We start from the raw sequence: 71,204 nt of genomic DNA, 5'->3' as shown, positions 1-71,204 counted from the left end.
GGCAGAGCGGCCTCCTTAAATGGTGGAAACTGCATGGCACTGTACTAAAAGCAGCACCATTTTTTAAAATGAAGGCAAGGAATTGTGGTGGCTCTGAAATGGCACCTACTTCTCGGATGATATTGCACAGCCTTCAGGCCTGGGAAATAGGTTACCCAAGGGTCCACCATTTTCTATATGTTCCTTCCTGTTTAACCTGGCACAGCAGGATGGGCATCCTCTCAGCTGGCAGGGACCAGGAGGCTTGCCTTTTCTCCCATAGGGCTTGCCTTCTAGAATAACCTCCTTCCTGAGATGAGGATGGAGTTGACTCTGCTGGCCTTCGGGAAGGCCTTGACGTCCTGACTACGTACCTGTGCCTGAGGTCCTCAATCTGTGAAGAGCCGATTTCCTGGTTATGCTGACAATAATGGATTGTAATAAATTTCTGCTGATATTTGTGGTTAATTTCTTTTCTTAAATGGGTCTTAATTGTTCTTATGATTGTTTGCTGTCGAAAGTCACTGGTTTGAGGTGGGCAGTTATACAAAAACAATGAAAAATGAAATGAAATAAGACAGAGAATTGCTGGGATATTGTGATTCTGGATAAAGGAAAGAACAGGAAAAGGTCATTGCAGGTGGTGCTTCTCTTTCCATCACGTTCTCAAAAGCAGAGGAAGACTTGATCCTCCAAAGAATCACTAGAGATGGTAGCTTCTGGCCATAAATATAAATTAAATCTAGTGGCATGTTGCCACTCACCTGAATTAAGAAAGTTGACAAAGCCATTCCTGATACAGGAATTTCTGGTAATGAACTTAAAGTAAGCAGTTTATCTTCTGTACAACAGCATAAATTGACTGAATCCCTCTGCACCTTAAAGTAAATTTCAGAATGAAGAATACTTCAATTCTAACTTGACAATATGTTCCATTTCATGTCTTCTAAGTTTTTTTTTAAGAAAATAAAGCAGATCATGTTTTCTATGTCCTAAATTCAGATCTTGCTTGGTTCTATTTTTTGTTCTTAGAACTTTCAAATATTTCAAGGAATCCAGTCCTGTTTACTTAGCAAAGGCTGTGATTTGAATGAACACTTGGTTTGTCAACAGTATATGTTGTGGTGTAAGGAGAGAACAATTGTGCTATTTTTAAATACACTGCCTCATTCATGCAATATGATTTTTCTTAAACTGTAGCTTTCAAGAGTGTTGTGGACTCACTTTTATCACAAAGTCTACTGAAAGAACACAGTTAAAACTTAACTGTTGAGTCACACAGAGAATGATGAAGCGTGTTTCGAAGCTATGCTCCAGCCATAGAAGGAATGGAGTATGAAGAATAGGCTCTGAGTGTCAGCATCTAGGGTACTGAAGGAGTAAAGCTGAAGAAAGAATCCAGCATAGACCATATTTTAGCATCCTCCCTCATGCCCCCTTATTCTTTAGGGATAGATTGAATGTTTTGTAGAAAACTAAATGTGGCACGTCCACATATCTACAGAAATCTAATTTATTATTTAATTTTAAAACATACTGTCCTTTCTTATGAGCAACTAAGTTCCTATTCTAATTGCTATTTAAAACTCTCTGTCTCTTCATGTGAACATTAAGGCTGAAATTGACATAGTCCACAAATACGATGTGACCTCTAATGACTGGTATGGTAATGGGCAATCAAAGTAATAAGGAGAAACACAGAGATTTCCTTGTACAGAATATAGATGGACAGATGCTGTATAGAGGAGGAACTGGGCTTGTTTTCTATTTCTCTCAGAGGCAGGAGAAGAACCACTGCGTTGAAAATGCAAGGAATCTGATTCAGATGAAATATAAGAAGGAGTTTTCTTTTGGGAAGAGTATGTATCAGTGGAAATAGGGATTACTTCAGGTATGATTTCCTTCACAGGTTTTCCTTAGTCTGGGTAGATGTCTGTCTGACATGCGTCAGCAGTTCCTGCTTTGAGCAAGATCTCAGACTAGGTGACCTCATAGATCCTTTCTAACTCTGATTCTAGATTTAAAAAAAATATTCTCTCCAAGTTTTCTACAGATTGGTGGGGGGGAAGGGGAAGGTAGTTGGATCAACTATGCAGGTTCACGCTAGTCACTATGTACAGAAATTAATTCTGCTGACATTACATGCAATTATTAGAAGAAAATTTTAAACAGTAAGGCTGGAGGGAAATGAAAGATAGTATTGGTTGGTTGGTTGGTTGGTTGACTGACAGATGTATTTAATATGACTCTTTCATCCTGTAATAACATAGGAAAGGAACATCAGTTGATTTAAAGCTGATCAGTGGATGGCACACAAATATATTTGATAATGATAATTCATTCAACTCATAACATGACTCCTCAAAATACTTGCCTATGAATGATGATGATAATGATAACCTTTATTGTCATTTTTTTCCTGTGGGCACAACAGCACACATTAAAAATGAAACTTAGTTGGTTGCTCTCAAGTGTACACATACATAACATACATTTAAAAATATACTATATACAACATATATATAGACCTACACCCTTACATATAAGTAACATATAAATATTAGTCACTGTCCATCTTGAATACATAAAGAAAGGAGGAAGCTTTACAGTTCACAAGATTAATACTGTATGGAACAAAGCTGTGACTGAATCTGGATGTTCTGCATCGGATACCACAGAGCGTCCTCCCAGAAGGTAACAAGGAAAACAGATCATGAAGAGGGTGTATAGTGTCCCAGACAATCTTGTGGACCCTGCTCAAGCAACGCTTATGTGCTATGTCCTGGAGAGAATGAACTTTTCAGCCAATGATATTTTCATGCTTATGGTTTGAATGGGATAATAGAACCTAAGCAAAGGAAAGTACAGAATTCAGTTTTTCGGCTTATAAGAAATAAAGAGTCCAACTTCAACCGAGTTCACCAAAGTTCAATGATGCAATCATGAAACCAGGAAGCTTTCTGCTGCTCATTCTGCTGCTCTTCTTTTTGTACTCCAGTAAGTTCTGTTTACTACTTGAACTTTTCCTTTTCTGAGAGATTTGAGGAGACCTTTATCACCAGGAAAAAAGGATAAAAATGCAAAGATATCCTCAAGGTTGCTAGAATGGGAAATAATTCTTCATTAGGGGAATCCGCATAAGTAGCAAATAAAACTTGGATGCTATTGGTGCAGAACTGACTATTTCACTGGAAGTTCCTTTAACACCATGGATTTTCTGGTTGTGACTCATAGTTTCCAAGCACAACTTTTCATAAAGTAGTTCAGGCATTGTGAAGTTGAAGGAAAAATCTTCATCAGGATCCAGTCCAAGCCCGGAATAAACAAAATGGAGACTGCTTTAGAAAGAAGGTTGCAGTTTATTGGAGAGGAGAGCAAGATAGAAAGATGGCTCTAGGAAAAACTGAGTGGTGGGTTTTTATACCTTCTTGAGCTTTTGTTTGGAGTTGCTCCTGTGGCATGAACTTTGACCTGAGTCTGAGTGTACCTTTCTGGTCTTCTGATGGTGGTGTTGGCATCTGTACTAGTCCCTAGCCTCCTCAGACATGACTGAAGAAAGACAAGGTGACTGGCACACAGGAACGCTTCAACAAATGCTTTAATCCAACGGTTCACAAACAACATCAGTGCTGGGAGTGCTTTGCTCCCAGTGCATTAAATACCTTCCCTCCCTGCAATTCCACCCCCCCCCCACATACAACAGGCCAGCATCTGGTGTTTGTCCTTAAAGGCAGCCGGTTCCCCTGGCCTGGCCTGTCTCTGCCAGTTGGTGTTGCACAACGGAGCGTCAGAGCCGTTCTCTGTCACCCTTGGGCACCCCCATGGTCTTTGCTAGCATTGCCATCACCTCGCAGCCCTCAGCCAATTGGAGGCCTCCCAGCTGTCCAGCAGCATTGCAGTCATGCTGCAGATGGTTGCTGTGGCACAAAGGCCGTACAAGACCACCAGCTGATCGGCAGCACCGGAATCAGGCTGACAGGCCTCCTGGCTGTTCAGCGGTGCTATGTTCGCTGGTGGTGCTGCTTTCGGCGATGTTCCATTCCGCGCATTGCTGCTTTCATTCCCCCCCCCTTGACTGTCGAGCTCACGGGGCTTGACAGGTGGTGGGTTAATCCTATTATGTCCCACAGGTCATATCCTGCTTCCCTGGGGCTGTGGCTGATGACTGTTGGATTTTTGGTGTGAGGGATTGTTGATTCTAGAGATCTTTGTCTTTCTAATCCCAGCTTCCTGACTCCAATCATTCTGACAAGATTATCGCATCTGCATTTCTGCAGACTGGTTTCTGTTTGGGGCAGAGAGATTTGGGGGGGGGGTTGGTTTCTGCCTTAAAAATCCTTTGGAGAAATATATTCTGCCTTTTTAATATTTCTCTGGATTCTTCCCACAGTGAAGAAGAGAGTCCATTATAATGGTCTTATTTTTGTTTTTGATTTAGTTTTAGACAAGTGAGGGATCACACAATCACCTTCCATTTTTGGAGATGATGAAACCATGCTGTATTTAACAGTGCTCAGCATTCCCAACAATTAGAATAAAGTGTTGCTTTCAGGTGTAATATAAGGTGTAATATAAGCAGAATTTTGGCAGAAATCAACAATATTGAACTAATGATTAGTTTTATGAGTAGTGAACTGTCAGTTTTTACTGGATTTTGTGCTAATGTTTTTTTTTTATTTCAGCTGGTAAAGGATTTTAATGGGAAGGTGGGAGCAAGAGACAGTGTAAATAGAAACACACTAGTAAATTATAAAAAATAGGAGATGATAGGGAACTGTCTCAAATGTTCTCATTTGGTATATATATATATTTCAGATATTACTGCCAAAAGTGTTGATTTAAACGTGAGTACCAAATTTTAGTTATTCAATGAAATCACTGTGTAGGACCCAAAAATGTGAATGCATAATAACCTCATGCCTGTCCCTCGCTACTACCACAAACTTTGTTGCCAACATGTTGTATCCTCAGATACAATAAGATTTAGAGCAATTATTCTGGCAGCTTTCTTTCAAACTCCCCCATCAGGCCAGGTTTTCTGCTTTTATCCATTCTTTCTCCCTCAATCATTCCTTTAAGGACACAGCACACAATTCAAATCATATGCACCACAAAATCTAAAATCTAACAAACTAACCAATGTTTTAAGTTACTGTTATGGAGCTGTTTGTTTCGGCATGTCTTACATACATACGTACTCTTACTTTTGGGACAAGTGTTGCAAACAATGCAGATCTAAAGAGCAATATGAAGATTATAAAATATAATTCCTAACAATCCCAAATCCATTTTCCGGCATTGCTGATGTACAATAAGACAAGGAACAGGAAAAGAAAACTTTTTAGAAGAAAGAATTACAAACTAACAGGATAAAAACACAGAATCATTTTGGTCCAAGTTATTCAAATTATCCTCTGGTCTTCTCCCTTAAAAGGATGGGCAGGGTAGTCATATGAAATAAATCATTTGCTTTATCTCGTAGCATTATTGTCAGGGGTATACAACTTCCATCTGCACCCTGGAATTCCAACCCCTCTGTGGCTCTGATGGCGAAATTTATATCAACAGGTGTTTTTTCTGCAATGCTTATATGTAAGTACATGTTCCACTCTCTGCAACTGGAAAAGAAACATTTGGATAGGGAACCCTGGATTTCTAGGCTTCAAAAAAGAAGTGTGCAAACTTATGCTCCTTTCAAGTATTCACCCAGAAAGCATTTTTTGTCACAAATAAGTTGCATGGTGGTTCCAAGGAGAATATTTAGCTAATTTTAGTGGGAGAGGGAACTTGTCACTTTCAGACAATCCTCAGTAAACATGCTGACTATTACAATCTTTTGAGTGGCTGAGTCACTGTAGTAGATGTATCTCTGTGGATTTTTAATTTAATTTTTGGGTCTGTTCTCCCATCAGTCTCAGTGGAAGTAGACATCGGCTGGTACGCATCAGAATATGTTGAAATCTTAAAATGCAGAAGAGTAAGGAAGATTTATTAAGGATATCTCAACATTTTCATGTCTTGCTCATGACCATTCTCACAAAACATAATGTTCTTCATCTGCTTCTGCCATTTTGCTCTGTTAAATGTCTTTGGTGGATTAATCAATAAACAAAGCAAAGCATTATCTCTCCAAGCGTTTCTGCCATACTAGATTTTTTTTAAAATAAGGTTGTTGTTCATACTTGAAGAAAGCCAAGTATTTGGGATAATACATTCAAGAAAATAATCAATCTCCATACAGGCAGAATTAAAAATTAAGAAACAACAAAAAATACATTCATAGAATGGTAACAATTATTTCTTTGCCTCTTATTGCAGATTAGGGTCCACTTGATGTACCATCACTCCCCCCCCCTATTAGAAGGAGTAAACCCTCACCTATGAGGGATGGCTAAATCGGGGAGAGAGGACCACCCAAAAGAGGAGAGGAGGACCACCTGGTCCTGTGCTCTCCTGTCTTACAGAGGAAGGAGTTACCATTTGGCAACTTAATATAATAAAAGCCATGGTGGTGCAGGGGTTAGAATGCAGTACTGCAGGCTATTTCTGCTGACTGCTGGCTGCCAGCAATTTGGCAGTTTGATTCTTACTGCCTCAAGGTTGATTCCTCCTTTCATCCTTCTGAGGTCAGTAAAATGAGGAGTTAGATCAGTGATGGCAAACCTTTTAGAGACCGAGTGCTCAAAAACCGCCCCGGCTCCTGTTCCGCCTCCTGTCCTGCCTGCTCTGCCCCTTCCTGCCCCCTGCCCCGCCTGCCTGCATGACCATGCACTGCCTCCATCGCCCACTGCAGCAGATCGCCCAGGCAGCCCTTCAGCATCATGGTAGCCACGCCCTCCACCCACACCCCGCAACATCATCTGCAAGCTATGAGGCACAAGGATGGAGTCTCGTCCCTGCTGCCTGGCTATGTTCTTGGCTGCGCTGCTCCATGCAGGCCGTGCCTGGGAGCAACTCTTCTCCAGGGGGGCTGCTGGTGAGGAGGGGGCATGGGGGGAGGCAGGGCTGGGGTGATGGCACGCATGCCCACAGAGAGGACTCCAAGTGCCGCCTCTGTCACACGTGCCATTGGTTCACCACCACTGAGCTAGATTGTTGAGGGATAATATGCTGACTCTGTAAACCACGTAGGGAGGTCTGTACACTATTGTGAAGCGGTATATAAATCTAAGTGCTGTTACTATTGCTATTAATAGCAAATAACCATTTTGTGACAGTTTATAGTAATTTTGGAAATAGTTCCTGTTTTCTGTGTCATTAAAAAGACACTTTATAACTTTAGTCCATTTTCCAATGCCCAAACCAAGCATTTGCCCTCTGAAGTTCCCATCTCACTGTGCTTCCAGTGACAAAATTTACATAAATATTCTATAATAATAATAATAACTCCTTATTGTTTAGGCATATATTGAATATTTTGTAGAAAACTAAACTTGGCATGCCCACACATCTACAGAAATCTAATTTACTATTTAATTTTAAAACATACTGTTCTTTCTTATGAGCAACTAGTTCCTATTCTAATTGCTATTTAAAACTCTCTGTCTCTTCATGTGAACATTAAGGCTGAAATTGACGTAATCCACAAATACGATGTGACCTCTAATGACTGGTATGGTAGTGGGCAATCAAAGTAGTTAGGAGAAACACAGAGATTTCCTTGTACAGAATATAGATGGACAGATGCTGTATAGAGGAGGAATTGGGCTTGTTTTCTATTTCTCTCAGAGGCAGGAGAAGAACCACTGGGTTGAAAATGCAAGGAATCTGATTCAGATGAAATATAAGAAGGAGTTTTCTTTTGGGAAGAGCATATATCAGTGGAAATAGGGATTAGTTCAGGTATGATTTCCTTCACAGGTTCTCCTTAGTCTGGGTAGATGTCTGTCTGACATGCGTCAGCAGTTCCTGCTTTGAGCAAGATCTCAGACTAGGTGACCTCATAGATCCTTTCCGACTGTGATTCTACATAAGAAAAAATATTCTCTCCAAGTTTTCTAAAATTATGTGGAGAGAAAGGAAAGGTAGTTGGATCAAATATGCAGATTCATTCTATTCACTATGTACAGAAATTAACTCTGCTGACATTACATGCAATTCTTATGAAGAAAATTATCAACAATAAGGCTGGAGGGAAATGAAAGATAATATTGAGTGATTGATTGACTAGCTGATACATTTTATATGACTCTCTCAACCTGTAATAACATAGGAAGGGAACATCAATTGATTTAGAGCTGATTAGTGATGGCACACAAATATATTTCATAATGATAATTCATTCAACTCATAACATGACTCCTCAAATACTTGCCTATGAATGCTTAGGGTTTGAATGGATAATAGAACCTAAGCAAAAGGAAAGTACATATTTCAGTTTTTGGGTATATAAGATAGCATGCCTAGGAATGACACTCATTGCTGCAGACAGGGCTAGACTAATGAGACATTTAGGGCTGCTGCTTGAAGCTTGTTCTGTTTAACTACCTAGTCCTGGGCCCATTTATTGGGGAGCTATTATTATTACTATAGTTTATCACATAGTCAACCAGATGTTCAAACTGGATTTGGCAGTTTTGTCCACATTTGAAGTCCTTCCCAAGGATCTGGGAAAAGCAGATATTGATGTTTGATGCTGTTAAGGGTATTGTCACAGGATGTAAGCTGTTCCAAGTAAAGTTGCCTTTTGCAATTGACCAATAGTGATTTTGTTTTTTTTAAATAATATTTTATTAATTTTTCAATTTTACATGTAAGTATTTAAAAAGCAACGTGGTGACTAGGTTAATCCATAGTTCAATAACAAAATCTTTAGTACAAATCTCAGGTTACAACATCAGATATTTCTTCTCTTTTTCCCTTAAGATTTACTGTCTCGTATTCAAGCTAGTACAGTTCTTATTATATCAACTTAGTAAAAACATCATTATTACATTTATCAATAAATTTTTAGCTTATACATATCTTAATTACATTCAATCTTCATAAACAATCCATATCCTGTTATTAAGATTTACCTTGTCTCAGTTCATAACAAAATATAATATCTAAAATACTCATTTTATCTTATTCTATTTCCTAAGAGTTATCTATTTCCCACCATATTAAATCATCTACTTAATAATACAATATCCCCTTTAATAAATCAAAATCATTATGTATATTACCTGGGTTAATCAATAAATCAAACATTCATAATAATTAATTTTCTTTTTCCTTTTAGGTCTAATTTTTAAATATTAAACAGGTGAAGTCCTTATTTTCAACTAATTTCCAAATATTTTAAATCTAATGACCAGAATTCCCCTTATCTCAACTTCTCCCTTTAACCCTCTAATTAATAATATGAAATCCCCTCTAATAAGTCAAAACCCCAATTTTCTTCAACCTTATTCTGGCTTTCTTCCTTTGCCAGCTAAACTTCCATATCAGTGCTTTTAAATCATCAAATAGATCTCCCTCTATTATTATATATGTTATTTGAAATAAAGGAGACCATTTAATTGCCATTTTTTTGGAAGGATTAGCCCATTTGTATTCATTAAGTTGTCTTCCTGTTATTCCAATTCCCCATTTTTGCCCTGATATGTTTGTCTTCCATTCAATCTGTTCTTCTTCTTGCTCAAATTTCTTCTGATTTATATAGAAAGTCATTTCCATTTTCAGTACTGTCACTCCCTTTTCTGGATTTTCCATTAACTATATTTGTTGGTCAATTGAGTCCTCTGTCTTAATATTTGATTATTCCACTTCTTCTGTTATCTTCTGCATTGTTGGTTCTTTGGTTGTAGTCAAAGTTTGGGTTTGTGTATTTAAGCTGGCATCTTGATCTTTTATGTTAGGTCTTATTTTATCACAAACTGAAAGAATGACTTCATCTATTGCTTTCAACATAGAAAGGATCGTTTCCTGGTCTTCATCCATCTCTTTCACATGTTTATAAATAGTCTTTCTAGTAGAAGTCATTTGTCAAGCAAGACTTTATAGTCCAAAGTATTTCAACATCTCATATAGTGACCAATATTCCTCAAATAAAGAGTTAAGAAAGCAATTTCCCACAAATAACTCTGAAAGTTAATAAAGATTTACATTCACAGTTCAAGTTATGCTGCCCAGCTGTTTTTTTACAGCTAAATCTCTCACAGGTAGTGCCAAGGTCAGAAAAGTCTTATCTAAGGTCTGTGCTTCAAGCCAAGTCTCTTTGAGGAAATAAGACGTTGTAATACCAAACTTAGTCACAAGATGTCATCGATGCCATTTAAGGTTTTTTAAGTCCAAATTTTTTTATAATCCTTTTTCCAATTTTATTTCTTTTTTGTAGATAAAAACAAGAATCTCCTATAAAAATAGGAAAATTTTTGGTCCCCAGGTTTCAGCTATTAACGTTGTTCTTTTAATGTTTTAATTCCCTTATGTAGTCAGATGCCGCTATTCATAGAGATTGGGATAGAAGTTCTCTTCCCTCTCTCCTCACAGGGGGAAAGATACTTCAGGCAGCTTGTACAGGAAGAGAAAGTACTTAGAGTAAAAAGAAGATCAGATCTCACCCAGTTTCATCTGCGTTGCTTTCAAAGTGCTTGGTGGTAAGTTTGACTTGGGCTGTCTGCAGCCTAGTGCCAGGCCATATTACTATGGCCGGTCTTTCCTCCATCAGTTTGGAGCGCTGCCCTGAATCGAGCGGAAAGGCTGCCGCCCTCCTGTGATCAAGCGGGGATCCCCTCCTTGCTCGTCGCCCCTACAGGGCGACTTTCAAACCTTTCCAGGGTTTCCCAGTGGAGCGAAATCAGACACCGAAGATGGAGCTTGCCTTCCAGCATCCGCGGCGACTGTGATGGCAAACCGGAAGTCACCAATAGTGATTTTGTTAATGCCGATGTTGTTCAAGTGGTGCTCCAGTTCTTTTGGGATTGCACCCAAGGGACCTATTATTATTGGTACTAATTTTGCTTTCTTTTGCCGGAGACATTCTATTTCTAAGTTTTTGTATTTTGTTATCTTCTCCAATTCTTTATCTTCTATTCTGCTGCCACATCCACTATCCAGACTTTTTTTTGTCTTTCTTATCGACAATTGTCAAGTCTGTTATGTGGCAGATGCTTGTCTATTTGAATCTAACGTCCCAGAGCACTGTGGTTCTTCGTTTTCATGCAAAGATTTGAAAATATTTTAGTCAGAAGAAAGGTGCTTTGTGAATCGTGGGTTAATTATGTAAAAGGAGCTTTACAAACTGATGGGCTTGCCACATATTTCAGCAACAGGCCAATTTCACATCCATTTGCATCCTGAAGGGAGAGATTTCATCACCAAAGTGGTCAGGATATGCATATATAGCCTGGAAGGACAGGGGAAAGCTTTGAGGCCTCACCTTCAGCATCTACTGCTCCAAAGAGTTCAACTTCAATCAAGTTCAGCCAAGTTCAGTGAAGCAATCATGAAGCCAGGAAGCTTTCTGCTGCTCACTCTGCTGCTCTTCTTCTTGTACTCCAGTAAGTTCTGTTTACTACTCAAACTTTTCTGAGAGATTTGAGGAGACCTTTATCATCTGGGAAAAAGGACAAAAATGCAAAGATATCCTCAAGGTTGTTAGAGTGGGAAATAATTCTTGTTCAGGGGAATCAGCACAAGAAGCAATAAAACATGGAGGCTATTAGTGCAGAATTGACTATTTCTCTGGAAGATCGTCTTCTAAACCAGGGATGTGTGTGACTCATAGTTTCTAAGAGGTCTGATGCAGATCAGAGAGCAAGCACAGCTTTTCATAAAGTAGTTCAGGCATTGTGAGGAAGAGAGTCCGTTACATTGGTTTTGTTTTTGTTTTTGTTTACTTTTAGTCAAGTCAGGGATGACATGACCACCTTCCATTTGGGGAGGTGATGAAGTCCTGCTATATACACCAATGCTCAGCAGTCCCAATAGTTGTAATAAAATGGTGCTTTCAGATATAACAGAAGCAGGTAGGAGATGATACGGAACTGTCTCAAATGTTCACATTTGGTATATATATTTTTTTCAGATATTATGGCCCAAACTGTTGATTTAGAGGTGAGTACCAAATTTTAGTTATTCAATGAAATCACTGTGTAGGACCCAAAAATGTGAATGCATAATAACCTCATGCCTGTCCCTCGCTACTACCACAAACTTTGTTGCCAACATCTTGTATCCTCAGATACAATAAGACTTAGAGCAATTATTCTGGCAGCTTTCTTTCAACCTCCCCCATCAGGCCAGGTGTTCTGCTTTTATCCACTCCCTCTCCCTCTATCATTCCCTTTAAGGCACAGCACACAATTCAAATCATATGCACTGCAAAATCTAAAATATAACAAACTAACCAACATTTTATGTTACTGTTACGGAGCTGTTTGTTTCGGTGTATCTTACACACATACGTACTTTTACTTTGGGGACAGATCTAAAGAGCAATATGAAGATTATATAATACAATTCCTAACCATACCAAATCCATTTTCCGGCATTGCTGATGTACAATAAGACAAGGAACTGAAAAAAAAACTTTTTAGAAGAAAGAATTAAAAATTAACAGGATAAAAAACCCAGAATCATTTTGATCCAAGTTATTCAAATTATCCTCTGACCTTTCCCCTTAAAAGGATGGGCAGGGTAGTCATGTGAAATAAATCATTTGCTTTATCTCGTAGTGTTATTGTCAGGGATATCCAACTTCCATCTGCACCCTGGAATTCGAACCCGTCTGTGGCTCTGATGGCAAGACTTATGGAAGCAAGTGTCTTTTCTGCAATGCTTATATGTAAGTACATGTTCCACTCTCTGCAGCTGGAAAAGAAACATTTGGATAGGGAACCATGGATATCTAGGCTTCAAAAAAGAAGTGTGCAAACTTATGCTCCTTTCAAGTATTCACCCAGAAAGCATTTTTGTCACAAATAAGTTGCATGGTGGTTCCAAGGAGAATATTTAGCTAATTTTAATGGGAGAGGGAACTTGTCACTTTTAGACAATCCTCAGTAAACATGCTGACTATTACAATCTTTTGGGTGGCTGAGCCACGATAGTAGATGTATCTCTGTGGATTTTTAATTTAATTTTTGGGTCTGTTCTCCCATCAGTCGCAGTGGAAGAAGACTTCGGCTGGTACGCATTGGAATATGTTGAAATCTTAAAATGCAGAAGACTAAGGAAGATTTATTAAGGATATCTCAACATCTTCATGTCTTGATCATTACCATCCTCAGAAAACGTAATGTTCTTCGTCTGCTTCTGCCCTTTTGCTCTGTTTAATGTCTTTGGTGGATTAATCAATAAACAAAGCAAAGCATTATCTCTCCAAGCGTTTCTGCCATACTAGATTTTTTTTTAAATAAGGTTGTTGTTCATACTTGAAGAAAGCCAAGTATTTGGGATAATACATTCAAGAAAATAATCAATCTCCATACAGGCAGAATTAAAAATTAAGAAACAACAAAAAATACTTTCATAGAATGGTAACAATTATTTCTTTGCCTCTTATTGCAAATTAGGGTCCACTTGATATACCCTCATTCCCTCCCCCATTAGAAGGAGTAAACCCTCACCTATGAGGGATGGCTAAATCGGGGAGAGAGGACCACCTGGTCCTGTGCTCTCCTGTCTTACAGAGGAAGGAGTTACCATTCGGCAACTCAATCTAATAAGAGCCATGATGGCGCAGGGGTTAAAATGCAGTACTGCAGGCTACTTCTACTGACTGCCGTCTGCCAGCAGATCAGCAATTCGATTCTCACTTGCTCAGTGTTGATTCCTCCTTTCATCCTTCCGAGGTCAGTAAAATGAGGAGCTAGATTGTTGGGGGTAATATGCTGACTCTGTAAACAACTTAGAGAGGTCTGTACCCTATTGTGAAGCGATATACAAGTCTAAGTGCGATTGCTATTGCTATTAATAGCAAATAATCATTTTGTCACAATTTATACTAATTATGGAAATAGGTCCTGTCTTCTGTGTCATTAAAAAGAAGGATGGATTACAGTTATAAAGTGAATAACTTCACTTTCTAACTTTACCCCATTCTCCAATGCATTTGCCCTCTCAAGTTCCCATCCCACTATGCCTCCAATGACAAAATTTACAGAAATATTCTTTTTCTGCAAGAAATATGAATAAGATCTATTCTGTATAGCTAGAGAAGAAAGCATTATTATAGGTAGCCCTGTCCTTCTCTTTGAACAAACAAATTAATGTTTAAATTGAATCTTGTCCTTGTGAAATTTATGGTATTCTGTAAGACTCTCCAGCAGAATATTTTACCTATCTTAAATGCCACAACTGAGAAGGTATGCTTCCAGGATGATCTTGTTTAATGGTGAAGTCTCAGAGTGTTCCCACTATGCCTATTTTAACTAGAGGTGGGAAAAATGGAGACAGACAATTTTTCAAACTATCTTTTCAATTATCTTTCCATGTTATCCTTTTGAAATAAACACATCAATCCCATTTTACATACTTCATTATTTTATTTTTAACTTCATGAGAAATTAATTAATAATCAGTTACACACATATTGGTATGTATTAAATACTGGTTACTGTAATCAGCTAAATCAAGAGAACTTTTCTCATAATAGCATAAGCATTTCTGCATACAGTTCAAATCTCACCGGCTCAAGGTTGACTCAGCCTTCCATCCTTCCGGGGTAGGTAAAATGAGGACCCAGATTGTTGGGGGCAATGTAAATATATATATACATTGCTTACTGGTGTACACCGCTTAGAGAGTGCTTGCACTTAAAGCGGTATATAAGTCTCATAAATAAATAAATAAATAAATAAATAAATAAATAAATAAATAAATAGGCACTAGAATCTTCCCCAAGATCTGCCTTGGTTATCTTTATCTATAACCAGGGACTCAATCCCATTGAAATGTACTCAAATATGAAACTCTATCATCTGCTGTTTGATGTGATAAGCAAATCAAAAGTTTTGTTTCTAAAGGCATAGCTTGATTATGAGCACAAGGGTTCAATACATCTTCTTTTCTGGAAGGCAGGCAATGTCAGAGGCAAACAGTTCTGGCCCCATCACCAAAAAACAGAGTTTCCCTGCTTTGCCTCCCCAAATCTCCTCACAATAAGGAACAACCAGTTGCTTCTCCTGGCATGAACAATGTAATTGGTTGAGTCTGTGGGTAGTTCTTAGTTTGTAATGGCAACTGAGATGAAAATTGCCCATTCTAATTGATATGGTCATACAGTGAAACATCATGTGACCACAGCACCTTTTAGTGGCAGTTCTGACAGTCACAGTTGCCATCATTAAATGAGGACTAAGAGGAAACTCCAGAAAAAAAGTAATACAGTCCCAACGACCAGGCCCTATGAGCACTCCTAGACTCCATTTCACTACACCTACATAGTACCTGTACATTTCATTGTACCTACACAGATATTTTTTCCTTTAAAGGCTGACTGCTCAACTCCCAGCACAGCCATTTCCTTTCCCTCCTTTTTTTATAGCAGATAAATTTAAAATAGGGGCAGAGCAGCCTCCTTAAATGGTAGAAACGGCATGGTACTGTACTGGAAGCAGCCACCAATTTTGAAACAAGGGCAAGTACTTGTGGTGGCTCTGAAATGGCATGTACTTCTGGGATGACACTGCAAAGGCTTCAAGCCTTGGAACTGGGTTGCCTATACTGTACTGGAATGAAGGCAAGGAATTATGGTAACTCCCAAAGGTGACTGCTTCAAGGATTATACCACATCGCCTTCGGACTTGTAATTGCATTACCCGAGGATCCATCAATTTCCATGTGTTCCTACCTGTTTAACCTGGCCCGGCAGGATGGGTATCCTCTGGGTTTTGTCAGCCAAGGAATGTCAGCTGGCAGGGACCAGGAGGCTTGTCTTTTCTCCTATAGTGTCTCTCTTCTGGAGCACCCTCCTTCCTGAGATGAGGATGGATCTGACCGTGCTGGCCTTCAGGAAGGGCTTGAAGTCCTGGCTATGTACCTGGGCCTGAAATCCTGAATGTGTGAAGAGCCCCCTTTCCTGGTTATGCTGACACTGCTGGATTGTAATAAATCTTGGCTGCTATTTGTGGTTAATTTCTTTACTTAAATGTTTTTATGACTGTTGTTTGCCCAAAGTCACTGGGTTGAGGTGGACAGAATTGACATGATTTGGATAATGCCTGAATTAAGAACCAGTATCCAGGAGATAGAGATAGAATTAGGCACATGGGCAGACCATAACCCTTTAAAAATGATGTGGAAAGGAATAATAATAAAAAAACAACTAAGATTGACCTTAAACCAATCCGTATTATAAGAAAAAGTATTTATAGGATTAGCAACAAAAGAAATGAAGTTCTTCTTTAAAGAAAATGAAAAAGAAGATACAACATTACAAAATGTATGGGATACAGCCAAAGCATATTTTAGAGGTGTAGCTATAACATATATGGTGAAAAAAATAAAGACAGAAGACAACAATATATACTGTTAAGAAAAGAATTAAAAAAAACTAGAATTAGAATGGAAATAATAAAACAAATTAAATTTAATGGAATCAGAAAAATTGGCACAGCAAATTAAAAAAGCAAAACAAAACTTTTTTGAAAACACACAAAACAAACCAGGAAGATGGTTAGCCTACAAACTTAAAAAACAGAAGGAGAAAAAAAAGATAAACAATTTAGTAGACGAAAAAGGCTGTTTACAATTTAAGAATGAAGAAATAAAAAAGATAATTAAAGAATATTATGAGAAACTGTATGATATAGAAGAAATTTCATGGGAGAAACTGATTCAATATATGGGAAAAAATAATTTACCAAAAGTCTAAGAAAACTTCAAAACTATGTGAAATGAAAAAATAACAATGATGGAATTGAGAGAGACTATAAGAAGACAAAAAAAAAAAAAAAAAAAAACCAAAACAAAACACTGGGACCAGATGGACTACTGGCAGAGTTGTATAAATGTCTATAAGATACACTAAGGGCACCGTTGAAAGATGGGTGTAATGAACTTTTGTTGGAGGCTAAACTCCCAAATACATGGAAAGAAGCAAATATTACTTTAATACCAAAAGAAGACTCAGATTTGACACAGATAAAAAATTACAGACCGCTATCACTACTAAATGTGGACTATAAACTTTTTACTTCAATAATAGCAGAGAGATTGAAAAGATTTCTAACTGAATTTATACACCTGGATCAAAATGGATTTCTACCAAAGAGACAAATCAAAAATAACTGAAGAGTTATAATGGACATATTGGAATATTATGAAATGCATCCAGGAAAACAACTGGCACTAGTATTTCTAGATGCTCAAAAGGCATCTGATAATGTTTCCTGGCAATTAATGACTCAACAACTAAAAACAATGGACTTTGGACAAAATTTTATAAATATGATTTAAACAATATATCACAAACAGCAAAAGTGATTGTAAATGGAGACTATACAGAGAACTTTGATAAAAGAAAAGGTACAAGACAAGGATGTCCACTATTTCCATTGTTATTTATCCTAGCTTTGGAAGTTATAAATAGAAATATTAGACAAGACACAGAAACTAAAGGACTAGAAATAAAAGGTGAAACCTATAAACTGCAAGCATTTGCAGATGTCTTGGTATTCATTCTAGAGGAACCTTTAGTGATGATCTCTAAATTATTGGAAAAGATAGAACAGTATGGAGAGATTGCAGGACTGAAAATAAACTGAGAAAAAACTAAAGTGATAGTTAAAAATCTTACAGATAAACAAAAAAACACAAAAACAAATGTCAGAAAAAATAGAACTACAAATAGTCAAAAAGGTTAAATACTTGGGAATATGTTCAACGATAAAAGAAGATAATTATATAAAATTACTGAATCAAATAAAACTGGTCCTGGAAAAAGGGAAAAACTTGCAATTGTCAATGTTAGGAATAATTGCTACGGTAGAAATGAATATATTTACTTTACTTTTATTATTATCATCATCATCATCATCATCATCATCATCATCATCATCATCATCATCATCTTTCATTTCCCTCCAGCCTTATTGTTTTATTATTTACTTTTATTATTTATTATTTACTTTATTTATTATTTACTTTTAAAACATACTGTTCTTTCCTATGAGCAACTAGTTCCTATTCTAATTGCTATTTAAAACTCTCTGTCTCTTCATATGAACATTAAGGCTGAAATTGACATGGTCCACAAATACGATGTGACCTCTAATGACTGGTATGGTAGTGGGCAATCAAAGTAATTAGGAGAAACACAGAGACTTCCTTGAACAGAATATAGATGGACAGATGCTATATAGAGGAGGAACTGGGCTTGTTTTCTATTTCTCTCAGAGGCAGGAGAAGAACCACTGCGTTGAAAATGCAAGGATTCTGATTCAGATGAAATATAAGAAGGAGTTTTCTTTTGGGAAGAGCAGGTATGATTTCTTTCACAGGTTCTCCTTAATCTGGGTAGATGTCTTTCTGACATGCGTCAGCAGTTTCTGCTTTGAGCAAGATCTCAGACTAGGTGACCTCATAGATCCTTTCTGACTCTGATTCTAGATAACACAAAAAAAATTCTTTCCAAGTTTTCTACAGATTGGTGGGGGGAAGGGGAAGGTAGTTGGATCAAATATACAGGTTCATGCTAGTCACTATATACAGAAATTAATTCTGCTGACATTAGATGCAATTATTATGAAGAAAATGGAAAACAATAAGGCTGGAGGGAAATGAAAGATGATGATGATGATGATGATGATGATGATGATGATGATGATAATAATAATAATAATAATAATAATAATAATAATAATAATAATAATAATGTTGGAAGGGATCTTGGGGGTCATCAAGTCCAACTCCCTGCTCAGGCAGGAAACCCTATACCATTTTGGACAAATGGCTGTCCAGTTTCTTCTTAAAAATTTCCAGTGTTGGAGCATTCACTGCTTCTGGAGGCAGGTTGTTCCCCTGGTTAATTGTTCTAACTGTCAGGAAGTTTCTCCTTAGTTCTAGGTTGCTTCTCTCTTTGGTTAGTTTCCATCCATTGCTTCTTGTCCTGCCTTCAGGCACTTTGGAAAATAGCTTGACTCCCTCTTCTTTGTGGCAGCCCCTGAGATATTGGAACACTGCTATCATGTCCTCCCTCGTCCTTCTCTTCATTAAACTAGACATACCCAATTCCTGCAACCGTTCCTTATATGTTTTAGCCTCCAGTCCCCTAATCATCTTTGTTGATCTTCTCTGTACTCTTTCTAGAGTCTCAACGTCTTTTTTACATCGTGGTGACCATAACTGGATACAGTATTCCAAGTATGGCCTTACCAAGGCAATGTAAAGTGGTATTAATACTTCACGTGATCTTGATTCTATCCCTCTGTTAATGCAGCCTAGCACTGTGTTGGCTTTTTTGGCAGCTGCAGCACACTGCTGGCTCATATTTAAATGATTGTCCAGTAGGACGCTGATATCCCTCTCACAGTTACTACTATTGAGCAAGGTACCCCCTATACTATACCTGTACATTTGGTTTTTCTTGCCTAAATGTAGAGCCTTACTTTTTTCACCAGATCCTCCTGTATCTTAAGCCTGTCTTCTGGAGTGTTGGCTATTCCTGCCAGCTTGGTGTCGTCTGCAAATTTGATGAGTTCCCCATCTATCCCCTCGTCCAGATTGTTGATGAAGATGTTGAAGGGCATTGGGCCCAGAACAGAGACCTGGGGCACCCCACTACACACTTCCCTCCATGTAGATGTGGTTCCATTGAGGACCACACGCTGAATACGGCCGGTCAGCCAGCTACGGATCCATCTGGTGGTGATGCTGTCTAACCCGCATTTTTCTATCTTATCAAGTAGTAGGTTGTGATCTACTTTATCAAATGCCCTACTGAAGTCCAAGTAAATTATATCCACAGCATTCTTCTGGTCCACTAATTTTGTCACTTGGTGAAAGAATGCAATAAGATTTGTCAGGCATGATCTGTTTTTGACAAACCCATGTTGGCTTTTATTAATGACTTTGTTTGCCTGATTTGTTGATTATCTTTTTCAGAATCTTCCCAGGTATTGAGGTCAGGCTGATAGGTCTGTAATTTCCTGGATCAATTTTTTTTTCCTTTTTTGAAGATGGGAACCATATCAGCTCTTTTCCAGTCCTCTGGTAGTTCCCCAGTGTTCCAGGATCTTTGAAAAATATAGTTCAGTGGTTCTGAGATCACATCTGCCAGTTCCTTGAGAACTCTGGGGTGTAATCCATCTGGTCCTGGTGATTTGAATTCATCTAGGCTGGACAGGTGTTCACTTACCATTTTCTTGCCTATCTTAACGTGTTTCTATTCTGTTTTTTATGGCATTATTTTTGATAGGTTGGTCTGTTTTTTCCCTTTGTGTAAAGACAGATGCGAAAAACGAATTAAATAGTTTAGATTTGGTATGTTTTGTTTTTCAGATATTGCTGCCTAAAATATTGATTTAAAGGTGAGTACCAGCTTTTAGTTATTAAATTAAGTCCCTGTGTAGGACTCAGAAATGTGGATGCATAATAACGTCATGCCTATCCCTCCCCACGACCCCAACCTTTGTTGCCAACATGCTGTATCCTCAGATACAATAGACTCAGAACAATTTTTCAGTCAGCTATCTCTCAGCCTCCCCCATCAGGCCAGGACTTCTGCTTTTATCCACTCTCTCTCCCTCCTAATTTAAGGGCACAGTGCACAATTCAAATCATATGTACCATAAAATGTAATACATAATAAAGAAAACAATGTTTTATGTTACTATGAACTTGTTTCTTTTGGTTTTTCTGAACCCTAGACTTTTGGATGGGCATGCACATCTAAAAAGCAATATAAAAACTATAAAATATAACTTGTAAAAATTCCAGATCCATTTTCCAACATTGCTGATGCATGATGGCCTATATCAGAATAAGGAGCACCATCTGGAACAGGAGAGAACTTTGCAGAAGAAATAATTACAAACTGGCAAGATAAAAAGCACAAGCAATGTGGCCCAGGTTATTCAAATTATCAACAGGCCTGTCCAAGACAACAGCCTGAAACACACTATAGGAAAAGAAATATAAACGTACTATAAGGGTCTTCTCAGAGCTCACATCTGAATATTATTTGGATAGAATTTGCGAGGAGATCTCAAGTATGCAGCGCATGCAAGAAATTCTAAGAATATTTCTGAGTCCTGAGTGCAAGGGAAAAGTGGGAAAAGTTACAAAGAGCAAGATTAGGAAGGCTCTTAGATGGTTACTTGAAATCTTTGAAAGCTGTTATTTCTGCCCAAGGAGCTATTGCAAAACACTGGGTGAAATATTATGCTTTTTAATTTTAACCCAACAGTCCTTTATTATGATTCCAATAAATGTTTAATTGAGCAGGGGGGAAAAAGACTTATCCCCTTAAAAAGAAGGGCAGGGTAGCCTTAAAAAATAAATCATTTCATTTTTCCCATAGATTTATTGTCAGGGGTACCCAAAAAAATCCTATAATCTGAATTTTCAACTCCACTGTGGTTCTAATGGCAGGACTTATAGGAACAAGTGTTTTTTTCTGCAATGGGTATGTGTAAGTACTGTATATGGTTCACTCTGTGCAACTGGAGAAGAAAGCATTTGGATAGCGAACACTAGATTTCTAGTCTTTAAAAAAGAATTGTGAAAACTCGTCCTCTTTTTAAAGCATTTTCTGTCAGAGATAAGTCCTAGAGTGGTTCCAAGGGGAATATTTTAAGGGAAGATGGAAGCATAGCCACGTTGCCACTTTCAGAAGATCCCAATTAACCCTGCTGACTATTACTGTCTTTTGTTTGGCTGAGCAACAGTGGTGGATGCATCCCTGTGGTTTTTGCATTTAATTTTTGGCTCTTCTTTTCCCATCAGAATTCAGCTGAGATACTTGGGAAGATGTTGAAATCTGAAAATGCAGAAGACCAAGTAACATTTATTAAAAATATCCCACTATCTTCATATCTTCCTCATTAACATCCCCATAAAATTTCTATTCTTCCCTCTTGTCCTGCTTTATTAAATGTCCTTGGCTGATTTATTAATAAACAAAGCAAAGCATTATCTCTCCCTGAGTCTTCTTTTGGAACATATTTTGTGCTGTACTACCTGTGTTTCCTGAAAATAACACCTACCCCGCAAAATAAGCCCTAGATTGAGAATAGAATAGAATAGAATAGAATAGAATAGAATAGAATAGAATAGAATAGAGCTGGAAGGAACCTTGGAGGTCTTTTAGTCCAGCTCCCTGCTCAAGCAGGAGAACCTATACCATTTCAGACAAGTGACTGTCTAGTCTCTTCTTAAAAATTAAAAATATTGCAGATCATTCAGAGTATAAAGGAATAAATTAGAAATCAAACATATTGTCTTGTCCAAGCACCTCCTGTTTTTCTTTTTCCTTTTATTTTTCTCGCTGAAGAGTCAGTTTCAATTCATTCTCTACTTACACAGTAATGACCCCTTTTGGTCTGAAGGTTATGAGGCACTTATGCTCCAGGAAGTTAAGACAAAGCAAGATTGAATTTGTTTCCAAAGGTTTCTTCTTGTTCTGGCTTAAATCATGTTTTGCTGTCACATACTGTTGTTCACAGTGAATAGCACATAAGAAGCTGATTGTCATGTGTGCCCTGTGCTCCATAGGTTTAAAGGGTACTAAATATTACAAACCAAAACCACAACTTCCCATAATGTCAAAATTTCCCATTGAAACGTAACTTGCGGGAGGAAAATATAATTAAACTTGTGTGTTTTGTGGGTGTGTGTCTGTTTATGAATGTATGTCTCACTATCTTGGTCTTTTTACAGATCAGCAGCCAGCTCTCATTAAGTCAGAATGACAACTAAATAGTTTACTAAAAAGATGGCTGATCCTCAAATTCTTTCCACGTTGACGTCTCCTCAAAATGAAGCCAGCTCACTTTTTTTTATGGGATTATATTATAGCATCTCAGTTTATCATACAATCCCAATTTTTCTTCAACATGAAATAAAACCTAACAGACTATTGGGGGAATCTCAGAAGGTACCCCCATACCCTTTCTCTATGCAGAAACTAGCACCAATCAAACAAAGATCAGGCTTACGATCTGTAAATGCTAGGAGAGAATGCAGTAAAGAAATTGAGAAAGATGTATAAATGCATTGTTGCAGTTGAAAACTTTTTAAATAAAATCTGTAGAAAAAATAGTAGTAGAAAATAGGAAAGATTATTTTTTTCTAAATGCCATATAGATAGGTTGAAGGAATATGTGGACCAAAAAATGGATAATTATCAAGAATTATGACTTCAAACTATCAAACATTCAAATGAGTAGGTAAATCTTTCTGAAAATTTCTTCCTCTGCCCAAGTAACTCAAGCTGTATATGTAGTGGTTGCTGTAAAAAACCCATGAAAGAATAGTGTGATGGTAAAATAATTATCAGCCAAGAATATCTTTTTCTCCCATCCTCCGAAAGCCCAATATTACTCTCCACGACAAGAGTGGTAAGTATCTTAATAACCATGATGCACTTGATTGAGAAAAATGTGGATATTATTAATGATGAGATGATTATGCATAGTGGGAGAGGTCAGGAATCAAAATTTTCTGCTTTTCCTGGATAGGAAGGGAATGGGAGATTTAAGTTGTTTGGGGCATACAATACAACGTTTGTAGGTTCAGAGGGAAACTATGATGCTTGGTAATTTTGTTATTGGGGGCTTGACATGGCTGAATAAAAAAAGGATCTTGGAGCCCCAAATGTGGGTATCACTGCCCAACTGAATGTTCATCAATGTATCCATGTTGAAGAGATGAGACAGATTTCTCTTTTGCATGTTTCCTCCCTTGAAAAGCTCTGTCAGCCAGAGTAGACACTGCTAAGCTAGATGCATCAGATCTGGGGTCCCCAACCCACAGATGGTGGCCTGTTGGAAACCAGGCCATGCAAGTGGCTGGCCAGTGCAAGCACAGCTCGATTGCACGAGCAGCAGGCTGGCGTGCACGCGCACAACTCGAGTTGCACAGGTGGCAGGCCTGTTCCTCTCTCTGCTCCCTGCTAGGCCACCAAGCCATAAAGGTTGTGGACTGCTGCATCAGATGACCTGACAAAAATCACTTTCCCATGTATGTATTTGAAAACATGGGAGCTTTTCCCCCCCAAAATGTGAACTTGCCACATATATAAAGATGGTAGTGCTGCAAAATAAATAAAGTCATTAGTAGTTGTTCTATTCTGTAAGGGAGTATGGCACAAAAATATAAAGATGTAAGAAAAATAGACAGTTGTTAGTAATGATGTGTGCCACCTGCAAGTAACAACCCATATTGCAGTTTTATTTTATTTATTAATTAATCAAATTTCTATAGCAGCTCGTCTCACCAAAAGCAAGATTTGATCCCTGCCCCTGAAAAAAAATCTGCTCATTTTACATATGAACACTTTCATGCTATTCATGCCACTTCTCTAGTCCTTGTCCATTGCAACCGCCTGAAGCTATGTATCTATCCTGGGCCCAGCTGTACAGCCAGGAAATGTTGCGATACAAACCCAGTGTGGTTTAAAAACAATGTAATTGTTGCTCCATTTTCTTTGACACCAACAATTCAGCTTTGCAAAACTGAAGATTCAGTTAGACCACAGGGTTAATGAACAAACCAAATATCCAAGAACAAAAATATGACTAAGGAAGTTCTGAATGAATTAGACTATGGATAGACGGGTAGAATTCAGACTTCCAGAGCTAACCTTGTTGCTTACTAACTCCCACCAAAACCACCAAATAGAATTCAGTGCCACAAACAGATAATAGTAAGAATGGAAAAATTTAATATAAAAAAATTCACTTTGAATATCAAAAGAAATGAAAGGAGCTTATAATCTATTCCACAAAACCATTGAAAAGTTTGAATATGTTGCTGCTTATATTAAAATGCTGGGAGTAGACATGAACTGCTATTTATTCCAGGATCGCCTAGCAAATCCAAATCTATTATTTTCACCTACCAGACTAAGTTAATGTAACATTAATCTAATTAAAGTACATGAAAACTCTACTAGGAACAATATGTGGGAATCTCATTTTTTAGATAGCTATTCATACATATCCAACTTTTGTTCTGTCAAAAACAGATCATGCCAGACAAATCTTATTGCATTCTTTGATCAAGTGACAAAATTAGTGGATCAGAGGAATGCTGTGGATAACATTTACTTGGACTTCAGTAAGGCATTTGTTAAAGTAGATAATAATAATAATAATAATAATAATGATAAAGTTGGAAGGGACCTTGGAGGTCATCTAGTCCAACCCCCTGCTTGGGCAGGAAACCCTATACCATTTTGGACAAATGGCTGTCCAGTTTCTTCTTAAAAACTTCCAGTGTTGGTGCATTCACCGCTTCTGGAGGCAGGTTGTTCCATTGGTTAATTGTTCTAACTGTCAGGAAGTTTCTCCTTAGTTCTAGGTTGCTTCTCTCTTTGGTTAGTTTCCATCCGTTGCTTCTTTTCCTGCCTTCAGGCACTTTGGAAAATAGCTTGACTCCCTCTTCTTTGTGGCAGCCCCTGAGATATTGGAACATTGCTATCATGTCCTCCCTCGTCCTTCTCTTCGTTAAACTAGACATACCCAATTCCAGCAACTGTTCCGTATATGTTTTAGCCTCCAGTTCCCTAATCATCTTTGTTGCTCTTTTCTGTACTCTTTCTAGAGTCTCAACATCTTTTTTACATCATGGTGACCAAAACTGGATGCAGTATTCCAAGTGTGGCCTTACCAAGACAATGTAAAGTGGTATTAATACTTCATGTGATCTTGATTCTATCCCTCTGTTAATGCAGCCTAGCACTGTGTTGGCTTTTTTTGGCAGCTGCAGCACACTGCTGGCTCATATTTAAATGATTGTCCACCAGGACTCCGAGATCCCTTTTTGCAAACTTCTGACAAGCAAAGCCAATGGGGAAGCCAGATTCACTTAACAACCGTGTTACTAATTTAATGGAGGGCGTGGCAGGGAAGTGATTCACTTAGCAACTGTGGCAAGAAAGGTCATAAAATGGGGCAAAACTCACTTAACAAATGTCTTACTTAGTAACAGAAATTTTGAGCTCAGTTATTGCTTTGGTTGTAGGTTGTGGACTGCCTGGTATAATCCAAAAATATACAGCACCGTTCTTATCCTCCTCCCACTTCGGAGATACCATTGCCTCACATACTATTTGCACATAGATACAAATATCACTATTAAACAGCTTTTTGTCTGTCTGTCTGTTTCTCTCTCTCTCTCTCTCTCTCTCTCTCTCTCTCTCTCTCTCTCTCTCTCTCTCTCTCTCTCTCTCTCTCACACACACACACACACACACACACACACACACACACACACTCCAAAGCAGATAGCTTTCTATGTGGTTAGAACTCAAACCACATTCTCTGAAAGCAATGTTGGATTTTCCTTTCAGTCTGTTCTTCTCCTGGAAGTAAGTGCCTTCCATTTCTAGTGTTCCCAAGAAACTCAATAAAAACCCTCCTAAATTTGTTCACCTGCGGTAATGTTTGGAGTCTTTGAAAAATTGCAGATGGAAAGGCATGGGTTGTAAGGTTAACAGGCATATGAGCTAAAAGTCAATATTTTGTTAAGCAACCTAGCAAAACTCTCTTTCTTACTTTCTCTACTATCTTCAGTTACTTAAATAGTTCAGCATTAGGAAAACCATATCTTATACTCTCAATAACTGTATAATTGTTATTTGACTTGTTTATCTTGTTAATTGTCATGTTATCTTATAGCAGTGGTTCTCAACCTTTCTAATGCCGCGACCCCATGGTCCCCATGTTGTGGTGATCCCCAACCACTTATACATCACTGGGTACCAGGGGCGTGGCCAAAGAAAAGGGGGAGAAAATGGCGGACAGCTTTGTTTGGCGACCCCCATGAAATGGTCATTCGACCCCAAATGGGGTCCCGACCCACAGGTTGAGAACCACTGTCTTATAGAAACATATAAGATGATCTAATCTTGGTTGCCTTACCACTTTCTCATCTGACCAGGATGAGTTAGAGTACTGCCTCACCTTGTGAGTAACCTCACTCTTTATTGGTTTCCAAGACAATGAAAAATTGACCAAGCATTTCATTACAACTAACATAGTTCCCAAACTAAAACACAGTTTCTCAATAAATGCAGGAATTACTGATAAAAACCAAACAGGAATGATCAAGAGCCGTGGTGGAGTAGTGGTTAGAATGCAGTACTGCAGGCTAATTTTGCTTACTGCCTACTGCCAGCAGTTCGAGTTTCACTGGCTCAAGGCTGATTCCATCCTTCTGAGGTCAGTAAAATAAGGAGCCAGATTGTTTGGGGACAATATGCTGACTCTGTAAACTGCTTAGAAAGTGCTGTAAAGTACTATGAAGTGGTATATAAGTCCAAGTCCTATTGCTATTGCTATCAATAGATTACAATACAAATTTGTTAGTCTGAGTATATGTAAGCATTCCAAAAGAAATAGCTGCCTAAGATCACTGTAATATGAAATGGGCAACCAAATAGATATTTTAAATATTTTTCTTTTATTTATTAAACTTTTATGCCGACCATCTCCCCTGTAAGATGACTCTGGGTAGCATAAATAAATGAACAAATAGATTTAATATTCACTCATTGCCATAATTTCTTCTTTGTGAACCACCATACACTTACATGGAAAACAAATGGCGCACTCAGTTCAGGCCATTAAATTTGAAACATTTGAAACTTTTTGAAGAATGTGTGAGATGAAAGGACTGGACTGCTAACTTTTTATTAGGAACTGAAGAACATTTAAAAACTCTGATGGATTGCATGACCTTTTAGTCTGAAGAATGCCTGAGACAAGGAAGAATCACATTTATGCGATGGAAGTCCTTTTGCACAACTAAGATTCTGTTTGGTCACAATATCGGTTTACAGAAGAGGAACTGAATTGCTCAAAGTTAGCATGTACCCTGATTGTGTGTTGAAACCATCAAGAACTGAGTGATCATGTGCATTTACAAGAAACTGAAACCTGGAAAAAATGGTCAGTTATCCACAGAAACAACTACCAGATCACTTACAAAGGGCAAAACCAAAACTAATTAATTCAGATCTCAATCCAGTCTATTATCTAGGAGGTTTTGTATATACAAAAAAATGGAACCCTGGTAACGCAGTGGTTAGAATGCAGTATTGCAGGCAAACCCTGCCCATAGCCTGGAGTTTGATCCTGATGGGTCTGAAGGTTGACTTAGCCTTCCATCTTTCTGAGGTCAGTAAAATAAGGACCCAGATTGTTGGGGGCAATGTGCTGACATGGTAAACTGCTCAGTGAGTGCTGTAAAGCACTATGAAGCAATATATACCGTAAGTCTAAGTGCTATTGCTATTGGTATTTCTATACACAAAAAATAGACCAACATTTTTGCAAAGGTAACTTAGGAGCGAATTCCTAGTCTTTTTATTTCTTGCCATTACCTGAACTACACAACATTTTATATATTGTGTATGCTTTGTAAAATGTAATAGAATTATCTGATTACAAGAATCTAGAAATTTTGGAGGGCTGATGATTTTTTAAAAGATAAATAGCAATAGGGCAGGTTGTTGAAAAGGTGATGATGAAATCTGTATAATGAATTAATTATCATGAATGTAATGGCTTATTAAACTGAAATAATATATCATGTTGGGTGCCATAATATATTTAGAAATGTCTTGAATTAAGGGCTGGATTAAATCTATCAAATTAACAGATACAGAAATGGATGGGATGCCTAAAATTTTAGAAGAGTCAAATAAAATATAAAACAGTATAAGATAAGAAAAATTCAGTGGAAATAAAGTGTAGAAGCAGAGACATATGCATTTTTTTTTTTACTTAAGAGTCAAAAATTAGATACACAGATATAGGAAAGGGAATACCTATCCTTCTGAAAAATCATTGGTGATTTTTAGAATAGCAAGTAATTACTGGTACACAATTTGCTATATACAAAAAACAACTGTGGCTTTATGTGGTTTCAACATAACCATAATCATAAGGGATCATAAGTCTAGGAATGGGCTGGCATTCTCTGCTGTAGACATGGTTATGCTCTATGTATACCATGCAGATCTGTTCCTTGAAGTTTGTTTTGTTTGCCGTTAACTATCTAATCCTGGACTGATTTACTAAAGAGATATTTTTATTATTAAAATCATTAATCAGATAGTCCTCTGTGCAATTCCCATTAGCCACCTGATCTGCCTGTGCTTAATACTGTTAATAATTTATTAAATTTATTTGTCAGCTGACTCTTAGTGACTTTTGCTGCTGGTTTTTCAGCCAGAGATACAGGATCTGACCTTCCCTCTTACTATATCTGCACTTCATTGTGTACTCCTTCCTGAGACAACAATTAACACCTTGTTTACCACTTGTGCTTATTTTTATTCTCTTGGTAATATGCTTCTAAAACAGTTAAGAAGGAACTCAGATGAGGCATAGAAAGGTAATGGCAAGATGATAAAGAATGTCAAATAAAAACAAGATTTAAGAGAATGAAATGAAAGACTTGGGGGTTTTGGGGTGGAAGGTTTGTTTGTTTGTTAAATTATTTGGCCGCCCATCTAAGCTAAGACAACATTAAAACAAAAGACACATGAGGAGGGTGGGAGTGGAATGGGTGGGAGGTGGGATCTATTATTACTCAATCAACCACCTCCCTTGCACTGCTAATCCTACTGGGGCCTCAAGCTGACTGGCAAAGCCCCATCTTTTGACCCTTATGAAAGGATGGAATAATTAGGCTGATGGGACAACACCATATCTCCTCTGCCGGAATGAGTGATATTGGTCAATCCAAGTGGAATGAATCTCATTACATCAGTAGAATATCATACTGGAGTTGGGGCTGTGAGACAGAATGTCAAAAAAAATCAACATAGAAAGTATGATGTATTTACTGTTTGTTTGATTGATTTGAATATGTGGCAACCATCTCATTCGGAAGCAACAATTAAAGCCACAACCCTGTCTCCTGTTACCCATCCCATCAGATCCAGATGGAGAGGTATGCTCTAGGTACCATCACCCCAGAAATGCTGTCTGATGGGGAGGAGAACTTTTTCTATTATGGCTCCCACATACCAGAGATCAGAATGGCCCTGAACCTGCGAGCATTTCGTAAAGCCCTGAAAACATGTTTTTGTCAATGGGAATTTGTGAGTATGAACTTATGCAGTGGATACACTGACTACATAGAGGGAGGTGTTCACTTTGGAAGTGAATTTGAATTTTGTGATAGGATTTTATGGATGATGTTGTTTTGATTGTATGAATTGTTTCATTGTTTTGCTGCTTTTATATTGTTTTTAACTATTTGTGACCCACCCTGAACTATATATTGAAATGAGTAGTTTTAAACATACATACATACATATATGCATGCATGCATGCATACATCATTGTAGCCATTGTCTATTCACTGCATGATGAAGGCCTCATCTACATGTTCCCAACTAATACTGTCCTGAGCTTTCTTTTGCCAATTGGGCCCGCAATATTTGCTGATGTCATTGATTCATCATCATCATCATCATCATCATCATCATCAAGTTGGAAGGGACCTTGGACGTCACCGAGTCCAACCCCCTGCTCAGGAGGGAAACCCTACACCATTTCAGACAAATGGCTGTCCAATTTCTTCTTTAAAACTTCCAAGTGTGGCCTTAGGAAATAACAAGTTGTAGTACCAAACTTCAACTTGTTAAAGGATCAAAATGGCAGGGACCTAACAGAGGCAGAAGAGATTAAGAAGAGATGGCAAAACTACACAGAAGAACTATACAAGAATGAGCTTAACGTCCCAGATAACCACAATGAGATGGTCACTGACCTCGAACCAGACATCCTAGAATGTGAAGTGAAATGGGCCTTAGAAAATCTGAGCAACAACAAAGCTAGTGGAGGTGACAGTATTCCAGCTGAGCTATTCAAAATCTTAAAAGACGATGCAGTAAAAGTGCTACACTCAATTTGCCAGCAAATTTGGAAAACTCAACAGTGGCCACAGGATTGGAAAAGGTCAGTTTACATTCCAATTCCAAAGAAAGGCAATGCCAAAGAATGTTCAAACTATCGCACCATTGCACTCATTTCACATGCTAGTAAAGTTATGCTTAAAATCCTACAAGCTAGACTCCAGCAGTATGTGGATCGAGAACTACCAGAAGTACAGGCAGGATTTCGAAGAGGCAGAGGAACTAGAGATCAAATTGCCAACATACGCTGGATCATGGAGAAAGCTAGGGAGTTCCAGAAAAACATCTACTTCTGCTTCATTGACTATGCTAAAGCCTTTGATTGTGTGGATCACAACAAATTGTGGCAAGTTCTTAAAGAGATGGGAATACCAGACCATCTTATTTGTCTCTTGAGAAACCTATATGCGGGTCAAGAAGTAACAGTGAGAACTGGACACGGAACCACTGATTGGTTCAAAACTGGAAAAGGAGTCCAGCAAGGCTGTATACTGTCGCCCTGCCTATTTAACTTATATGCAGAGCACATCATGAGAAAGGCAGGGCTAGATGAATCAAAAGTTGGAATTAAGATTGCCGGGAGAAATATCAACAACCTAAGATATGCAGATGATACCACTCTAATGGCAGAAAGTGAAGAGGAACTAAAGAGCCTCTTGATGCGGGTGAAGAAGGAGAGTGCAAAAGTTGGCTTGAAACTCAACATTAAGAAAACCAAGATCATGGCATTTGGCCCTCTCAATTCCTGGCAAATAGATGGGGAAGAAATGGAGGTAGTGACAGATTTTATTTTCCTGGGCTCCAAGATCACCACAGATGGGGACTGCAGCCAAGAAATTAAAAGACGCTTGCTCCTGGGGAGGAAAGCTATGGCAAATCTAGACAGCATACTAAAAGCAGAGACATCACCCTGCCAACAAAAGTGCGTATAGTCCAGGCCATGGTTTTCCCAGTTGCAATGTATGGCTGTGAAAGTTGGACCATAAGAAAGGCTGAGCGCAAAAGAATTGAGGCCTTTGAACTATGGTGCTGGAGAAGACTCCTGCGAGTCCCTTGGACTGCAAGGCGTTCAAACCGGTCAGTCCTAGAAGAGATCAACCCCGACTGCTCTTTAGAAGGCCAGATCTTGAAGTTGAAACTCAAATACTTTGGCCACCTAATGAGAAGGAAGGACTCACTGGAGAAGGGCCTAATGCTGGGAAAGATTGAGGGCAATAGAAGAAGGGGACGAAGAGAATGAGATGGCTGGATGGAGTCACTGAAGCAGTAGGTGTGAACTTAAATGGACTCTAGAAGATGATAGAGGACAGGAAGACCTGGAGGAACATTGTCCATGGGGTTGCGATGGGTCGGACACGACTTCGCAATTAACAACAACAACAGTACCAAACTTCACCACAAGATGTCACCAATGCCATTTAAGTTTTTTTGAGTCCAAAATTTTTATAGTCCTTTTTCTAATTTTATTTCTTTCTTGTAGATAAAAATAACAGTCTCCAATAAAAATAGGAAAATTTTTGGTCCCCAAGTTTCAGGAACATATAAATCCAATTCGATTAAAGTTATTCTTTTAATGCTTTAATTCCCCTGGGTAGTCAGATGCGGCTATTCTTAGAGGGTGGGATAGGAATTCCCTTCCCTCTCTCCTCACAGGAGGAAAGATACTTCAGGTAGCTTTTACAGGAAGAGAAAGTATTTAGGGTAAAGAGAAGATCAGATCTCACCCAGTTTCATCTGCGTTGCTTTCAAAGTGCTTGGTAGTAGGTTTGACTTTGGTTGTCTGCAGCCTAATGATGGGCCATATAGCTATGGCTGGTCTTTCCTCCGCCAGTTTGGCTGGCTGCCCCGGATCAAGTGGAAGGGCTGCCACCACCACCACCCCCCCCCCGCGATCAAGCGGTGATCCCCTCCTTGCTCGTCGCCCATACAAATAATTAATATACTATTTTTAATCAAATTTATTCTACTTTTAATAAAAATGGAGTCTTGGCTGATCCTCCTACCTTCTATTAAGCATAATACTGCTCTTCTAATCAGAGAAACCTGTGTTATGTTTGTCTTCTTAAAAAACAAAGTATTGTGATTAAGACGATAATGTGTTTGTGTCTCCCAACACTGTTTGATTGATAATTTTTCATTTATAATATACTTCCAAGCAAAAATGATAATATGTGCAAAGGCTGCAATGTGGAACTGATACAAGTTCCACAAACAAGGCGGATACCAGGCTATAGAGCAGAGGCACCCCAACCTCTTGGGCACCAGGGACTGGTTCTGTGGAGAGAGGTTGTTCCACAGACCAGAGGGTGCGTGGTTTCACATGCTGCCTGCATTCCATGGATGAGACTTTGCTTGTTTGCTCAGCCCAGTTTCTGGCATGCCGCATCCCAGTGCCAGTCCATGGCCTGAGGGTTGGGGACCCCTGCTAGAGAGACACCACACTGTGATCTTTTTGTAGAAGAGCTAATTTAGCTTTAGGAAAACGAGATCCTAATCTGTGAATGGTAAAGGATTATTCCTTTGGACTTCATTGTACAATTGGATCTTCCAGGAGTCTCAGTCCCTAAAAACCTCCCTTTTAGAACTACAAGGTAGGGCTCAGATGATATATTGGAGACTCCAAAACTGGGAGGCCCAAGATTTGGCCACAAAATCATTGTCAACATTGTCAAAATCATTGTCAGCAAGCAACTCAGAAATCATCCCGACACCTTATAAACATCATCTAAGCCAACTGATATGATACATTTTGTACATACAGTACTAGAAACTTGTCACATATTGTTTATCTTATTGATTAAAGCCAGTCTCCACATAGGAACTGAAGGTTGTAAAAGGAAAAGAAAATGGAAAGGTAACTTTGGATTCTAAGCCTCAGCACCTAAGACAATAAAAAGACCAGAGTGGTCCTAATCAAGATAATTTACATCTGCTGCAAGTCTATTAAATTCTGGTTGCCATATACTTCTTGAATCCTGGGTTAATTGTGTAAAAGGAAATTTACAAACTGATGTTCTTGCCACAAATTTCAGCAACAGGTCAATTTCACATCCAATTGCAACCTGAAGGGAGAGATTTCATCACCAAAATGGTCAGGATATGCATATATAGCCTGGAAGGACAGGGGAAAGCTCTGAGGCCTCACCTTCAGCATCTACTGCTCCAAAGAGTCCTACCTCAACCAGGTTCTGTGGCACAATCATGAAGCCAGGAAGCTTTCTGCTGCTCACTCTGCTGCTCTTCTTCTTGTACTCCAGTAAGTTCTGTTTACCAGTCCAACTTTTCTTCTGTTGAGAGAGTTGAGGAGCCCTTTGTCCCCAGGAAAAAAGACACAATAATCCACAGATATCCTTAAGGCTGGTTCAGTGGGAAATAATTCTTGGTCAGGAGAATCTGCACAAGAAGGAAATAGAAATTGGAGGTTATTAGTGCAGAATTGGCTATTTTACTGGAAGATTATTCAGGTGCAAATAATTGTTGCTCATCTGGTTAAGGATTTTAATTTTAGGGAGGGAGCAAAGGGAGAGGGCACACACAAGCATACAATTATTATTTTTTAAAAATAGGATATAATATGGAGTTATTTCAATAATTTAGTATGTTTTCATACCAGATATAGCTGTCCTAAAAATCAGTTCAAGGGTTAATACCAACTGATCAGGCATTGTGAGGAAGTGAACCCATTATATTGATTTTATTTATTGTATTTATTTAGTTTTAGTTAATTAATTTCTACTAATTCTTATTATTTCTAGGCATTTGATTATCTAAGCAGGGAGTCAAAAATATTTTTGTTATCAGTCCAAGCCACAGCACCTTCAAGTTAGTCTTCCTTCTCTTGCAGTTTTCTAAAATCATCTTACTGATTAGGAACTAATCTTCTGTTCCTCTGATATTTGGGCAATTTCCTTTCTGCTCAGCTGGAAAGAGCTAGTTTTCAATTTGAGGCTGTTGAATTGCATCAACTACTACACCAATGAGCAATTTGAAAGTCGTTGGTAAGCAGGTGATTGGTCCATAAATGCCTGGTGCTGGCCCTTTTGCTGTATTTTTCAGATAGAGTTTACTAATATTTGTTAACCAATATTTAATTTCATCTTCTTGTAGTATGTCATTAACATGCTTGGCAATGAATGGATATAGACCAGGCAGCTGTTTCAATCAAAAACCATGCAGTTATCTTCATGTGGTGCTTACCAGCTCTTGATCCTTATCCTTTTCTCCATCATTTTTGCTGTTCTTTCATTTCAACTTTTTTTATTTTTATCCATCTCTTTTATCCAAGATGCATCCTTGTTGTATTTCTATGGCTTGTCCCATAGCTGCATCCAGAACTGCACATATTTCTATTTGTTGGGTCTTGAGTAGGTCTATCCATTGTTGGATTGGTAGAAACATTTCTGATCTGACTGAAATTGGAAATTCTGCCTATAGTGTGCAATTCAAGCTTTGTACCTGCTGTTATTTGCTGTTTTATTATTCCCAGTGCTTTCTTGAACTTCCTTATTTCTAAGTGATATTTCTTAATAATGTTTGTTTTTGTCTTCTTGCTTTCCAGCCTCTTTTCTTTAATATGCTCTAGCTTGCTTTCATGTGATCTTAGCATGCTGAACTTATTTTCCAGCTTGATCTTTCATTTTGGTGCTGCAGTGTTTGCCTATTTTCTTCTTCGTTGATTTTGCATCCCAGGTATTTAGTTATAATGCAGCTGTGCTATACATTACTTAATTTGTTTTTGAAATAAGCTGGTGGTTATATTTGATATTACAATATTGAAATCTTTTAATATGTGTGCTAGCTGTTTCTTTGTAACAAGCTTTGAAATTAGCAAAATTATTCTGTTATTTTTGTGCTGCTAGGGATAGAATGTTATATGAAAGGAGTTCTGTTTATTTGTACAGGAGGGAAAGTAGTTTCATCTAGAAAACTTATCAATCTATTATTTTATTGTAGGACCAAATGAGAGCATTTCACTATGTTTTAAAATTTCTTTGTACTGATGCTCTTGCAATACTATGCATTGTTTAACATGGCTATGATGTATATTCAAGCAATAATTCGCTTTTCCTATTCTTGGTGAACACATTGATTGACATGTGTTTCTTCATTCTTGACCTTTGCATTTTAGAAAAAGGAGTTTTGAAATAGGTCTGCTCATGGCAGGTCACTCTGGCACCCTATTTCCACATGATTCCTCTTAGAAAGAGGAAGAGATAATATCATTAAGGTAGCAGAGAACTCATATATAGTGAAGAAAGGCGTGTGAGAGACCTACTCACAGAACCTTCTCCTCAGAAGTGAGTGACCACAACCAGACCCACTAACTCAATCATGAAGCGAGGTGGCTTTCTGCTGCTTACTCTAATAGTGTTCTTTTTGTACTCAGGTGGGTTGTATTTCATATTGCTACTTTTCCTTGTGGGGGAATGTTATTTTCAGAACTTACATTCCATTAGATGAGTCATCTAGAAAACAAGTCCATAATTCACTAACAATCTCAAATCAGCCTCAGTGGAAACTGATTCCTCCTTCAGGAACATCCATAGAAGAGCCAGAGGAAAGCAAGAGGCTATTTTGTGCAGAGCTGATTGTATTGCAAGAAGATTTTGTAGATCAGAGCTTCTGAAATCGTGGTGTCATCTAGAGCAACTTGTGGGGAGTACAATTTTTTATACAGCTGAACAGGCAAGCTACTCAGGCAAACTTTAAAGCTCTATATGGCTCAGGGCCAGGCTATTTGCGAGACCACCTACTACCTCATAGTTCCCTTCGTCCGGTTAGATCCACAGGCTGGGCCTCCTTCAGGTCCCGTCGGCCAAGCAGTGCCATTTGGCGGGGCCGCGGGGGAGGGCTTTCTCTGTGATGGCGCCCACATCTTGGAATCAGCTCCCCCCAGAGATTAGGACCGCTCCCACCCTGTTGGTTTTCCGCAAGCTGCTTAAGACCTGGCTTTTCCGGCAGGCCTGGGGTTTATAAAATCTGATCCCTGGATGACTGTTATTGTACTGTTTGTTTGTTAAGTTATGTTGTGTTTTTATTGTAAACCGCCCGGAGTCCTGCGGGAGTGGGGCAGTCTATAAATTTTAATAAATAAATAAATAAATAAATAAATAAATAAATAAATAAATAAATGTATAGAGAATAGCCCTGGTGACTTTGGAAAGATGGCAGTTATTTTATTTACTACAGGGAGTCCTCAAATTACAACTGTAGCATTACCTCCTCAGAGGCCGCCAAAAACCAGGCCCTCCCAGCCCCAGCCCCCTTTGTCAAGCCCTGCAGTAGTGTTCTCTATGGGGTTGGTAAGATGTCTCTTCCAGCCTGAGCTCATGCAGAATTAGTAGGTAGCAGGCTCTTGTCGTCAAGGAGGGGCTTCCAGGAACGAAAATAACCAGCCCCAGTAGTCAATGCTATGATGATATCCAACAGCCCAAGGCCGGTATAGCAGCAGGAATAAAAGATTCCTTAGTGATCGTTCAGAGTCAAGTGGGATGGAGGAAAACCCCGGCTGCAGACGGTAGTAGAAACAGCAACAGTCAGTGTGCTGTAGCAATAGCTCGTTCCCCAGGGCAACTCCCCCACAATGTGTAAAACCTGTACCAGCAGCAATAGTCACAGTCCAACTAGCCTCCAGGCTTCGCAGCAACAATAGCCACCACCAGTCTCTCCTCTCCTTCTGTTGCTTCTTCTTCAGTCAGGTTTCAGCATCAAAGCCCTCCTCCCCTTTATTTTTATTGTTAAAATCTGAGGCTAGGAGCCTCAGCCAACTCCTTTCTACACACTCTCTCTCTTGCCTCCATTTGAGATATCATCCTTACGAAGGAAGCAATAAAACTCCACTCTCTCTCTCCCTCCCTCTAGCCTCTGTTTAAAATATCCTCATTACGAAAAAAAAGCAAATAAAACTTCCAGTCCCTTTACCTTCACCTGACTAACTGCAACAGCAACAGCCCCTGGCCCTCTCCTTTCCTTCCCTTTTCTATCTTTTCTTCCGACCACGCCAGCCACACCCAAAGCCAGCAGCAGCTGTCCCAATCTCTCCCTTCCCAACCAAGCTCCTGCAAACACTCTCAGACAGCCCCGCTACACAACCATTTGTTTATTGACCATTCAAAGTTACAAAGTCACTGAAAAACGTGACTTATGACCAGTTTTCACACTTATGACTATTGCAGCATCCCTCTGATCACATACTCAAAACTCGGATCCTTGATAACTGGCATGTATTAATGAGTTGCAGTGTCTTGGGGTCATGTCATCACCTTTTGCGATCCTCTGACAAAATACAAGCCAAGTCAATGGAAAAGCCAGATTCACTTATCAACCGTGTGACTAACTGAACAACTGCAGTGGCAAGAAAAGTTGTAAAATGGGTCAAAACTCTTAGCAATGGAAATTTTGGGCTCAGTTGTGGCCATAAGGATTACCTGTATTCTTTAGAGTTGTCACATTAATTCACTATTTATGAAGAAGAGGGAGTCAAGCTATTCTCCAAAGCACCCGAAGACAGGACAAGATGCAATGGATAGAAACTAATCAAAGAGCGAAGCAATCTAGAACTGCGGAGAAATTTCCTGACAGTTAGAACAATTAACCAGTGGAACAACCTGCCTCCAGAAGTTTTGAATGCTCCAACACTGGAAGTTTTTAAAAAGAGACTGGACAGCCATTTGTTTGAAATGGTATAGGGTTTCCTGCCTGAGTAGGGGGTTGGACTAGATGACCTCCAAGGTCCCTTCCAACTATTATTATCATCATTATTACTATTATTATTGTTGTTGTTGTCATCATCTTCATCATCATCATCATCATTTTTCAGGGGTTATTGTATTGTAAAGCTAGAGAATTCCCTGAATAACAAAGTAGTACTTTTGCCAAATACTTGACATTTTCTGTGCAAAGACACCAATGGGGTCATGTCTCAATCCTTTAAATAGCTCTTACATGTAATTGGGAGCATTTGTAATGTAAGCAGAAGCTTCCCTGAGCTTTGAATCCGATTTAGGACACTCCTCTATTAAGTTTTACATTAAATGCAGGGCACATAGGCTGTTAAAATATATACAAAAGTAAACAAAAACCATACCTTTTGAGATGAAGAGAACAAAATATAAGATGGTATAGATTTGCTTTAACTGTTTTCATTTTGAATGTTTTGGTTGCAGATGTTGCTACTGCAAAAGATCTCAAGGTGAGTCTCAAAAATTTATTCTTATTCACATCCCTTGTTTTTCATGAATTGATTATGAATTATGTGCCATCAAGTTGTTTTCAACTTCTACCAATCACATAGATTTTGTTTAATATTGTTGTGGCCTGTGGGCTGCCGGAGGACTCAGCAGCCAATTCAGATGAGGAAGCACAGGAATGGGTGCCTGGCCCATCTGAAAGCTCCGACGAAGGAATGGAGCTGTCACAGCCAGGGACAGAGGTGGAGCATGAGCCATCCGACAGCCCTCAGATGGAAAGGTTGAGACCTCCATGCCTTGAGACAAGTGAGTCAGGAGAGGAGGATCACATGGGGCCAGTGATTGATGCGTGGGCTCAGTGGAAGCTGAGAAGAGGAGAACAGTGAGAGCTATGGGGTGGTCTTCAGGGTGGAAGAGTCACCGCTGCTAACGGAGCACCACCCGGAGATGAATAGGTGTGGCAGACAACTACCATATATGCCGGCGTACAAGGCGACCTGGCGTATAAGACGACCCCCGTCTTTGTCGCCGAGCCGCATTCCTAGAACGTCATCTTATACGCCGGAAACTACCAGTATTTCCAGCATATAAGACGACTCGGCGTATAAGACGACCCCCGTCTTTGGCGCTGATTTTAGCGCTTGCAGAAGTCGCCTTATATGCCAGCATATACGGTATTTGTTTTCCTGAGTTCCATTTGTATTTGGAACTCCTGACAGTTCCCCTTGGAATTTTGCCAGAGTTTTTCCGCAGATTCTGTGGTGCTGGAAGTGGCCAGAGTTTGTCCGCAGATCCTGTGGCACCTTCTGAGCATGGGTGTCTCTTATGTTAAACAATAGCCAGCTTGCTTGAAGGACTTTTGGCTGCAAGTATGGTGAGACTAACTCTGGGTATTGGAAGACCCCTACAGGGGAAAAGGGAGCAACCTCTGTTGTTTGGAGGCTGTGTGAAACTGCTGGCATTCCTGAAATAAAAGGAATGTTAGAGACTATTTGGTATGTCTGTTGTGTTTGGGGAGCCAGGTCAGAACAAATATATCTGAAGTTGGATAATTTGACCTGGTTGTTTGTGCCTTCAGTGAGAACTCTGGGTTGATTGTTTGATGATCAAAGAAACATCTATATACTATTAAAACTCTTGTGTCTGTTTGTAGCCTTCAATTGAACAAAATTGGAAAGTATAGGGCAACAATGATTGAAACAAGGTAACTCACACGGGCTATCTTACAGAATGCCAGGGCCCGTAGGAATGAAATCTGGGAAATGTGTGGTCATTTCAGGGCTAGCATGCTTTCCAACCACACTTCCCAGAAAGCCATAGATTGCATGGCTAAAGGGAAAATGAGAGGGGCGTATTCCCACTCTCTTTCCCTCTCTCTCTGGCCCCTGCAAGGCCTGAAGGGTGATCAGTCATTGGCGCCAAGGCCAAAATTTGAAATCTCTTTAATAGTGGGGGCTAGTCAAGAAAGAACAAGGGAGTAACTCAGATATTTGATGTAACCACTCCAGTCACTCTTCCACCCACTCTCTAATTTCCACTGAGATTGTTTTTCATTATTGTTCCATTTGTTTTACAGCTATCACCACCAAAGCTTCATTTTAAATTTATGAACAGCTCCTTGAGCACAAATAATTTCATGTTTATGTTTCTCTTCTGTTACTCTTGCAATTGTTCCATTTCTCTCCCCCCAAAAATGTATTTTGTAAATACATTGACCCTGATCTGATTTCAAGTTCAGTTCTTTTGATATTCTCAAACATTGATGCTGCACAGAATTTCCTATACAGGGCAATAAAACCAGTAGTTCTAGATCTCAAAATAGTCAGAGATGGTACTCTGCTGTTACATGCTGGTTAAATTCATTAAGGTAATGCACCTTAGCAAAACTTTTTATACAGTTTGCACTGGGTCATCCTAGTAAGATATATATTATAATAATTCACCACATGCTGAAGTGACTTGCAATGCAAATGAGTTCTTCCAACATCTTGACTTTATTTGATGTATCCAGTTCTTCTTTGTTCACAACTTTGATGTGGCTTCAGCAGAAAACTCACATGGGCAGAATCTACAGCTTAGATTTCATCCTCTTTATCCAGCCTTATACACTTGGCTTCTGTTACAGAAATTTCAATTAGTCCTGCAATCAATATACAAGAGGTTTCTGTCTGACTCTACCAATAAGCACTTCCAGATAGAAGCAGGGGTATTTCCTAAATTAGTTTATCCCTAATCATTTCATTTGCTTTATTGCCAGGTTAAAAAGGTCTGCCAAAATGTTCAAAGCAGCATTATATAGTAGCATAGATTTTCCACCTTTCTCTTTGCTCTTTGCTCTGTGGTATCCAAAGTAGAACCTCCAGATTCAGTCACAGCTTTGTTCCATACAGTATTAACTTTGTGAACTCTAAAGCTTCCTTCTTCCATTATGTATTCAAGATGGACAGTGATTAATATTTATGTTACTTATATATAAGGGTGTAGGTCTATACATATGTTGTATATAGTATGTTTTAAATGTGTGTATGTGTGTGTACACTTTGAGAGGAAGCAACTAAATTTCATTATTAATGTGTGCCATTGTGCCCACAGGAAAAATGACAATAAAGGTTATCTAATCTAATCTTCCCATAGGTGAATTTATAACAACCAACAATTACATTCAAACTTTTAGCACAATACACCAATTCTTTCCCTTTTATCCACTCACTCCTGTCCTTTGGTTTATCCTTCCAAGCCCCTGAAAGGCACAGTATGTAGTTAAAATCATAGTACACCACAAACACTGACATATAATCTATTATGTAGTGTTTAGTTACATTTATGTTTCTTTTATTATCTGTATATGTATATGATTTTTAATAGCAGAGAAGGAGGTGTAAATCACTCAGAGAATTTGGATAATATAAATACAACATACAATAATAAAAGCACAGATCTGTTTCTAGAATGTCACTAAGAATAGGTGGGAACTATATACTATAGCTAGCTAGCTCAGGTTTAAATGTTACTTTGGTCACAACATCTCTTATATTCAATAAATTGATTTTAATACAATAATAGAAAAAATAATATAATTCACATCATAGCATGTTGAAGTGTTCCATCTCTCAAATCAGTCCTCAAAGGCTTCATTGGAACAGCCAAGGTTTGATAAGTTTCCCAAATACCAGCAAGATTGGTAGTTTTCTGATTCCCGAAGGAATGCTGTTCCACAGATGGGAGGCAGCAATGAAAAAGGCCCAGCTTCAGTCCCAGATCTCTGAAGATGACAATCCTTCACAGTAGAGATCTCTCTCCCTTCCAGATCTTCCAGATAAGCAAAATCAATAGAAGTATGTAGTTCCAGAACTAAACAAGTCCTGAACCATATAGGGCTTTAAAGGTGACAAGAAGCACCTTCAATTTCATCTGGAAACTGATTGGTAGCTAATGAAGTTCCCAAAGTATTAAGGTGATCTAGGCAAAATAAGATATACTCATAACTCCTGGATCATCTGTACTTTCCAGGGAGTCTTCAAGGATTGCCTCATGTAAAATGCATTGCAAGAGTCCACTTGAGAAGAAACCAAGAGATGAGTGACAAAAGGTCTCCTGCAAGAGGAATGGTAGCAATTGGCAGAAGAGATGGAAAGAGGAAGGCCTGCTGGCCACAACTGCCACTTGTTCCCCCTACAAGGAACAGTAAAGCCCATGTGGAACAAGAGAGGACCAGTGGACTTGGCTTTACAAAAGATGGATTTACAATTTTACAGCATAATAATACATAATTGGTCTCACATGATTACTGCACAAAGTATGTTAATAGTTACTGCCTTACTGTAAAGAAAAGTAGGGAAAGTAAATGTACCATTTACTTTTTGTGTAGATTTATTGTGAGAAGTACCCAAAAGAAGGCTGCACGAAGGAGTACAATCCACACTGTGCCTCCGATGGAAAAACCTATGATAATCAGTGCTTCTTCTGTAATGCATATATGTAAGTATAAGGTTTACTAAGTACAGCTGGTGACAAGAGCACTTTTATTGGCAGCTCTTTTAAAATAAAATATTTTCTAACAAAAATGAACTGTGAGGTGGTGTTAAACAATGTATTTTACTAACTTTAGATCAGTGGTTCTCAACCTTTCTAATGCCGCGACCCCATAATACAGTTCCCCATGTTGTGGTGACCCCCAACCAGTTATACATCACCGGGTACCAGGGGCATGGCCAAAGAAAAGGGGGAAAAAATGGCGGACAGCCTTGTTTGGTGACCCCCGTGAAATGGTCGTTCGACCCCAAATGGGGTCCCGACCCACAGGTTGAGAACCACTGCTTTAGATAGATAGAAGGAAACATAGCTTTTTGTCAATTTCAGGGGATCCTTAGTTCTGTTACTGAATACTAGATTCCTTCTTTTCGGTGCGCAATGACAGCCAGTTGATTCTTGACTTGTGATAATGGATTCTTGGCTTTGTTTCCTCATCAGTCACAGTGGTAAAACTCTTCAGCTGGAATTCATTGGAAAATGCAAGTAATTTGAAGATGCAGAAGAAAATTTACTGATTCCTTCAAGGTTGCTTATAGCACCACGAGGACCATATTCTTCCCTCTGCTCCTGTGAAAATTCACAGTGTCTCAGTTTCATTTATCAATAAACAATGAAATTGTTATATAGTCTGTATTCTTTTGCAACAATGTATGTGTTTTATTATTTTTTATGATTATAACTGCATATCTACAGGTATATGCTTGATATATCTATAAATCTGAAGAAGATTAAATAATTAGAAGTTTGCTACAGATATCACATCAGTCAGAAGACTCTCCCTCACTTTGGGGGATGCTATATTCTATTTATTAACATATCTCTTATTCCACATAAAATATATGTCACAAAGGCTTTGAGTTTATGGGAAATATGCCATCATACAGCCAACAAATCCCTCCCTGTAAATTTCCTCCCTATTTATTAACAGAGATAAACTACCTATCTCCTGTCTACAACACAGTCCTTTCAGCAGTTCCAAGAAGATTCCACCCCCATTTGCACTCTGATACAGGTGGCCCTGAGGGCACAGATAAACCCCTAAGTGGCCTTGAGCACTCAGGGAAAGTATTAATGACCAGATGACTGCAAACAAATATGATCCTTCCAACACCATCATCTCCATCTTGTCAGAACTAATCCTTCCATTGCCCCCCCCTCCATCCTGCCAGAACCTATGAAACTTCTTGGATGAGAAGCAAAATGTCTTCTTCTTTTTCCTCGAAGAAAAAATAGGCCAGTTGCCTTTTGAAAAAAAAAATACCTTTGATAGATAAGCAAGCTTCTCAGTTCATTTTTCTGTCATGTAAAACAATCTAAGCAGTATTCCATTAAGACTGTTTGCCAAATGCAACTTTTGCTCTGCGTTATCAGAATAACAGAGTTGGAAGGGACCTTGGAGGTCTTCTAGTCCAACTCTCTGGTCAAGCAGGAAACCCTATACCTTTTTAAACAAATGGTTGTCCAATCTCTTCTGAAAAACCTCCAGTGTTGGACATTCACAACTTCTGGAGGCAAGTCATTCCACTGATTAATTGTTCTACCTGTCAGGAAATTTCTCCTTTGTTCTAGATTGGTTGTGTCCTTGATTAGTTTCCATCCATTGCTTCTTGTCCTGCCTGCAGGTACTTTACTCTTCTTTATGTTCTTTATCCTCACCTAGAAGAGAATTAGGAATATGGCAATGATTCGTTGCTGCCTGTATCAATAAATCCAAGTCAAGTCTTTCTCCGTCTATCAAGTAATTAGCTTAAGCTTGATACTATGTAAGTATTGGTAGTCTTTGTTTAGTAACCACAACTGGGACCTGCAATTTGGTCATTAAGTGAAGTACTTGCTAAGTGAAACTGAGACTGTGCTTATCTTTCTTCAGCTTTCCTTTGTTTTACAGATTTGTGAAGGTTGTAAATGCAAGGATTGATCCAGTAACTTTTTCCTCACTGTCATAACTCTGAGTGTCTCTGTACGAGGCAATTGTTAAATGAGGAGTATCTGTGTATAGCTTTTCTTACAACACTTTCCCCTTTTAGAGTTGAACAAACATGTTCATTAAACTGGTTGGAATTCTCCCTTGGGCTGGCAATATCTGATCTTCTTTCTTGGGGCCATCTAACCCAGGAAGTCATGTTCATTGCTGGCTATTTTTCTTCTTTGGTTATTTCATCAGACTTCATCCATGAACATTAGGAATCTAGTCCCAGTCTCACCCAGAACAAACAAATCTTCAGCAGTACCTAAAATCCAACTTGATTCTTTTTCTGCTCTTTTCTAACCAACCTTCTCTTTTTTATAACCTAACAGCTTGGTTTTCTCTGTGAAAAAGCTTCTCTCTCTGGGAAAAGTTGTGGTTATGTGATTGTGATTTATGTGCTTGGCAACCAATGGATATTTACAATGATCATAGTGTCCTACGGTCACCTGATTGCCATTTGTGAGCTTCACAGATGGTTCTGGTAAGCAAACTTAATGGGGAAACTGGCAGGAAATTGCAATTCAAAATCACTTGTGGCATTTAATGACTGTAGGTTATTTGCTTAATAATCACAGACCATAAATTGGGCATGATTACATGATATTTCAGTTTGCAACCACATCACTTAGCAATGTTACTTGTTTCACTGATATTGCCATTTGGGCCTTTCAAGTCCATTCTTGAAATATATATCCATGATGGAAGATGGTTTTTAATATTAGTTCTTATCTACTTTCATTTCTGTTTCCAAATCTACAAATATCTACATCCAAATTCAATGGTGAAAAAAGCAAGGTTCTACATTTAGGCAAGAAAAACCAAATGCACAAGTACAGCATAGGTGGCACCATGCTCAATAGTAGTAACTGTGAGAGGGACCTCGGAGTCCTAGTAGACAATCACTTAAATATGAGCCAGCAGTGTGCTGCAGCTGCCAAAAAGGCCAACACAGTGCTAGGCTGCATTAACAGAGGGATAGAATCAAGATCACGTGAAGTATTAATACCACTCTTTAATGCCTTGGTAAGGCCACACTTGGAATACTGCATCCAGTTTTGGTCACCACGATGTAAAAAAGATGTTGAGACTCTAGAAAGAGTACAGAGAAGAGCAAACAAAGATGATTAGGGGACTGGAGGCTAAAACATATAAGGAACGGTTGCTAGAATTGGGTATGTCTAGTTTAACGAAGAGAAGGACAAGGGGGGACATGATAGCAGTATTCCAATATCTCAGGGGCTGCCATAAAGAAGAGGGAATTAAGCTATTTTCCAAAGCACCTGAAGGCAGGACAAGAAGCAACGGGTGGAAACTAATCAAGGAGAGAAGCAACCTAGAACTAAGGAGAAACTTCCTGACAGTGAGAACAATTAATCAGTGGAACAGCTTGCCTCCAGAAGCAGTAAATGCTCCAACACTGGAAGTTTTTAAGAAGAGACTGGACAGCCATTTGTCCCGAAATGGTGTAGGGTTTCCTGCCCGAGCAGGGGGTTGGACTAGATGACCTCCAAGGTCCCTTCCAACTTTACTACTATTATTATTATTATTATTATTATTATTATTATTATTATTATATTGATAACCATTATATATAAATACACACACAAACACAAACAATTTATTTAAAAATCTCTGGTAACTTTGGGTCTTAACTCAAAAATCAGCCAAGTCTCTTTCTATTTATTATATAGGATACCACATATTATAGTTTTCTCCTCAGAATTCTTCCCTCTTTTCTTCCCTCCCTCCCCTCCCTCCCTCCCTCCCTCCCTCCCTCCCTCCCTCCTTCCTTCCTTCCTTCCTTCCTTCCTTCCTTCCTTCCTTCCTTCCTTCCTTCCTTCCTCTTGCTTCCTTGTTTGTGTGCTACAGCTGCCAAAAAAGCCAATGCAGTCCTAGGCTGCATTAACAGAGGTATAAAATCAAGATCACATGAAGTGTTAAAACCACTTTATAATGCCTTGATAAGGCCACACAGTTTGCATCCAGTTTTGGTTGCCACAATATATAAAAAAATGTTGAGACTCTAGAAAGAGTACAGTCAAGAACAACAAGGATTATTAGGGACTGGAGGTTAGAACATATTAAAAACATTGCAGGAATTAGGCATGTCTAGTTTAATGAAAAGAAGGTCTAAGGGTGACATGATAGCAGTGTTCCAATATCTAAGAGGCTGCCACAAAGAAGAGGGGATGAACCTCTTCTCCAAAGCAGCTGAAGGCAGGACAAGAAGCAATTGATGGAAACTAATGAAGGAGAGAAGCAACCTAGAACTAAGGAGAAATTTTCTGACTTTGAGAACAATTAATAGAACAACTTGCTTCCAGAAGTTGTGGGTGCTCCAACACTGGAGGTTTTTAAGAAGAGAATTGGACAACCATTTGTCTGAAATAGGGTTTCCTGCTTGAGCAGGGGATTGGACTAGAGACCTCCAGGGCCCCTTCCAACTTTTTTATTCTGTTATACTGTTATTTATCCTATGCCTACCCAGAATGAGTGAATTTTGCTTGAAGTTTGAGTGATAGTCTAGATTAAAAGGTGAAAGTAGGTCTATATGTCACAAAGTAATTCTAAACCCTTTTCATAAGGAAAGGGCATTTCTTGGCCCATAAAAATGTAAGTAACTCCTACCTTTCTTCTTAACTCTTTGAAGGCTGGTTGCCACTTGCTATTTCTGTCTTGAGCTCTCTTCTAAAAAGGAACATCTCAAATTAGTACAACTCAATGTGTGCCTATCATATCACATTTCCATAGAAAATTCAAATCAAGTGTCTTTTCAAATTGTATCTAACCAAATACATGGTTAGATTTTTTTTTCCCTTAGAAATTTGACATGCCTGTCTCAAATGATTCCATACCAAAATCAAATAAAAGCAAGTGGCTACTTGTACAGATTTGATTATATCACAGGGAAACTCTATAGTAGGATTCTTAAACTGTGGGTCACAGGTCCTGGGATGGTCTCAAGCAACTTAAACATAGATACAACAGTTTTAAAAAAGCTGATCAGAATGATGAAAACATAGTAAGGAGGGGAACCAATGCTGATTAATGTTTGTAACTCCACTTTCTTGCCAAGATCAGCTCCTAAATCAACCAGGTGTCTTTTCAAACTTTATGTAGTCAAACACAAGTGGCATATTTATTTTTTCTTCAGAATTTATCAAGTATGGATGATGATTCTTTTCTTTTAAAAAACGTATCTGCACAAGAGTGGGTTTTGCTTACAAAAGAGGTGGGAAGCTGGAGATAAAGGTAAAGATAAAAGGTAAAAATAAATGTTGACTCAGAGTTATGCCCAGAAGGTGATTCTTGGCCCCGAAAAGGCTACCTACCTCTAGCCTACAATTTAAAAATCAGAAAGACCACCTTTGTGTGTTTTGTGTATGTGTGTGTAAGAAGGAAGGAAAGCCACAAGTGTGTAAAAGGGAAAACTCTAAACTTGATCAACCTTCAGATACCAGTTGCTTATTTTTCTTAACTAACTTCTAGTCCCTCTAAAGAAGAAAGGAACGGAATCAGAATGTGAACAACCGGTTCTCTGTGTGGATGCTGCTTCCGGAAGTCCATTCTGGGGTTGGACAACAAAAAATTAGCTACCAGTTCTGCCAAAGTGGTGCAAACTGGCTGAATCCTACCACTTCACTGATGTCAGAAGAGTTTCTATTCCTGAACCTAATTTCCTGCAAGGCTGAAAAAATGTTGCAATCCTCACATGCACCATTAAAACTTTCTTCGGTTTTCCTGAAGGGAACTTCTTGGCTGCCATCAAATGAAATGAGTGGGGAATATAGATTTACCTTGTTTAGATGATCTCCTTTGGCTTCTAAAGAAGTGCTTTTAATTTAAATGATACCAAGGCATTTGTGATGGTACATGTACTGTATATAATTATTGTTTGGTGAATAATGATATTTTTTCACATTTCCCCCTTTGAACATATAGTTTTCTTAATTATAATATATGACTTACCAAATGTTTACTGTTGTGTCCTGAGCCTGCAAAAGCAGGCTCGGGACATTTCATTGGTCCCGGGCATTCCAAAAGCTGCCCAGGACCAGACTGAGTGAAAATGCTCTGCTACTTTGTTTGCCATTGTCTGGGTCTCCAGACACATAAAGAGGCCTGCGTGCCTGTTGCCTGGAGTTCAGGTTGTTTAAAGAGGAGTAAAGAACTGTTGAACTTCGCCATGTTTATTCATCATTTGCAAGAGAATGGAGTATTTAACACTAGCGACGAGGATGGGATCCTTTGCAAACTAAAGAGAAAGTAAGGACTTACCCAGGAAGTCCTGAAGAGGGAAGATGGCGTCTGAATCAGCATCCCAGCCTGCCAGTATAGCGTATAGCCAGTATAGCAGGCTTCTTGGCAGTGGACCAAAGTCCATGAAAAGAGTTTCAATGAGATTAAAGTCTTGCTCACTTCTAATGCTGTTTTAGCGCATTTCAATAAGCAACTGCCTGTTTGCATCGCATGCAATGCATCTCCTTATGGGGTTGGAGCTGTACTCAGCCATCTGAAGGCTGATGGGACCCAGGTCCCTGTGGCCTATTATTCAAGAACTCTGTCTTCTGCAGAGCGGAATTACGCTCAAATTGACGGAGAAGCCTTGGCCATAGTGACTGGCATTAAGAAATTTCATGATTTCTTATAGGGCTGCCATTTCACGGTCTATACTGACCATAAGCCTCTGCTGGGTTTATTTACCACTAACAAATAGACCTCACATATCATTTCTCCTCGTATGCTGAGATGGTCCATTTTCCTGTCAGCATATGACTATACATTAGTCCACAAACCAGGAAAAGAAATGGGCCATGCTGATGGCCTGAGCAGATTACCTTGGAACCAATTAGAGCCAGATCCAGCTCCTGCCATTAACATTCCGTCCATCCAGGAATTACCAGAGTTTCCCCTAAATGCAAGGGATGTAGCTGCAGAAACTGCCACTGATCACACGCTTACACGCATGCATGAGTTTTCCACTTTCAAGGGTTGCCTGTTATGACGTAGCAGGATAGTGATCCCAGCCTCATTGAGGTCTAGAATCTTGGTCTCTCTGCATGAGGGACATCCTGGTATTGTCAAGATGAAAGCGCTTGTGTGCAGCCATCTTTGGTGGCCTGGGCTCGATAAAGCCATCGAGGCCCAGGTGCATGGGTGCCAAGTGTGTGCCAACAGTCTTGGCCTGAAATGCCTCAGGCACCAGTACATAGGTGGGAGGAAACTCAAACCCCATGATCTAGGGTGCATATAGATTACGCTGGGCCCTTTCAGGGGCAATTCTTCCTTGTTGTTGATAGCCATTCCAAGTGGCTAGAGGTTGTTCCTGTTTCCTCCACTACTACTGCCAGGACCATCCAGGTGTTGAGAGGAATTTTTTGCATCACACAGTCTTCCAGATGTTCTGGTTTCAGATAATGGCCCTCAATTTACCTCTTCTGAGTTCCAGGCTTTTCTTCAGGCCAATCTGATCTGGCTTGCAACATCGGCTCCCTTCCACCCATCCTCCAATGGCCTGGCAGAGAGAATGGTGCGTGCCATCAAAGATGCCCTCAAGAAACTGATTTATGGTAACTGGCATCACAGGTTAGCAGATTTCCTTCTTGCACACTGCATTACACCATGCACTGCCACAGGGAAGAGCCCTGCTGAACTCCACTGGGGTTGTCGCCTCATCACTAAACTGGACAGGTTGCACCCTGACCGGTCAGCTTCACAGGTGTCACAACCACGGGCACAACCGCGGAGACTCCAAGTGGATGATCTGGTCTGGGCACGGAACTATGGGCCTGGTCATCTCTGGGTCACAGCTGTGGTCTGCAAGGTCTCTGGGCCATTGTCATATGAAGTTGCCTTGGGAGATGGCCGCGTTCTTCGCAGACCCATAGACCAACTGCATTGGAGACTGGACTCTCACCCTTCCGCTCCTGGGTCTGTTCTGGGGGGGGGAGGACCATAACATGCATTCTGAGGTTCAGTTTCACAGGCCTAACAGGCCATCACTAGCCGCTACTGAGGCTATTTGGGACTCATCCCAAGGTTCCGCAAGTGGTCCTAACAGGAATTCACCAGATAGGGGGTCATCGCACACATCCATACTTATTCCAGACAGGGAGTCACACCGGGGGTATCCACAGTATTCACACATGTCAGATAGTGCTCCAGACAGGGATAATGACCAGGGGTATCCACACAAATCACAAACAGCAAGAGAACAAGAATTCCAGCAGGGGCACTGACCCAATTCCGCAATTGTTCCCAGAAGGAGGTCAACAGCAAAAGGGGTTGCCATGCAGGCGACTCCTGACTCTGGCACCTTAGGCACGTGCTTGGGGGCCACAGAGTACTGGGGCACTTCCACTACCCAGCACTCTCCATCTCCTGGCCTTGGGTTTGAGGGACAGTGTTCCCAAAAAGGGTCCATTGTGGACCCGGGGACTTCCACCCCTCCAAGGTATGCTGGCTTGGACTTAGAGGGTCCAGCCAGCCAGCAGATGGGTGGGTCAACTGGGTATTTGGGGCAGCAAAATCCTGGCCTGCCTAGCCTGGTAGGCGAGCAAGTAGGTCAGGCACCCTTACCGGGGTCCCCGGGAACTTTAAGGCAGCCACACGCTGGCCTCCCTCGCCTGGTAGGTGAGAAAGGGGGCCAGGCAATCTCTCCTGGCCTTAGGAGGTTGCAGTGGGCCAAATGCTCACCCAAACATCTTAGAGAATTTGTGAAGTTGCTGTCAAGTTCCAAGGGTTCTGTTCATAAAGCCCCTGAATAAAGGGTAGATTATTTTGTATTATTTTTTGATTTTGGATACATTTATTGCTTAACAAAATTGAAGGGGCTTTGCCTGAAGGTAGCCTCAAGTATTCCACATTCCTTGCATTTGATTTCTGAAACTATATAACACTTTCCCATTGTATGATGTACATGTGTGTGCACAGATATGTTCCATCTAGGAGGGAGGGGTGTTGTGTCCTGAGCCTGCAAAAGGCTCGGGACGTTGCATTGGTCCTGGGCATTCCAAAAGCTGCCCAGGATCAGACTGAGTGGTGCCGGCCTTGTGCGCATGCACAAGGTGCGAAAACGCTCTGCTACTTTGTTTGCCATTGTCCGGGTCTCCGGACACATAAAGAGGCCTGCGTGCCTGTTGCCTGGAGTTCGGGTTGTTTAAAGAGGAATAAAGAACTGTTGAACTTCGCCATGTTTATTCATCATTCGCAAGCGAACGGAGTATTTAACATTTACTGTTCCCAAAGATTCACTTAATATTTAGTAATAGAAGCTGACCAAACAAACCTTTCACATTCCCCTATACTAATACAATGGTGAAACTGAAAAGTGCTTGTAATGTCAACATTCTCTTATCTTTTTTTGATAAGGTTATGGTGACTTGCATGTATACATATAAATGTCCAGCTAGAGCTTAAACAGCACTTGTGTCCGTGATAGCTAGAAGATATTTCAGTGGAAGAACTCTGGTGGGACTGATCCTCTCCTACCAACATGAAGGTGGCTTTTTACCTGTTTTTCACCCTGGCACTCTTCTTTTCGTACTCAGGTAAGACAAGCACCACCTTGCAAAAGACCCTTTTCAGGTAGCTGGCATTTTGAGACTTTAGTCCACATTATCAACTCTTTCTCACAAAAGTGGACATTTTAAAGGCTCTTCGCAGGAATGTCATGTTTATGCGGGATTTCCAAGCCCAAATTACAACTGGTATTATGTAGAAATAATATGAATCTTTAGAAAACAAAACCTCAGCACTTCAAAATTCTGACACCAACAGATAATTAAAGTTTAAGGACTAAGCAACTTTCAAATGTTAAAGCCCCAGAAAGCATTTCTGATGTGAATCAAAACCTGGAAGCCTGACTTCAATCAACTAAACCCTACTTACCCATTATTCTTAACCCAAAATTATAGTCCAACAAAAGGGTTGTAAGTTTAGATCCACAAAGTTGTTTTGATTGCTTATGTTTATTTTAATGTCAGCTGATTAAAGAAATTGATATTTAATTTGATCATGTTATTATTCAGTGATAGTTGCATTAATCTGAATATATTTGCATTTGAGTCAGAAAGAAATGTGTCAGGTCAAATCCTCTTTTTTTGCTGTGAAAAAAATTAATTAGGTGGCCCTTATTCAAGCCATGGTTTTACTTTATATTGTTTATGGATTTGATCTTTTTTTTTAGATGCTGTTGAAGAAGAAAAAATACCAGTAAGTGTGAACTATATAATGAACCCAAATGATCACAGTTGAGGATTTATATGTGCAATGATTTTGCAGGGGCAAGAGGCTGGGTGGGTGGGAGGAGAGATAGCAATAAAAGCAATGTCTGGGGTGAAATTTATGTGGACCTTAAGGATTATTTTTTAAAAATGTAACCAATTTTTAGTATGAAATGGTAAAATTGTGATTTATGTTGCAGGGAAAAAAAGACAGAATACTTTCAAAGAAACAGACCTTCCAGTATAATAGATGTAATTAGAGAACTGAATAATAAATTAGATGTCTTCCTCCTCCTTTTAATATTAGAAAAGTACATGGTGGAAAATGTATTGTCTCTGATTTCAAGAAGAGCATAATACATTAATTTGGGGAGTCCTTGGTGTTCTCTGAGTTTGGTTGTTTTTCATTACCCAAAGTAGGTAATTGTTAATCCACACTAGCACTGACGATGTTGTCTAGTCTGGGTAATGAAATATCTTCAAGAAAACAAATAAGCTCAGAAAGCACCAAGGACCCCTCATTTCAACCCTGAGCTACAAATATTCTCCTTTATTATTACATAAGTTACCAATATTTTTTTTTAAAAAGATGACAAATATATGCTACCTTTTGCAGAATCAAACTTGACATGAAAGGGAGTCTCTGTTACATTTTGTCTGATGAAACATTCAACGATCAATCCCTTCCAAGTATAGATGCTGAAAACTCAAAACAGGATTAGAATGTTGAAAGAAAGATGTCGATGTATCATCCATTTGCTGCCCAATTGTCTCTCTCCCTGATAGTGATGAGAAAATTACCTCAACTGCAATATTGCAGTCCTCCAAATGGATGGCCCCTAGAATGATATGCCTTCATGCCAAAACTATCTAATTGGGATTTGGCATCTTTTAAGCCCTATTCCTAAATGTAAGGAATGAATATTATTAGATACAGTAAAGGGTCTGGGAGGGGAAAAAAACCAGGTTTCTCCTTTGAAATGTAGTAGTCCTAGAATTGGACTACCTTCCACTTGTTTTAGACAGCAGCCATATTAAGAGCATTCTTAAATTACTTTAAATGCAAATAAAGCAAAATCATATTTGGCCCTAGTCATTTTATTCTGGAGGATGTCCACTGGGTCACCACGCAAGGGACATCTATATATCTGGGGTATCAAATTGCCGACCCGTGGGCCAATTGTATCATGTGGAGACTGCACCCACCCCAGCTCCGGCAATGCAAAAAAAGTCGTGATACGTCACAACACGTCATGTGATGTGGCAAGTTTGACACCCGTGTTCTATTTGCTGGAAAGAATGAAGGAAGTCTAAGACACCTAGATACCAGCAAATGCTAAAAAGAACAAGCACCAAACCTTCAGAAGAAAGAAAGGAGCACCTTCGTTCAAGATAGAGGGAGAAAAAACAACTTCACCTGTTCCTGAAATTTGCTTCAATCAAGAATTAATTGCTGGCATCTCAGTGGGGCTCCTCAGCTGCATTACTAGAGCTGCCTTCTAAAACCAGAGTTCTCTCAAATAGTTGGCTGGGTGGGATATCATTAGAAATCATGGGTGGGGAGTACTCCTTTTTTTAAAATGCATTTACTGAAGTGACTCCCATGTAAGATAATGACAAGTGAAGATAAATGTGGGTAGAAGCATTTCCCCACATGTTTAACTGATATGCTGTAAGGCAGTGTTTCCCAAACTTGACAATTTTAAGGCATGTGGACTTCAACTCCACATGCCTTAAAATTGTCAAGTTTGAGAAACACTGCTGTAAGGCATATCACATCTCTACAATATTTGGGGAAGGTTCATTTGTATTTATACAAAATATTTGTAGCCTACTTACTAAGAGGATATTACCTAAAAGAGCAATATGGACTGTTAACAGAAAGTTAAGTCAATAATAAGCACATAAGAGTCATTACAATAATACTAATGGAGAATAAAATACCAGATTTTTATCTGATACCAAAAGTCATATAATCTCAGGGCAACCTGGCTTCAAGAAGAAGGCTTTTTAAAGTTGTCCATGGAGATTCTCATTCACCCAGGTCATGGTTGTCTCAAAGGTGCTTTTTCCAAAAGGCAACTGCACTCTCGAGCTGGTTTACAAATGTCAGCACATTGTTCCCAACAATCTGAGTCCTCATTTTACCAACCTTGGAAGGATGGAAGGCTGAGTGAACCTTAAGCCCATCAGAATCAAACTCCAGCCTGTGGGCAGAGTTAACCTGCAATTCTTCATTCAAACCACTGTATCCCCAGGGCTTCTCGTGGATTCTCTACATGGGCCAATTCCTTTTGATATGTAGACTTCATTGTCCAGAATTCCTCAAACCAATATGACCATTGCAGAGATTTCTGGGAGTTGAAGTCTCCACATATGGAATTCTACAAATTGGAAAACACTGTTTTACATCACTGGATTTGGAATGATACAAGATCTTTAGAAGCTTGAGATTAGCCAAGAGAAGTTAAAACCTATTGTTGTTCTCCCTGAAGGTTGATTGCACTGACTTCCCCAGACAAGGGTGCACCAAGGAGTACGAGCCCCATTGTGCCTCCGATGGCAAAACCTATCCCAACAGATGCTATTTCTGCAATGCATTTGTGTAAGTATCGGTTTCACTCATGATGCCAAAATGAATCACTTGAGTAAATTTCTTTGACCTGAATTTGTTGCAGTTTGTTTTTGTTCCAGTTAGGCTGACAAAGATTGTTCTGATGTAAATGAATTCTCTCATTGGAGGACTTTTTCTCTATTGTGATACCACAGCCAGCCAAGATGAAGCAAGGGTTAATTCTGCTAATTACAGTAGATTCTACAATTCTAGTGCTGCAAAACATGTTGGGTGAAAAGGGTTACACCTTCTGATTTTTCAAATTCTGTGCTATATCTTTCTCTTCGTAGTGAAAGCCGTGGATTAATAACATTACGTTACTATGGAGAATGTAAAAAGTAATGCAATACTGATCCAGAGGACTGAGATATTCCTCCAAGCAACATGGATCTTCCTCCATCCTTCTTTCCTCCACTTTTGTTTGCTTAGTCAGGGAATATCTTCTAAATTAATTTCACTTGTCAATAAAATGAACTATGCATCCTAACCTGCTTCTGAGTTTCTTTTGCTCCACAGTCTCTGTTCCCTAATGTCTATTAGATTGCAGGGTTACAATAAACAAACAAACAAACAAACTCTTTTACAATGAAAGATTTTGTAAAAGTCTTATGGACAACCTCTAATCCAAGCATGTCAAACTTGTGATGTCACATGATGTCGTGTGACGTATCAGGTGCGGTTTTAGCATGATGCATCCGGCCCATGGGCTGGCAGTTTGACATGCCTGCTCTAATCTTTAGCATGAGGGGGCAATCATTTTAAGAGTGATTCTAAAAAAAAAGTGCTTTATTCTCAAAAAGGTACATTTAAAAGACAACATGAAAATGGGTCTGTGTTTCATAGCAGATTCCCAGGGACCTGGATTGGGATGGATTTGGGGTTCCCTGTGGTTGAGGGAATGGCTCAAAATGCACAAGATCCCATCACACATATGGGCGGGACCATAACTTTCTATAGTTATTCTCTGCAGTTTTGGAATTGTTAGGCAATTTCTTTGGGAATAAAGCTGTATTAAATCTGGAGCTGCTCCTGTAAAATGGGATTTGGTTCACACTTTGGTTTGTTTTAATGTCTTTTGTTTCGTACTCCATACAGAACTCTTGAAATCTATATGCCTTGTTTCATGCTCGGGACTCTCAAATCAACATTTTGAGGTTGGAACATTTCAAGGAAGAAACGTTTTGTATGTCCCTGCTCAAAGCCATACTTCTCAAACCAGCCACATTTTGTTCCATCCTCAAAATACTCATAGTCATTTTAGGCTTGGAATATATCACGATGGAAACATTTTGCACATCTCCAGATATTAATTGATTGATAACATTTACACAGCGAGCTAATTCAATAAAGGTAAGTCTGGGTGGCTTACAAACATTGAACAAAACATAACATTAAAAAAATAAAAATAAAATAAAACTGTGGAACATGAACCTACAAACAGTAATAAAACAATAAAATGGTGATTGAGGCAGAAATCACCAATTGGGGCAGCACACATCATGACTTAAAGGCCCAAGGGAAGAACCAGTTCTTGATAGCCTTTCTAAAGGCCCTCTGGGGTAGGGGCAGCTGTATGTTGAGAAGAAGATTGTTCCATAAATAGGGACCGCTGCTGAGAAGACACATCTTCTGGTTACTAGTGAAGGGGTCTAGATTGTGTCTTCCCTATCAAAGTGGGTGAATGGGCAGATATTCTGTTGTCAGCTCTGCAAAGTAGACTAGATAAGGAAACAGAATCTATAAGAAGACTACTACTATACTGAGATAGTAACAATAACAGAATCATGCAATGCTGTTTGTGCTTTACTCCCCTCTCTCTTTTATCCAATGAATTTGGGAGAAGCATGCTTGGTTGTTTTTTTTCTGAACATAGATACTCCTCAGTTAATGTGTAATTGGGAACTCCATCAGTATGCAACATGGTCATAAAGTGTAAACTCACATAACCATGCCAACATATCATAGAATCCTAGCAGTTCCAGCTGCAATCTTTAAGCAAAGGGTCATGAAGCACAATGTCACATGACCATAATTTGCAACTTCCTGTCAGCTTCCCCATTGCCACTTTGCTTGCTGGAAGGTGGCAATGAATGGTTAATGAAGATCATGCACAGATGGGACACTCTCATGATTCCCCCCCCTTGCCAAGTGCCCAAATAGGAATCCTGTTATGGGAGGCCGCAAGTGCTGCAACTTTGTGGATCCATTGTAAGTCTCCTCACTCAGCTCCATTGTAACTTTGAACAGTTGCTGAATGAGATGCTGCTAAGTGAGTACTGTCTGTACTATTTTGTTTACCAGTACTTAAATAATGTTTCAGCCCACTCTGCTTATGTAATAATAATTTCCCTGATTCTCTACAGCTGGGTGGAAGGAGTCACTGGGCCGTGAATTGCTTTAAAGGTGACAACCAGCATCTTGACAACTGAGAGCCAGTGCAACTTCAGAATAGTGGTATTACAAGGGCACATTGAGAAACCGCACTGCAGCATTCTGGATCACTTATAGTCTTCAAAGACAACCCCAAATAGAGAGCTTTGCAATATCTAATTGGGAGATGACTAGGGCTTGAATGATTGTGAGCAGGGCCTCTCAATCCAGAAAAGGGCACAATTGGGGCATAAGAGAAAGTTGTGCAAAGACCCTCTGACCTATGAGGAATACCTCCAAATTGCGTACCAATGTTAAGTGAATGGTGGCAGAATAGAAGGGACTTTGGAGGTCTTCTAGTCCAACCCCTTGCTCAAGCAGGAAATCCTATACCATTTCAGAATTCATCCCGCTCAGAATCAAGGAAGGAAACTCTTTAAAACCTGTGGCCACTCAGTCTTGTTGGAGACAAAGCCTGTTTTTCCCCAACCAGGTCCTTATGACCTCCAGGCACTGGGACTGAACCTTGGCAACTTATCCTGGATGGCCCAGGGTGGAGAAGCCCACGTCGTATCCTCAGCATACTGATGCTATGGCACGATGGATAGATGGTTCAAGGGGATTGCACCTGTTCTCCTTCTAACCCTTCCCATTTGAATCTTTCCCTAAGGCCAGTATGGCTCAGTGGCCAATAAAATTTATTTCTTCCTCCCTATCTGAGAGGTGAAGTCAGGCAAGCAATCAGAAGAGTAACCTATTGACAGTCCAAGGCCAAACAGAAGGGAACCAAAAGCTTATCTTTCCCCCGCCCACCGAGGTGGGTGGGGAGATTCCATTTTAGCCCTGGGGGACAGAAACTGCTTTCCCCTCTGTGGGAACAGGTAGTCCAGAAAGCAAATTTGAAGCTCCCAGGAAACACCCATAAAGGTGTGATAACTCCATCTGCTGGCCCTTTAAAGCTACAATAGAGCAGAAAAGAGTTTTCAAACTGTGTATGTGAACAGGTGAATGAACATAGAGGCAACCCAGTGACTGCAGGCTAGGTAGTGGGCACAGCCTTGTGATCCAAGCCCTGGTATGTTTGGGGTGAATGGATGTATAAAAAAAGGTGCGGCAAATGTATCTTCTGACCCTCACCAGGTACATACAAACTCTCAGTCCAGAGCAATTCACAATTTTGTTCTGCTCTTCAAAACTTGCACAGTTGATATAACTGATTAGTGGTCATGTTGCTTCCTTATATGTTTTAGTTTGCAATCCATACCGTCATTTATTAATCAAACAGGAACTAAAGGACACACAGTTGAGCTTCATAAACCTGTATAAAAATAAATCATGGGAATTCTTTATGACAATAATATTTTATCACGCATACTTAAATATCTCTTAAAGTAATAAGCAAAGAGATTCATAGCTATTTCTCTTGTCTGTACTGTTCTATGTAGGTTAAATATTTCACAGTGGCCATCTAGGGCAGTGGTTCTCAACCTGTGGGTCGGGACCCCATTTGGGGTCGAACGACCATTTCATGGGGGTCGCCAAACCACGCAGTCTGCCAATTTTTTCCCCCTTTTCCTTAGCTGTGCTACTCCCTTTTATTCTATTGGCTTTTGAAAGCCAATAGAATAGACTCTCTTGAATAGAATCTAATTCTATTGGCGGGCTCTCTGCCCTGCTGAGCCCGCCAAAAGTCCAATTCTGCAAACGGTGCTGCAGCAGTTGAGTAGTCCTCGACTTACGACCAGTTGAGTAGTCCTCGACTTATGACAGGTTGGGGGTCGCGGCATTAAAAAGGTTGAGAACCACTGATCTAGGGGATATTGTTGCTCTTTATAATAGTCATTCTTGCACACCATGAGTGAATTGTGCTTGAAATGTGGATGATAGTCTTAACTATAAAAGGTGAAAGTAGGTCTGGATGTCACAAAGTAATTCTAAGCCTCTTTGAAGAGGGAAGGGGACTTCTTGGCCCTCCAAAATGTAAATAAAACCTACCTTTCTTCTTACCTCTTTGAAGTCTGGTTGTCTCTTCTAAGAAGGAACATGTTGAATTGATACATATGCCACTTTCACATCATAATTCCATAAGAAATTCAAACCAAGTATCTTTTCAAATTTTATCTAGCCAAACACATATGGCATTTTTTTCTTAAAACTTTGACATGACTTTCTCGAAGGACATGAAAAATCAAATAAAAACAAGTGACTACTTATAGAAATTTAATTATATCAGAAGGAAAATCTCTATTAGGACCTCTCAGACTGTCAGTTTACAGCTCCTGGGCTGGTCTCAAGCAACTTACACATAGATACAGCAGGTTTTTTTTTTTTTTTAAACTGATCGGGCTGATGGAAGTATAGTAAGGAGGAGAACCAAGACTGATGAGTTCTTCTAACCCCACTATCTTGCCAAGATCAGCTCATAAATTAACCAGGTGCGGTTTCAAATTTAATCTAATCAAATACAAGTGGCATGTTTATTTTTCTTCGAAATTTGTCAAGTATGAGTGATCATTCTTTATTTTTAAAATATTAGGTCTGCAAAAAGCAAGTGGTTTTTGCTTACAAAAGAGGTGGGAGGCTGGAGGTAAAGGTAAAGATAAAAGGTAAAGATAAAGGTGAACTCCTCAGAGTTATGCCCAGAAGGTGGTTCTTGGTATAGAAAAGGCTACCTATCTCTAGCCTACAATTTAAAAATAAGACCATCTTTGTGTGTTATGTGTATGTACAGTATATAACATATTGTATTGTTTGCCATTCTTACAATTTTGCGCTTTTAAGAAAGAAGGAAAGCCACAAGTGTGTGAAAGGGAAAACATTAAACTTGATCAACCTTCAGATACCAGTTGATTGTTTTCCTAAACTAACCATATGTTCTAGTCCGTCCAAAGAAGAAAGGAACATTTTCAGCCACTGATGTCAGAAGAATAAGATGGAGTTTCTATTCCTGAACCTAATTTCCTGCAAGGAGGAAGAAATGCACTTGAAGGCAACTTCTTGGCTGCCATCAAATGAAATGACTGGGGAATATTAATTTACTTTATTTGATGATCTCCTTTGGCTTCTAAAGAAGTTCTTTTAATTAAATGACACCAATGCAACTGAATCATGGCTGAAGGTACACTTCAACATCTGCAAGCAACCTTAATTCTGGGTGGAAAAAGATGGCAATTATAAGATTATAAGAAATGTTAGTGTGGCACTTAGCAGATGTTTGCCCTTTTTTATTTGTATTTTGAAAACATACACAGTATATTATTTGAGAATAGAATAGAATAGAATAGAATAGAATAGAATAGAATAGAATAGAATAGAATTCTTTATTGGCCAAGTGTGATTGGACATACAAAGAATTTGTCTCTGATGCATAAGCTCTCAGTGCTTATGTACACTTTGTACAAACAACAAAGTGATAAGTCATAAATCATAAATCGGAAGATGCAATCCTATAAGATACAAAAAACAATTGATAAATCATATATACCAATAGGAGAAGGTGGTAGGAAAGATGAGAAATGAGAAAGATGAGGAAGTGAAAAGAAGGGAAAGATGAGAAGATGACAAGGATAATAAGCAATACAGCCCTACTACATGGAGAAATATCTTTAGGCATAAGACAGTGCTGTGGGAATTAGGTGTTTAGAAGAATGATGGCATGGGGGGAGAAACTACTTGCTTTGGCATGCAATGCTCTTTAGCAGCATCCTGAGGGGAGAAGTTGAAAAGTTTCTATCCAGGAAGTGAGAGGTCTGTAGATATTTTCTCAGCCCTCTTTCCGGTTTGTGCATTGTACAGGTTCTCAATGGAAGGCAGGCTAGTTGCAATTATTTTTTCTACAGTTCTAAGTATCTGTTGAAGTCTGTAAGTTGTCCTGTTTGGCTGCTGTGCCAAACCAGACAGTTGTAGAGATACAAATGACAGACTCAGTAATTCCTCTGTAGAACTGTATCAGCAGATCCTTGGGCAATTTGAGCTTCCTGAGTTGATGCAGGAAGAACATTCTTTGTTGTGCCTTTTTAATGATGGTTCTAATGTTAGGTGTCCATTTCAGGTCCTGGGAGATTACAGAACCCAGAAACTTGAAGATCTCTACTATTGATACTGTGTTGTCCAATAGTGTAAGAAGGGGTAGAATAGGAGGATTTCTCCTACAATCAACTATCATCTACAGTTTTAAGAGTGTTCAGCTTCAGATTGTTCCAGCTGCACCACAAGGCAGGTTGTTCTACATCCTTCTGTATGCAGACTCATCATCATCTCAAATGAGACCAATAACTGTTGTGTCATCTGCAAACTTCAGTACTTTAACAGAGGAATCCTTTGAAATGGAGTCATTGGTACAGAGAGAAAAGAATAATGGAGAGAGTACACAGCCCTGGGGGGCTCTAATTGAACAGATATTCAATGTGATTCTACCTAGCTTCACTTGCTGCTTCCTATATGTCAGAAAGTTTATAATCCATTTGCAAGTGTGTTCAGGCACAGCTAGTTGAGTCAGTTTGGAAAGAAGGATTTCTGGAATGACAATGTTGAACACCAAGCTGTAGTTTTAAAAAAGGACCCTTGCATAGGTCTTTGGGGATTCAAGATGTTGTAAGATGTAGTGCAGTGCCATATTGATAGCATCATCTGCTGATCTATTTGCACAATAGGCAAATTGCAAGGGATCTAGCAGTAGATCTGTGATGGCTTTCAGGTGGGTCAGCACTAACTTTTAGAAGGTTTTTATAACTATGGATGTCAGAGCAATCTGTCTATAGTCATTCAGTTCTGTGATGGAAGTTTCTTGGACACTGGGTCTTAGTAGAGCATTTGAAGCAAGAAGTGACATAACACATCTCCAATGATTTATTAAAGATGTGGGTGAAGATGGGGGCCAATTGATCATCACAGATTTTCAAGCAAGAAGGATTTACTCTGTCTGGGCCTGGTGCTTTTCCAGACTTTTGTCTGTGAAATAGACCTTGCACATATTTTCTGTGATCACCAGAGGTGGGGGGCCAGAGGGATAGAATCAAGTGTAGGAGACTTGGTTGTTGTTGGTGTATCTGAGATGAAGAGGGTAATGATAGTTGATAGTGATTTCCTCTCAAACCTACAGTAGAAGACATTCAGGTCATCTGCCAATTGCCGATTCCCTTCAGTAAGGGAGGGAGGTTTGCTGTAGCCAGTGATATTTTTCAGGCTTTTCCATACATTTGCTGGGTTCATTTGTTGACCTCTGATTCCTCAGCTTTTCAGACTAGCTTCTCTTTGCTGCCCTTATCTCCCTTGGCCTGACTGTATAGCATTTTATATCCTTTCCTGTAAGCTTCCTCTTTAGCATGAAGTAGTTGTTTAAGCTTAGCTGTGAACCAAGGTTTATTATTACTGTAGATGAATAAGGTTTTGATTGGCACACATACATTTTCATGACAGTTAACATATCATGTCACAGTGTCAGTGAGTTCATCCAAGCCCCCCTGAGGCAACTTAAAAAATGTTCCTGCCTGTGCAGTCGAGGCAAGCCTGTAGCTTTAACTTTGCCTTTTCAGTCCAAGACTCACTGTTTTAACTATTGGTTTTATGATTTTAAGTCTTTGTCTATAAACAGGTACCAGGTGAATCATAAGTAATCAGAGTGTCCCATAGCTGCTCTTGGTAGAGAGCAATAAGCATCTTTTGGTGTTTGGTAGCAGTGGTCTAAAATATTCTTGTCTCTAGTGAGACAGCTGACATGCTGAGTGAATCTTGGCAACTCTTGGCTTAGGTTAGTACTGTTAAAATCTTCTAGTACAATGAGTAGGGAGTCTGGATATCTCTGTTCAGCCCACAGGATTTGGTCAGCTAAGGTTCGCAATGCCTTGTTTATGCAAGCTTGAGGTGGAATATATACTGCAGCTAATGTGAATGATGAGAACCCTCATGGGGAGTAAAAGTAAAAATTAATGAATAATGTCCCTAAGTTCACCTCACAAAATTTATCTCGTGTAGCGATATTTTTACACCATTAGTTGTTAATATAAAAATATATACCCTCTCCCATCTTTTTACTTGATATTTCTGCAATTCTGCCTGCCCTTTTAATCTGAATAAATGAACAGAACTCACAGGGGGAATAGAAGGGTATGTAATTAATGCATAGTGTCTCTAAGTCCATATCACAGAATTTCTTTAGTATAGGGGCGTTTTTACACCTTCAATTGTTATTATAAAAGCAGATACCTCTTCCCTTCTTTTTACCTGATGTTTCTGAAATGGGTTTATTTTTGATGAATTTGTTTTTTTCTATTTTTTTTAAATATTCATGAGTTCACATATCCAGCCAATATCTCATAGAATTATGGGGCTTGGAGGATATGGGTATTTTGTAAGTTGAACTTCATACACCTCAAAGTTGCCAAGATTGAGAAACAGCCTCTTGGCTACTAGATTGCAAAAATACACATAGAGTAGCTTTGTAAGGAATGGTGAAATGGTCACATACATTCTTCTTGGCCATAGACATTCTGATGTAATATTAACACAATTTCATTACTTTTTGGTGGAATTTCATAATTGCGATCATATCTAGATACACATGCTGAAGGTTATCATGGGTTTATCTAAGAATTGAATTCTGTGTGTCTTTAATAGATGTATAACTGTTGTTTGATGAATAATGATATTTTTCATATTTCCCCCTTTGAACATATAGTTTTCTTGGTTATGATTTATGACTTACCAAATGTTTAATGTTCCCAAAGATTCACTCAATATTTACTAATAGAAGCTGACTAACACAAGCCTTTCAAATTCCCCTATACTAATAGAATGATGAAACTGAAAAAGTGCCTGTAGGTATTTACAATGTCAACATTCTCTTATCTTTTTTTGATAAGGCTGCAGTGATATGCTTATGCTTTCCTGGTGATCAAATTCTATTCATAATATATATATATACATAAATGCCCAGCTAGAGCTTAAACAGCACTTGTGTCCGTGATAGCTAGAAGATATTTCAGTGGAAGAACTCTGGTGGGACTGATCCTCTCCTACCAACATGAAGGTGGCTTTTTACCTGTTTTTCACCCTGGCACTCTTCTTTTCGTACTCAGGTAAGACAAGCACCACCTTGCAAAAGACCCTTTTCAGGTAGCTGGCATTTTGAGACTTAGATCCACACTATCAACTCATTCTCATAAAAGTGGGCATTTTAAAGGCTCCTTCACATGAATGTTGTGTTTATGTGGGATTTCCAAGCTCAAATTACAACTGGTATTATGTAGAAATAATATGAATCTTTAGAAAATAAAACTTCAGCACTTCAAAATTCTGACACCAACAGATAATTAAAGTTTAAGGACTAAGCAACTTTCAAATGTTAAAGCCCCAGAAAGCATTTCTGATGTGAATCAAAACCTGGAAGCCTGACTTTAATCAACTAAACCTTACTTACCCATTATTCTTAACCCAAGATTATAGTCCAACAAAAGCGTTGTAAATTTAGATCCACAAAGTTGTTTTTGATTGCTTATGTTTGTTTTTATGTTGTCAGCTGATTAAAGAAATTGATATGTAATTTGATCATATTTAGTTCAACTATTATTCAGTGATAGTTGCATTAAATTGAATTTATTTACAATTGGAACAGAAGAAATGTGTAAGATGAAATACTCTTTTTTTCCAGTAAAAAATTACTTAGTTGGCCCTTATTCAAGCTATGGATTTTCTTTATATTGTTTATGGGTTTGATCACTTATTTTTAGTTGCTCTTTATAATGGTTATTCTCTGTCATTTTTTGTATATAACTATCTCTCTGTGATTCATAGATTCTAAAATGAATTGCACCAATATGATCACATCAGTCATATCAATATATTGTGTACTGAAACATGATCTCTTATGTGCTTAGAATATGATTACAGGACCATGATACTTCCCCAGTCTAGGACCCTGCAGGCCCTGGTAGAATCTGGAGACAAAATAAGATTGTTAATTCTCAAAAACTAAGCTGAGCTTACCAACAATGGTAGAATAGGAAGAAAAGGAAAGATTCTATTCCTTGTTTAATGGTTGAAATTTATTCTATGTGCTTCCTTAATTTAAAAACATTTGTTCTGAGGATTATCATACGGAATTGGCTGCCATGTCTCTTTTAATCACCTCAGGTCATATGACTTATGAGCAAGAAAACAAGTGAATTTATACCTTATTTGTTATCAAGCAGGAGGCCAACTGTTTGCTAGGCAGATAAGGAAGTTGTTATTGAAATTTAATGCAGAAGTAATATATTTCTATAGCTAAATATTAATCTGAAAAAGTTTTATCATCACAGTATTTGCATACACGTTCTATACATAAAGCACTGACATAGAAGAGGAGTTAGATCCCTACTCTGGTGGTAGAATCTGTGAATTACAAAGTGCTAGTAGGAACTTAAGAAAGAGCAAACAAGGCAATCATGAAGACAGCAGAGGTTCTGCTCCTCACCCTGATGCTATTCTTTTATACGGGTGAGTCCCATATCATAATTGCAAAAATTCCTTTCCAAAGAAGCCTTGCTCTTAGAAACAGGCATATTCCGTCATGTATTCCTCAGAAAGAGGGACATTATCCTGCAAGCATTCTAAAAGTTTCTGCAATCAGAAACAATCCTTTAAGTTAAGGATTCAGGGGAAGGAATGTAATGAATTCCAAAGTCTACCACGTGGAATTGATCCTCTTGCATGAAGAAATCACACATTGCTAGTTGATGAGAAAGGAAAATCCCCGTGTAATGAGGTAAATCTATAGGCAAAAAGCTTCCATATCACAGTAAGTGCTTATGATGTACACTTTATTCATGGCTGATGTTAAGATGCAGAAATTTCATGAAGTTTCAAAACTTGCATCCAGTTTCAGATATCTATGGAGGGAAGCTTGAAAATCGTAAGATAATTGGTTCATTTATTGTATATTTATTTTATTTATGTTGTCAACTTAATGGATTGTTATTGTTGCAAATATAATTCAGTGATATTAGAAATAATGTCCACATATTGATATCTGGATATAGGTTTCTTTTGTGATAATAAAGGAGAACGTGTACTAAAACACATTCATGTTTACATAATCCAAGAAATGTTCTGCAGTCAACCATTTTTCAATATCAGCTTTGAATTTAATGCTTTTATATTACTGTTGTTTGGTTCTAGATTTTGTTACCGAAGCAAATGAAGAACCGGTAAGTGCAATTCTGTCTTTTAATACATTATTAATACTATATCATTATAGTTGAAAATTAAGATTAGTACTTTTTACGGAGCAAAGAAAAATCAAAATCAAATTGAAGCATGAAAATAAATTGCAATGTGATTTTTGACAGATTTACATGGTGCAGATGTAAACTCTAATTCTAATTGTGTTCAGTTTCTAAACTGAGAAATGGGTTGGCTACTAAAATAATGCATGGTCAGGAAAAAACATGGTTCAATATCTAAAATTATAATTCTGTCAGAGGCATGTAGAAAAGATAATCACTACTGCTGAGAATAGTCACCTACATTCTTCAATTTATTTATAATTAATTTGATCCATGAGAGATCAAAATTCATCTAAGATAACAAACTAATGAGGATAATAGAATTGAAAAGGGATTGCCAAACTGAGTGAATTGGTGTCAAAATGGCAAACATGGTTCAGTGTAAGCAAATGCAAAGATAGATAAATGCACACATACATACAGTGGCACGATTCAAATATGTGAACAACTGGTTCTCTGTGTGGATGCTTCTTCCAGAAGTCCGTTCTGGGCCTGGGAAACAAAAAATTAGCTACTGGTTCTGCTGAACTGGTGCAAACCAGCTGAATCCCACCACTGCATACATACACACATATACATTAGTACAAGACCCTAATCTTCACAGATGTATTTATGGAATCTGAATTGGTAGTTGATTGTTAGAAAAGAGTCAGCCCAATCTCCAGTTTCAATGCTTGAAGCATTAGAAAGGGAATGAAAATAAATCAGCCAAAAAGTAACATGTTTATATGAAACCACTGGGTTTCATATGGTGAAACCACTGGGTGAAACCACCGGGACAGTCACTCCTGAAAATCATAAATCATAAAAATATAATAATTGCATTATTAGGAGATTGGCACAGTTCTCTAGGAGCAGAGCATACAGTATGATTAATTCTGGATTCAGTTTTATATACTTTATGTCAACAGTAATGAGTCTGAGACCTTCAGGTGTTATGTTACTGAATGGACTACAATTACCAGCCATCCCAGCCAGCATAGCCCATGGATGAGGGAAGATAGGAGTTGTAGGTTTCTGATTTCCATCTCTGATCTAGAGTAAACGTGATAGCTAGAGAAGCTATCTTCTAATTAGCTTCTATCTAACCATTTATGAGGGACCATTCTTGTTTGGAGGAAGGAAAGCATATACATTATTCAGCCACCTAACTTAACTATTAATGAAATTCAGCTTAATAAGATATAGCCTTACCCAAGATGTCCCAAAGGTGCCTTTTCCAAAAAGCCAGTGGACTTTCTTGTTTTTTTCCTTTGGAAATATTTTGCTTCTTGCCCAAGAAACTTCTTCAGGTCTTGGATAAGAGGTGAAATTTTTTCAAAGAAAAAAATCAAAATATTCCAGTAGCCTTTTCTTAAAAGGATATTTGGGGGAATCATGACCTGGATGATTGAACATCTCGATAGACAACCTCCCTAAGATATTACAGACCCCCTTGGCAGAATGATACAGAACTTTTATCCTTATGAGGAAGTGACACATATGCCCCTCAAAAAAGGAACACTGATGGAATATGTAAATCCAACTACCATGTTTTTATGTGACTAATTTTATAACAAAGGTTTATTTATTATCTCAGTCCTAGGATCTGAAAATTGTATTATTGCTTTCTGCAGATTGAGTGTGGTGATCAGATAAAAGACTTCTGTACTTTGGAGCTTATGCCACACTGTGGTTCTGATGGAGAAACCTATGACAACCAGTGTTTGTTCTGCAATGCTGTTGTGTAAGTATAACTTCCATGTTTGGAGAATGAAAAAAAAGAGTGATGCTCAGAGCTATTTTGTCTCATCCTGCTTTCTAAGGATTTTCTAACAGAAATGAACATTAGAACTTGGAGAAAGGGTCTGTTTTGTCAAGTGAAGTGGCCATCAGATGATGCTGAGTTCATCACTAATTTCAATAGACCTTACATTGGGAGTCAACGCTTCTTGTGCTTTTTCTTTTTGTATTCATTCTGAATTTTCACACCCCCCTTTGCTTTTCTCTTACCAGAAAGAGTCGTGGAGCACTTAAATTAAAATACCGTGGACCATGTGAGGAAATCAACAAGGCAGCTCTCTATTAAAAAAATCAACTACCATGGGTCTCTTATTCATCCCATCATCTTAATGAATGCCATAATAAATCAGTTAACAGAATGAAAGAGATAAACTATGTCACATTTGTTGATCTTTAAATGGCTAGTGCAACCATTGGATGGAAGGATGGCTCTCTTTCAGAACATCCTGAAATTTACAAAATTTACAAAAAATAAGTGGCACAATGTACAAAATTACTACTGCATTCTTAATATATATGTCTAAGCTCAGAGAACGAACTTTCACCCTTATATATTTCTAAACCTGGCAAGATTTTTTCTCATGGAATCACTCTTATTTGGTTGCAGAATTTTACAAACAATATCATTTTCCATATAATGCCAATTTTCTCACATTTCCTAATCTTCTCGTTCCCACATCCAAGGAAATCTATTAAAAATAGTTCGTAATACCATTAAATGCAGAATGTAGAATGTATTTCATTAAGTACTATGGGAAAATGAGGATAGGCTGTATTATTTAGAAGGGAAGAGTCAGTTCCTTTAAAAAAAACAACCCAATCTTGCCAAACAAAAGGAAGTTGTAGGTTTAGATCTCACTCTTTTACTGTACACCAATCTATATACAGTAAAACTGAGTGTCATTCACTGCTAAGAAGCTGGCTGGGAAATTCTGGGAGTTGAAGTTCACAAATTAGCAAGTTTATTTTTCTAAAGTAAATAGCCTTTACAAGCACTGTGTAACTTATGTAGGGCTATAAATTATGCCATGACCACTCCTTAAGTCAGCTTTGAAGTTTACTAATTAATTAATGGAAAACTGTTAATAACTTTATATCTGAAAAAGGACATTTGCCCTTGGCTGCACCATAGCAGATAGAGTGATTGGAATCCATCCAGACAGGACCAACCATAAAACGTAACACAGAAGGACTCATTGCAAATCAGATTTCACTTTTTATAAAGCTTAAAGGCAGAAAATTGTCATTTGTGGAAATAAACAAATAGGATCCAGAAGGGCCTTCTCCGTCATGGCTCAAGCCCTTTGAAACATTTTATCCCGAGGTGAGATTGGCTCCCACCCGTCTGTCCTTCCACAGGAGCCTGAAGACCTGGTTCTGCCAGATCGCAGGGGGCCATAATATCACATTGGAAGTGTGATGTTGCCAATTTCTGTCCTGTTCTTCCCCCCCCCCTCGTGCAACCTGTTCTTTCCCTCCCCATCCTTTAATTATATTTTATCTTGATTGGGATTTTTATTTTTATTCTTTTAAAGATATTTGTTAGGATTTTAATGTTTTAATGCTGGAAGCTGCCCAGAGTCATTTGCTAGGAGATGGGCAGCAAATAAATTCAACAATTAAATAAATAAAAAAACGATCCAATTTTCTCTGTCAGAGAAGAATCTGCTTTCAAATAGCAGAACTTCAAGAGATATCTAGGCAACTGATCAAACCAATATATCCAGCGCAACTGCTACCATTCTAGGATATCCTGC

At 38.9% G+C, this 71,204-nt stretch overlaps 4 protein-coding genes and 2 long non-coding RNA genes across 7 annotated transcripts in view; 5 read left to right on the top strand and 1 right to left on the bottom strand.

Moving 5' to 3' along the window:
• Window positions 1-840, top strand: part of LOC120302323 — a 17,188-nt gene extending 16,348 nt beyond the window's left edge. The window contains exon 5 of the long non-coding RNA XR_005555109.1: window positions 1-840. This exon is cut by the window's left edge and continues 1,633 nt beyond it. This is a non-coding gene — a long non-coding RNA (uncharacterized LOC120302323).
• A 10,505-nt stretch (window positions 841-11,345) lies between these two features.
• On the top strand, window positions 11,346-13,291 carry LOC120302291 (ovomucoid-like). Its single transcript, XM_039330460.1, has 4 exons — window positions 11,346-11,465; window positions 11,993-12,021; window positions 12,642-12,751; window positions 13,071-13,291. The coding sequence occupies exons 1-4, from the start codon at window positions 11,411-11,413 to the stop codon at window positions 13,114-13,116; spliced, it is 240 nt and encodes a 79-aa protein (XP_039186394.1). The 5' UTR covers window positions 11,346-11,410; the 3' UTR covers window positions 13,117-13,291.
• Window positions 13,292-34,154: 20,863 nt separating this feature from the next.
• Window positions 34,155-43,844, top strand: LOC120302310 (ovomucoid-like). Its single transcript, XM_039330486.1, has 4 exons — window positions 34,155-34,259; window positions 39,169-39,194; window positions 43,061-43,170; window positions 43,663-43,844. The coding sequence occupies exons 1-4, from the start codon at window positions 34,205-34,207 to the stop codon at window positions 43,709-43,711; spliced, it is 240 nt and encodes a 79-aa protein (XP_039186420.1). The 5' UTR covers window positions 34,155-34,204; the 3' UTR covers window positions 43,712-43,844.
• A 917-nt stretch (window positions 43,845-44,761) lies between these two features.
• LOC120302312 lies at window positions 44,762-55,904 on the bottom strand. The gene is made up of 3 exons (XR_005555108.1): window positions 54,026-55,904; window positions 47,822-47,881; window positions 44,762-44,880 (listed from the first exon to the last, which is right to left on the bottom strand). It is a non-coding gene; the product is annotated as an uncharacterized LOC120302312 (long non-coding RNA).
• LOC120302309 (kazal-type inhibitor-like protein) lies at window positions 52,606-56,519 on the top strand. The gene is made up of 4 exons (XM_039330485.1): window positions 52,606-52,743; window positions 53,382-53,407; window positions 55,914-56,023; window positions 56,323-56,519. The coding sequence occupies exons 1-4, from the start codon at window positions 52,689-52,691 to the stop codon at window positions 56,372-56,374; spliced, it is 243 nt and encodes an 80-aa protein (XP_039186419.1). The 5' UTR covers window positions 52,606-52,688; the 3' UTR covers window positions 56,375-56,519.
• Window positions 56,520-65,331: 8,812 nt separating this feature from the next.
• Window positions 65,332-69,815, top strand: LOC120302306 (ovomucoid-like). 2 transcript variants are annotated; one of them, XM_039330480.1, is made up of 4 exons: window positions 65,332-65,478; window positions 67,559-67,587; window positions 69,282-69,391; window positions 69,661-69,815. In XM_039330480.1, exons 1-4 carry the CDS (start codon window positions 65,424-65,426, stop codon window positions 69,731-69,733), a joined length of 267 nt encoding a protein of 88 aa, XP_039186414.1. In that variant the 5' UTR covers window positions 65,332-65,423; the 3' UTR covers window positions 69,734-69,815. The 2 variants fall into 2 exon arrangements, with proteins under 2 accessions (XP_039186414.1, XP_039186415.1); XM_039330481.1 differs by lacking the exon at window positions 65,332-65,478 and adding an exon at window positions 66,735-66,877.
• Window positions 69,816-71,204: the final 1,389 nt, after the last annotated feature.

Source organism: Crotalus tigris, unplaced genomic scaffold (genome assembly GCF_016545835.1).
Source record: "Crotalus tigris isolate CLP2741 ecotype Arizona unplaced genomic scaffold, ASM1654583v1 scf7180000024427.8105951120:4207309, whole genome shotgun sequence".
Lineage (NCBI taxonomy): Eukaryota > Metazoa > Chordata > Lepidosauria > Squamata > Viperidae > Crotalus > Crotalus tigris.
Note: the sequence above shows the minus strand (reverse complement) of the source record. Positions and strands in the feature narration are given on the sequence as shown.

What these genes read in the sequence shown, in the direction of transcription:
- LOC120302291 (XM_039330460.1), top strand. Translation starts at nt 11,411, where the DNA reads ATGAAGCCAGGAAGCTTTCTGCTGCTCACTCTGCTGCTCTTCTTCTTG. An exon ending in CCCAAACTGTTGATTTAGAG is followed by an intron (nt 12,022 to 12,641) that starts GTGAGTACCAAA and finishes TTTATCTCGTAG; the next exon opens with TGTTATTGTCAGGGATATCC. An exon ending in CTTTTCTGCAATGCTTATAT is followed by an intron (nt 12,752 to 13,070) that starts GTAAGTACATGT and finishes TTCTCCCATCAG; the next exon opens with TCGCAGTGGAAGAAGACTTC.
- LOC120302310 (XM_039330486.1), top strand. Translation starts at nt 34,205, where the DNA reads ATGAAGCCAGGAAGCTTTCTGCTGCTCACTCTGCTGCTCTTCTTCTTG. An exon ending in CTACTGCAAAAGATCTCAAG is followed by an intron (nt 39,195 to 43,060) that starts GTGAGTCTCAAA and finishes CTTTTTGTGTAG; the next exon opens with ATTTATTGTGAGAAGTACCC. An exon ending in TTCTTCTGTAATGCATATAT is followed by an intron (nt 43,171 to 43,662) that starts GTAAGTATAAGG and finishes TTTCCTCATCAG; the next exon opens with TCACAGTGGTAAAACTCTTC.
- LOC120302309 (XM_039330485.1), top strand. Translation starts at nt 52,689, where the DNA reads ATGAAGGTGGCTTTTTACCTGTTTTTCACCCTGGCACTCTTCTTTTCG. An exon ending in ACTCTTCTTTTCGTACTCAG is followed by an intron (nt 52,744 to 53,381) that starts GTAAGACAAGCA and finishes CTTTTTTTTTAG; the next exon opens with ATGCTGTTGAAGAAGAAAAA. An exon ending in TATTTCTGCAATGCATTTGT is followed by an intron (nt 56,024 to 56,322) that starts GTAAGTATCGGT and finishes TTCTCTTCGTAG; the next exon opens with TGAAAGCCGTGGATTAATAA.
- LOC120302306 (XM_039330480.1), top strand. Translation starts at nt 65,424, where the DNA reads ATGAAGGTGGCTTTTTACCTGTTTTTCACCCTGGCACTCTTCTTTTCG. An exon ending in CCGAAGCAAATGAAGAACCG is followed by an intron (nt 67,588 to 69,281) that starts GTAAGTGCAATT and finishes TGCTTTCTGCAG; the next exon opens with ATTGAGTGTGGTGATCAGAT. An exon ending in TTGTTCTGCAATGCTGTTGT is followed by an intron (nt 69,392 to 69,660) that starts GTAAGTATAACT and finishes TTCTCTTACCAG; the next exon opens with AAAGAGTCGTGGAGCACTTA.